This window comes from Paroedura picta, chromosome 6 (assembly GCF_049243985.1).
Source record: "Paroedura picta isolate Pp20150507F chromosome 6, Ppicta_v3.0, whole genome shotgun sequence".
NCBI lineage: Eukaryota > Metazoa > Chordata > Lepidosauria > Squamata > Gekkonidae > Paroedura > Paroedura picta.
Window position 1 is genome coordinate 102,305,489 of NC_135374.1, and position 72,089 is coordinate 102,377,577.

At 43.3% G+C, this 72,089-nt stretch overlaps 1 long non-coding RNA gene across 2 annotated transcripts; it reads right to left on the reverse strand.

Annotated features, from left to right (window-relative positions):
* Positions 1-8,103: 8,103 nt before the first annotated feature.
* On the reverse strand, positions 8,104-36,476 carry LOC143840753 (uncharacterized). 2 transcript variants are annotated; one of them, XR_013232378.1, is made up of 3 exons: positions 36,359-36,476; positions 35,436-35,544; positions 8,104-8,520 (listed from the first exon to the last, which is right to left on the reverse strand). It is a non-coding gene; the product is annotated as an uncharacterized LOC143840753 (long non-coding RNA). The 2 variants fall into 2 exon arrangements; XR_013232379.1 differs by lacking the exon at positions 8,104-8,520 and adding an exon at positions 22,842-23,128.
* Between the last annotated feature and the right edge of the window lie 35,613 nt (positions 36,477-72,089).

Consider the following 72,089-nt stretch of genomic DNA (forward strand, 5'->3'; position numbering starts at 1 on the left):
CGGGGCCAGGACCGAAAAGGCCCTGGCCCTGGTCGAGGCCAGGCGTGCTTCCCTAGGGCCGGGAACGACCAACAGGTTTTCACCTGCAGAGCGCAAGGCCCTGCGAGGGGCATAGGGCGATAGGCGGTCCCTCAGGTATGTGGGTCCCAACTCGCGTAAAGCCTTGAAGGTTAGAACCAGAACCTTGAACCGGATCCGGGCAGCAATTGGCAACCAGTGCAGCTGCCTCAGCACTGGCTGGATGTGGGCCCTCCAAGATGTGCCAGTAAGGACCCTAGCAGCTGCGTTTTGCACTAGCTGAAGTTTCCGGATCAAGGACAAGGGAAGGCCCGCGTAGAGCGAGTTACAGAAATCTATTCTGGAGGTGACCGTTGCATGGATCACTGTGGCTAAGTGTTCGGGGGACAGATAGGGCGCTAATAGTCGGGCCTGGCGAAGGTGGAAAAACGCCTGGCCCGCTACTTTTTTGACCTGCGCCTCCAAAGTCAGGGAGGCATCAATGGCCACACCCAAGTTCCTGGCCTGGGACGTGATGGTGAGTTGTGTCCCTGCCAGGGTGGGTAAGCGCGCTTCCTGGTCCTGCCCCCTACGTCCCAGCCACAGGACCTCCGTCTTGGAGGGGTTGAGTTCCAGGCGACTCTGCTCGAACCATTCTGTCACTGCTTCCAAACATCTGGCGAATGGTTCCGGGGGGGAGTCCGGGCGGCCGTCCATGAGGAGATAGAGCTGGGTGTCATCAGCGTACTGGTGGCAACCCAGTCCAAAACTCCGTACCAGCTGGGCCAGAGGGCGCATAAAGATGTTGAATAATGTGGGGGAGAGGACCGCACCCTGAGGGACCCCACAAGGGAGTCTATAGGAACGCGAGAACTCATCTCCCACTGCAACCCTCTGGGTCCGGTCCTGGAGAAAGGAGCGTATCCAGCGTAACGCTGTGCCCCGTATCCCCGTGCCGGCAAGGCGGTGGACCAACAGCTCGTGGTCCACGATGTCAAAAGCGGCCGACAGGTCCAAGCAGTTGTTGAGAAGCATCAACATATTTAGTGTTACAAATAAGCAGTTTGTAATCTGAGAGGTATACTCATAAATCCATGGATTTGCCTTGTTTGGTGTGCTGAGAGAATTCTGATTCCAACAGAGACCAGAAGTCACAATCCACTAGTCAACACACTTTGCCAAATATAATTCTCAGTTTTCCTGTCTGTGTAGAACCGCTTTCATTTTAGGTTGAACTTAGATTCTTTAATCTAAACTGTGTTTCCTGTCTAAAATCTCCTCAAAGTAGATATTCAGCAGCTAAGGTTCAGATTCTGGTAAGAAATCTTCAGATAATTTGCAGCGTGGATGCAATAGGGGTCGCCATTGATGCGGTTGGTGGGGCAGGCAGGAAAAGGTGTGGTGGAGGGGGAAGGGAGCTCAGAGCACATGTGGCTGCAAGGGCAGCATGGTACCCTGGGATGGGACCACAGGAAAGGGCTAGTGCAGGCGCAATAGTGTGCCATGGGCCTGGCCTGGCCCCTGACCCTTAGCAGTGTAGCACAGGAGTCAGGGTGCCCCGTGCAGCATAAAAAGATGGTTGGCCCAGAAGGGGCCAGGAGGGTGGGGCAAGGCCACAAGATTCCCTTGCAGTGGGAACAGGAGCCAACAGACAGCCCAGCTGGGGATAGCAGTATGAGGTATGCTCCTAGTGGGGCTTCTACCAGCAGGGTGCTGCCGAGGAGGGAAGAAGAAGAAGAAGAAGAAGAAGAAGAAGAAGAAGAAGAAGAAGAAGAAGAAGAAGAAGAAGAAGAAGAAGAAGAAGAAGAAGAAGAAGAAGAAGTTGGTTCTTATATGATTCTTTTCTCTTCCCAAAGGAGCCTCAAAGTGGCTTACATTCACATTCCCTTTCCTCTCCCCATAACAGACACCCTGTGAGGTGGGTGAGACTGAGAGAGCCCTGAGATTACTGCTCGGACAGAACAGCTTTATTAGCGCCGTGGCAATCCCAAGATCACCCAGCTGGCTGCATGTGAGGGAGCGCAGAATCAAAACCCGCTCACCAGATTAGAAGTCCGCACTCCAAACCACTACACTGAGCTGCTTCTCCACCTCTCCAGTAAAAGGTGGGCAGCCTCAAGAGAAGGGCAGCTTTGGAAAAGAGTACACAGGAAATTGCATTGGAGTAGGTCGGGTTGTAGGGAACCATCCCGGTCCAGGAGAAGACTTGAGTCTGAGTCATCAGTGCTTTGGTAGAGATATCCTCAGGATGTTGCAGAATTATCGTGGGCCAGTTCAGTGTGGAGTTCATTCCCGGGCTCCAGCCCCTCAGATGACAGAAGCACTGTCACCAGCACCAGGAATGAATACATGACCAAGGCATGGGGGCGGAAGAAGAAGCGGCATCAGAAGCACCAGTGGGGTCCAGTCATAGGTGCAGGAGCTCACATTGGGTCATCTCCTCCTCGGGTGAGACCTCTTCCAATGAGGATTGAGATGACATACACTCAAAGAGGAGATATGGCTAGAGGGAGCCTTTATCCTAGGTCTCCCATTATGGCTGCAGAAGTGGCTGGTAGAATCTAAGGGCATGCTGGAGTCAGCAGAGTGGGATGGGATAGAGAAGGAACCACCTGGCAGCTACACAGATGCTGAGTCACAGCCGGGTATCCACCTGCCAAAGAGGTTGAATGATTGGGCCCTTGAAGGCTATTATGTTGACAAGTTTGCCTTTGTCAGAATGGGCAGTAAGAGGGGTAATATGGGCCGGAGGCAAGATAAGAAGAAGCAGGAGCCTTTTAAGGGAGAGAGGTCATTTAATAATTGGCTGAAGGATTTTGTGGAACATGCAGCGCTAATCACAGCTGCTTATCCAGAAAGGGGGTGGCACCTCAAGCAGTATTCGGCCCATGTGTTTATCTCTATCTCTATCTCTATCTCTATCTCTATCTCTATCTCTATCTCTATCTCTATCTCTATCTCTATCTCTATCTCTATCTCTATCTCTATCTCTATCTCTATCTCTATCTCTATCTCTATCTCTATCTTATTGGTGTATGATACCAGAGTGCAGATTGTTTGATCCACACATTTGGGAAAAGTTCTGAATTAGTATTATGATGCTGAGTTCTGATTAATGAAGCTACTAAATAAACCCACATACTTTGCTTTGTTGTGATCTTGTATAAAGCAATTTGCAAGAATTAACTCACAGAGTTTATACAGTAATCCTAATTTTATCCTCATGTATACACAAAGTAGGATATTGGAGAAAGCAGAAAGAAGATAGATGCCTATGTGATTTAATTTGTTTTTAAAGAAGCATTTCTTTCTAACTTACCAATTAAAAGGTAGGAGTAACTTTTGACATAGCAGCGTAGAGGTGGAATTGCATTAGAATTACATTAATTCAGTATTACTGACAGATACATGAAAACAAATATTACACAATTTTTTTTCTGTTAAAGTTATTTCTGATTCATGGTATTTGAAAAATTGCCATTTTTTGTTATTTCAGACTCTTTTTTTTTGCCTTTTGCTTATTAGCAATGATGTTTACATCACCCCCACACTCATCAGATATATATGGTTTTAATAACAACAATTTCAATGAAATTTCTGCAAAAGAGTTTTCCTCATTCAAGATTCCTTGTTAACGTCTTGTTTAAATAGGCATTTTCTAGAGATCTTTGCATGAAATATGATTAACATTAAAGCATCAGGATTTGTCGTCCTCCCCCCCTACTTTTGGTTTCTGTGTCCTAAGGGGACTTTTAGATTTCAAAAAAGATGTCAATATAAGAAGCAGCTCTTCGAAACGGCATCAATCAAAGCTTTCTTGTTAGCGTTGTATTTTCTTTGATATATGTAAGAGAAATAGTTTCTTTCAAGTGAACTTGAAGATGCTGATTGGAAAAGTCATTCTACAATCAAGAAGGTAGTTCTTACTGCATAACTTTCCCATGCCAATTCTATCTCAGATTCTTTTTAAAGTTATTTATTTGTGACTAGTTAAGCTTGAATCTGGGAAGGGTACACGTGTGAGGCACATCCTGTAAGAAGAAATGCCATATGGATGCATAGAAATGACATTGGGATGTTCATTCTGATGAACCAATGAATGTGCATCTGATATTGTCCCAGGGTTCTTGATGCAGAAAGTGATACATTTGCAGATAGCACTTGTGTGCAGTATTGGGCTGGGGGGGGGGGGGAACCTGGGTTCAAATCTTCAGGTGTGAAATTTACTAGGTGACATTAGGTGAGTCACTCTCAACCTGATCTACATTACATATTTGCTTAGAGAATAAAGATGGAGAGGACCATGTATGCAGGTATGTGCTCCTTCAAGGAAGAATGTAATGGAGGTTGTATGTAGATGCACTCTCCTAAACCAGACTGGAACGTGTGAGATCTTCTCCCTCATCTCTCTTACCACCAAGAAGTCAACAGAATCTACCTGATCTTAGCTAGTGGAAGCTCTACAAGTTTCTTTACTAAAGCAGAATTTATTTAAGTAGAAATAGGAGAAGGGCTATGGCTCAGAGGTTAGAGCATCTGACTGAAATTTAGAAGGCCCCAGGTTCAATCCCCAGCATCTCCAAATGAAAGGATCAGGTGATCGGTGATGTAAAAGACCTCTGCCTAAGACCTTGGAAAGCTGCTTTCAGAGTGAGTAGACAGTATTAGCCTCAATGGACCAATGATCTTATTCAGTATAAGGCAGTTTCATGCCTTCCTTTTTGTCCTAAATAAAGAAGATCAAAGAAGATCTGGCAAAAAAGCAATTGGCATTCTTATTTAGGCCAATATTTGAGGGATTTTGAAAAAAGTCAGTAAAATTAGAAGGGCTTCATCCATCCTGAAAGAAAGTGACATCATCCAAAAGCTGACAGCCCACTTCAGCAGTGTAAGGAGGTCACCGGTTGCCTTTATAGGGGAGACCAATATCAGATTTAAAGAAGAAGAAGAAGAAGAAGAAGAAGAAGAAGAAGAAGAAGAAGAAGAAGAAGAAGAAGAAGAAGAAGAAGAAGAAGAAGAAGAAGAAGAAGATTGGTTTATCAGAAAACTTATACCTCTTTCTTCCCACCTTTTTGAGATGCCATATGTGGCAGAATACACATGTATCCTAGCCAGTGTGAATATAGCCCTTATGTCCACTTGGTGCCCAAATCCACAACAATGTGAGAGATGTGAGGAAATAATCTTCCTCCCACCACCCCTTATAGCTTGCATAGGAGACTGTTGGATTATGTTCTAACACTTTCTGCAGCACATAAAATAAATCACTCCTAAGCAATGAACCATACACCAATAACATGCCTTGCTTGAGACTGAGTTCCCCAGTTTACAGCAGGAGTTCCTGTAGATTTCTCAGTTGTTGTTCCAACAAAGAAAGAACATGGACTGTGATTTAGTTCTATTTATAAAGTCAGTGAATAAGCATCAGTAGAACCTTCAAATAGTAAGGTTCTAAGTGCCTCACAGAAGAAAAATAAGTGACAGTTTATAATGTGTCAAGGTAACTGAGGCCAGAGAGAATACTATCAGGAAAAGAAGAGCTGAAAGGCACTTGCTTGTTCTAAATGTCTGGGAAACCCATGACATACCCAAGCTTATGAATTAAGTGAGTGGAATATAGAAGTGGCACTCATGATCACATAGTAAATCCATGCTGGGTTTTAGAAAATTCACGGCAATATCAGAAGGATGTCTACATCTGCTTTATTGACTATAAGAAAACTTTTGATTGCATGGGTCACAACAAATTGTGGGAAACCCTGCAAAGTTTGGGGGTGCCAGTGCATTTGATCAAACTGATTGCAGTTGCTCTTCGCAACCCAAGAAGCCATTGTATGTACACCATTTGATGACACTCACTGGTTCAAAATAGAGAAAGGAGCATGCCAAGGTTGTAGTCTTTCCCCCTTCCTGTTTCACTTGTATGCTGAGATCCTTATGACAGAAATGGAACTCAAAGAATCAAACCCTGGAATTAAGATTGGAGGAAGAAATATAAATAATCTTCGGTATTCTGATGACACTACCCTCCTGTCAGAAACTAACGAAAGCCTAGAACAGCTGCTTATAAAAGTTGATGAAGTAAGGAAGACATTTGGCCTTTTCTTAAACACAAAAAAGACAAAAATAATGACCACTGCAAAACACAGATATGTCAAAATAACAATTGATGGTGAACAGATCAAATGCATTGAAGAATTCATTTTTCTTGGATCCCAAATTGATGTGAGTGGCAATTGCAGTATGGAAATAAAATGTCGCATTGCTCTGGGTTGATCATCAGCAATTATGAGATTGAACTGAACATGGAAAAGCAAAGACATAAGCCTGACTGCTAAATGTAGATTAGTTAGATCTATCATATTTCCAGTAGCCACTTATGGCTGTGAAAGTTGGATGGTGAAAATATCAGATGAGAGAATTGATTCATTTGAACTCTGGGGGTTCCAAGGCTTCTGCGGGTTCCATGGACAGCAAAAGTCACAAACAAGGAAATACTACAGCACATAAAGCTTCATATATCATTGGTAGGCAAAATCACTAAACTCTGGCTTACTTACTTTGTCCATATCATGCTATCCATCTCAATGGAGAAAGCAATTATGCTAGGATTGGTCAGTGAAAAAAGGAAACCTGGATGACAAAGTGCACGGTGGTTGGACACGATTGGAATGGACACTGGCAAGAACACTGCACAGCTGAGGAAGGCGGTGCAGGATCGGGGATCGTGGTGACAGTTTTGCCATGGGATTGCCAAGAGTCGGATACAACTGAATGGATGACAACAACAACAACAGCAATATAGAAGTACAGCTGAATGTTGCAAGTCTAGCCTGAATCATGGGATGATTGCCATGAATATCCAGTCAATATGGGAGAAATGTCCTGTCCTGAAGGTTATTCTTTTATCTTTATGTAGAGTAGAGAGGCATGAGTTCTTAAAAAAAACACCAAAACCAAAAACGATGACTCCGCCGTGCAAGATTGTATGCTCAGTAAAGGCTAGAGTAAGATCATGTGCTGACTGTGACTGGCTTCTCTTTGTTGTTGAAATAGATCTCTGGGTTGAGTACTGGTAAAATGATAGCAGCCATGACAAGAGATGAACCGCAGGGCAGAAATGGCGGTAGTTGAGAATCGGAAAGACCTTTGAGCCTTCCTTGAATGAGCATTCGGACAGAGCACTGTCCTTTCAGAATCAGAGAATCTGTGTGTCCATATAAGCATCAAGACTCCTGAAAGAACCACCTGTTATCTCTTGAGGGTCACTGTTCCTTTTTGTTCTGAATGTTTGTCTATGTGCGAAGGGGTGTTTCTGGTATTCATGAATGTCATTGAGCAAGTCAGCTAAAGAACAGAGACCAGTTCTCTCAGGTATGAGATCAAATGAAATGCCAACAAAGATTCTTCCAATGAATGACTGAGGTGTTAATCATCACCCCTTGGGTTGCCTTTCGTTGGCTACTTTTGTTCATTGCCAACAACTGGTGTAACTCAGAGGCTAACATTGCAAACAAACAAATAATTCTTGTGTTCCAATGTTGCCTTGGCCATGAGTTCTGAATATGTTCTTGGAAAGCTATCGGCTCTAAATCTCCACCCGCACCCCCACCATGGGAGTAATAACAACACTTACCTCCATTATAAGTGGCTGTTTGGATTACTGAAATAATATAGTTATATTTTATTTAATTATATGTGCCTTTTCAGTACCAAATCCTGTAAAATCCATAAGGCCCCAGTAGGGAAGTGTCAGCCCCAATACCCACCTTGTATCCATCTTGTCCAAAACCCTATTTCTAAGTTTCCCAGTCAGATGCCTCACAAAGGTCCAAACACCAGAAAAGCTGCCACTGCTGTTTAGTCTCATTATGCAACTGTTCCCTCCATTAAGGACACATTTGCTAGCTAAAGGTTTGTTCAGCCTTCCTATAGGTTGTATCCCCCTTGCCTGCAAAGCCCTACTGTGCCCAGAGCTAATTGCATCAGGAAGATGGAGCAGCTGTCTTCAAGGGGACCACCGAAGTGAAGAAGACACAGGAGGAGGACAGAGCAGGATAAACAGGGAGTAAGGCAAAACTTAGGTTTACCATACAACGGTGCATCGGAGAAGAATAAAATTAGCAATCGGTTCAGCAACGAGCATGCCAAATTCCATGCAGGAGTTTCTGCACGTAAAACCATGGAAAACAGGCAGCTCTGATTATGAAACTTATGAAGTGTGTGTAATAATGCAACGACTGACAGACATTGAAATAGATTCCCTCTGGCATTGCCTGAACAGTGTGTCGGCTCTGCTCCCATGCACATGTACTGCAGCAGCTGCAGATGGATGTTTGCTGGCAACGGAAGGGCTTCCTTGCAGTTTTCAACCTCCCACAGGCTGGAAAGCAATCGTGGCTATGGGGAGGGTGGCTTTCCCGATGAGTGACAGAGCCTAGCCGAAAGCACCATGCTGCCAAACTGGTCGTGCTCTTTCTTTTCTTTTCTTTTCTTTTTTTGGCTCCTGCATCGCCTGTGTGCCTTGGAAAATAGACAAGAGATAATAAATTGTGTTGGACGCAGGCCATAATTTTATTTAGATCTACAGCAAGGAACCCAATTAACCCAACTGAGCCTTTATAAACTTTCCCAGCAAGGTCTAATGCTCCTCTGGCACAGGGGTATTCAACCAGTGTTCTGCTGAACCCTGGAGCCAAAGCTTATCTGGAGTTTGCCGAGTGGGAAATTGGTCGAGACAGACAAGGGAAAGCTTATCAGCCACCCCTTGCCAGGTTTTGATGTACGATGGGTTCTGGCAGCTAGGTTTGGCTACCAATCCACTGAGGGCAAGCACAGGTGCAGAGGAGAAACAAGACAGGAGTCATCCTACATGAATACATGAAGTTACCTTATACTGAGTCAGGCCTTTGATCTACTACGTTTGGAATAGTATACTCTGATTGATGGCAGATCTCTGGGGTCTCGTGAAGAGGTATTTCACAGTTGCTACCCAATCCTGTAATAGAGATGCTGTGGGTGGAACCCAGCACCTTCTGCATGTGCTATAGCCCTTCACCTTGAAGCTCAAATTTCAAAGGCAAAGGCGGCACCAAGAAAGTAATGCTAAAAGAGGGAAGCACCTGAGCTATGCAATCTCATCGCTCCAGAGGTGAGTTGCTTAGAATGAAGAGCAAAAATTGGGCTTAGAGGGGATGTAATGGATGAAGCCTCTTGTGGCGCAGGGTGGTAAGGCAGCAGAAATGCTGTTTGAAGCTGTCTGCCCATGAGGCTGGGAGTTCAATCCCAGCAGCCGGCTCAAGGTTGACTCAGCCTTCCATCCTTCCAAGGTCAGTAAAATGAGTACCCAGCTTGCTGGGGGGTAAATGGTAATGACCGGGGAAGGCACTGGCAAACCACCCTGTATTGAGTCTGCCAAGAAAACGCTGGAGGGCGTCACCCCAAGGGTCAGACATGACTCGGTGCTTGCACAGGGGATACCTTTACCTTTACCTTTAATGGATGAAGCTTGGTCTTGGATATTAGCTGGGCAATCACAGTTAAGGCTGCAGTGTGGATGGGACTCTTGACTCCACTGACAGGTGGGTAACAGAATTGTTGCTGCAGCCTAGGTGGCTTTCTTAAAACCAAGATTTGGATCCTAAGCCTTGATTCTCTTTTTGTATGCTTCTTCATACACTTCCTTGAGAACCAGCATGGTGTAGTGATGAAGAGCTGCGGGACCTCTAATCTGAAGAACTGGGTTTGATACCGCTCTCCTCCACATGCATCCAACTGGGTTACCTTGGGCCAGTCATGGTTCTCTTGGGGCCTTTCCCCTAGAGCAGTTCTGTAAAAGCTTTCTCAGCCTCACCTACCTCACAGGGTGTCTGTTGAGAGGAGAGGAAGGGAAAAGTATATGTAAACTGCTTTGGGACTCCTTTAGGCAATGAAAAGCAGGATATAAAAACCCCAGCTCTTCTTCTACTACTATTTCTCCTCCTCCTCTTCTTCATCTGTTTTGGAGACTGTCCTCCAAAATGGAGCAAGTTCTTCAGGACAATGTTGCCTTTTGGCTCATTGAATCATGGTAGCATTTGGCAAATGGAAGACTGTGGCCCAGAGGAACATGTTCCATGGCAGGAGGCTTCTGTCTCAGCAGAGAGCAGCATAATATAAGCAGATGAAGAGCTTAGAGGCTTAGAGTACATTGCCATGTTTGTAATGTGGTGGCAGTTCAGATGTCAAGCCTGGTTGCTGGAGTTCCAGCAATCCATGGATGAAAAGACTGCAAATGTTTACTCATTTCCTTTCCCCAGTAGACCCTTCCAATCCCAGGAAAATTTAGTCTTAAGTGAATCAGTAGGCTGCAGTAGGGCGGGTGAAGGAGACAAAACTGCACTCATCTCTTCTGTAAGCAGGATTGCCCTTGAGGACAAAGCAGAAAGGGTCATTTCCCCCTTCCCACTACAGCTTTGTGAGCCATGTGGGTCCCATGATTCCCAATAAACTTTTCCAAGTGTTGGAAAAGAGGAGTTGACAACCTCCAGAATATGGCTGGAAATCTCCAGCTGATACAACTTATCTCCAGGTGACAGAGATCAGTTCTGAAAATGGCCACTTTGGAAGGTGGACTATGGCATTATACCCCACAGAAGTCGCTCCTCTCCCCAAGCCCTGCCGTCCTTAGCACCCACCCCCAAAACCTCCAGGTGCTTTCCAGCATGCAGCTGGCAAACTTATGGAAATGACTGCTGGAGGGGATATGAACCTGGGAATCATCTGTGATCCTTATTTATGAAGACCACTGGATCCAACATGGCCACTAAACTCAATATGATGTTCCATACATTCTAACAAGGGAGCCTTATCCAAATGTTCCCTAAATGTATATATTAAAAAAGAGACATTAAGGAACAAACAAGGGATATACAAATAACATTATCCTCCAGTTCATAAGGCCAATGTCTCATCCAATAATAGGGTCAAGAGGCCATATTTTCTGCCTTGCTCACCCTCAAGTCATGATGCTTCTTAATTGACCAAGAAGCCAAACTATCAATAGCTAATGTTAGAAATCCAATCATCCAATTCTGTTTCATTTCCCATGGCCATTTATTTATGTTAATGATTCTGATTTGTATGAAATCTTTATCGGACAAGATTTGCTTAGAAGATCAGTAATAAGTTGTGTGTGTACTAACTAGATAAAAGGCATGGCCAGTGCAAGACAAACTGCTTTGATAACATTGGGGCATTACATGAGTGTGTGACATTTTGAGTGTACTGCACCCCATTTCTCTGTCACCATATGCATGAGTTTTGCCCAAGAGATTTCATATGATGAGAAGTTGCAGAAATGAGGGATTAGTCTCAGTTTTTATGTTTATCACCTAAAACAGACCACATCATTCTCCTCTCCACCATGCCATCCTCCTAAGAAATCTGTAGGGAAAATTAGGCTGAAAAAGAGTGACTAACTCAAGGTGTCTCAGCAAGCTTCTTGGGCAGTGTGGGGATTTAAATCTGGGGCCTATTATGCACATATCAGTTTTCACTGCAATCAGTTTGCTAGCCCTTTTAAATCATCATTAAAAAATGTTTTTCAAACATTCTCATTTATGCATGTGCTGTGATATTGTGTTCTCCCCCCCCCCTTAGCAATAATGCATCTTAAAAAGTTCCAATGGTAACTCTGGAAAGGGGAATTTCCTCCGTTGTGCTGCAATGTCACCTGACTGCCACTCTGATACATGCTGCCAGTAGGGCCTCATGGGAATTGTAGTTCATGGACATAGAGACCTAATGAGAAATTTCTGTGGGAACACACAGGCTTTTGCCTTTTAGACAGCTGCTGCGCCAATGCAAGGTGGCACAGGAAAGACCCATCTGCTTTGCCAGACTGATAAACTATCAAACAACACCTACCCCCATGATCAATGATTAGAGGTATCCTGCTGTTGCAATTAATTACTTGTGTGGTAGAGTTATACAGAGAAGCTAGTTTTGTAGTCCCAGGAACATTCAAGGAGGCGATTGCTAGGCAACATCATTCACATTTCTACTAGTTTTGTCCTCAATTAGCAATTCAATGGCAGTTTTGCCAGGAGCTGCAGCCAGTATCTTTAAGAAAGAGACCCTGGATCTGTGTAAAAGCTACAAAGGTCTGATTTCTGGGGGAAATAACTCTAAAGTCCACCTGGCTGCCAGAGAGGCACCCAGACTTAAAACAAAGCCCTTTCCTTCCTAAGAAAAAACATGTGAAACACCCAGGCTGTCATTGGGCTATTATGAGAAGTGGGAGACTGAATCAGCTTGCATGGCCATGTGATCGCTGACACTGAGGAGGCAGAAATCCACATATGCCTTAAGTTCCCATTGGTGGTTGAGGGACTGAGAGCAGAAAAGGGAAGGAGACCAAAAACACAGAAAAAGACCGACCTCAGTGCCATCACACAAGAAAAGTTGCCATAAAACTAGTTTCAGAAGCATTGCTGAAAAAACACTGCTGGAACTGTGGGCAGCATTCACAATGCAAAACTGAAAATAATACGATGGCTTTTGTGCTGCAAAAACGGTGCCATATTAAGAATTTTAAAATAAGATGTCATTTTTTTACAGTCTTTTTGTGAGTTTTCCATAATATGCCTGGGACTCCCAGGTCCTAGTCCAGTGTTCTAACTACTACACCACACTAGCCCAAAAGCTCCACCTCCATGAGAAATAATCTACTGACATGGTGTAATAAAAATTATATTTTGTAGACAAGCATTTCCTGGAAATAACAAAGTGGCTTATACTGTTGTCCTACCACTCCCCTAAGCAATGTTTGAAGCCTTCCTCCAGCATGAGGAACATTTAATGGTAACGGCATCACCTGTGCTAGCACTGAGTCATGTCTGACCATTGGGGAGATGCCCTCTAGTGTTTTCTTGGCAGACTCAGTACAGGGTGGTTTGCCATTCCCTTCCTCAGTCATTACCGTTTTACCCCCGAGCAAGCTGGGTACTCATTTTACTGATTTTGGAAGGATGGAAGGCTGAGTCAACCTTGAGCCGACTGCTGGGATCGAACTCCCAGCCTCATGGTCAGACTTTCAGACAGCATGTCAGCTGCATTACCACCCTGCACCACAAGAGGCTCATGAGGAACATTTATCCAATGTTAAATGGTTCTTCTGTCGGAAGAAGAAGAATCCATAGGCTGGGAGGAGGCTCCTTGGGAAGATGATTGCACTCTCCTCAATAAAGTTGCACATTTTGCTTTCTCCTGTCAAAAACACATGGTATAATACTGGAGGAGGACTGCTTCTCCATCTTGATTCTTTCACTCTACAAGGATGAAAACTCCCCCTTGATGACAGCTAGTTACATGAAACACAATGATTTCCTCCATTTATACAGTTCCAGGCAGGCCGACTTGTTAGTCTATTTCAGAAAAATAGCATTGTCCAAAAGACTAACACACTTTATTCAGTATAAAGCCCCCCCCCCCTTCTGAATCACAGTTTACTTCATATGGTGTAGAAAAACTTTTTAACCATTTTTCAAAATGACATAATTTTAATAATTCTAACAATGATCTTAATTATGTTTCCCCTTTAAACTATTGTTGGCAGTGTGCAGGGGCAAGAGAGAATGTAATTAATCCCCTTTTTTCTGCACAGGTGTAGACATGGTCAGTGTCAGAAAGGTTCAAGCAGTTTGTTCATGAACCAAATTGCCCAGAAAACATTCATCTTAGTTGAAGAACAACAAGAAGAGTTGGTTTTTATACCTGGCTTTTCATAGCCTGAAGGGGCCTCAAAGTGCCTTCCTTTCCTCTCCCCACCGCAGATACCTTGTGAGGTAGGTGAGGCTGGGAGAGTTCTGACAGGACTGCTCTGTGATAACAGCACTATCAGGGTTGTGATGAGCCCAAGGTGCACATGGAGGAGCAGGGAATCAAACCCAGATTGCCAAATTAGAAGCTGCCACTCTGAACCATTACGCAACACTGGCTCAATGCATGGTCAACACAATCCAAGGTCATGATGCTATCTAAACTAGTTTATGCACAGTTATGTCTAAGGTTTACTTTATTTATGCCCCACCTTTCTCCAGAGTGAGGGCCCAGAGTTTCTGACATGGTTCTCTTTTCCTTGGCTTTATCCTCACAGCAGCCCTGTGAAGTAGGATAGGCTGGTAGTGTGTGATTGGCTCAAGGAGGTATTCCACATGATGCCAAATAAAACAGTTTAAAAAACAACCAGTTTAGACCGCTTTATTATATTACAATTGTTGTTCTGCATTGAATATAGTCTGTTGAAAAACTACTTTGCAATGCTCTCTGCATGAAACAATTCATAGCCCTGTCCCCTGTAGTTTTGCCAACACCACTTTGTTCTCTAATGCAGTCACTAATCTGCATAACTAAGGAGCTTCTCTGAATCACTAATAGTGCGTATCAGGCAGGCAGGAGAAAAATGAATCGGTGAAAAGCATCTTTCTGAAACAACGTTTAAGAGACGCTTAAAGCACCAAAGGGGCAGTTCACCATGCAGAGCAAAATCAGTTTTGCGGAGTAAATTCACTCTTCTGTGCAGAGATCAGAAAAACAACGATGTATTTAGTGAGTTTTCATCAGCTTATCCATCATGCAGAAGAGGCCCGGGTCAGCCAGCAAGCTTCTGTGGTAGAGTGGGGACTCGAACCCGGGTCAACCAGATCCTAGCCTGATGCTATAACCAAGACATTACACTGGGAATGGTTTGCAGCAGGAAGAATTCCCTAAAGGCACCAAGTGTTTCAGACAAGAGTTTCAAAGCATTCTTTCCCCCATCTCCGGCCTCCTTGGTGTCTTCAAGGTGGGTGTTCGTAAGAGATGTTAAAAAGAATGGAACACTTGCCTGATGCAGACGTTTTGCAAATCAGTTCTTTCATGTTGCTGATGCAGCCCCAGAGGGGGTGAAAACACAGTGCTGGATTTTTAGCTTGCCTATCTTCGACTGCTTTCCATTCCACAGAAAAAGAGAACAGTCGGGTTAAGCAATGGATTCAGCATTACTTTTTTTTAAAAGTCAACCCCAGTGTGGCGCAAATCAAGGTTTTGTGATCCTGCGATAGCTGTCAGTTTTATGACTTCTATCCGTCTAAAACTCAGCCTTCAGGACTGGAAACATAATACAGAATGGGAAGGAGCAAATTATTCAGGGGAAGCGATAGGAACTTTATTTCAAATGGGTTTAGATCTCTGGAGAGGAATTCTCAAAGGGTTTAAAAACACAGTGCCAATTTAAAAACGCCTTGCCCTTCTTCCCAGGAATCACATTAGTATTATGTAAAGTAGCCCTGTACTTACTGGCATGCAATCTCAAACAAATTTTCTAACTGTATTTTTATGGCTTCTGATCACATCCCAGCCAGGTTTTTCTCCCTCCCCCCACCCCAGCACAGACAGTAACTGTCAATTCCATTCAATTTATTACCGGCGTCAATCAGTACAAAAACAGCAACAGTAACGGGCGTAGTTTAAAATATAAAGTGTACAATCCAAGTTTAGAGACATGCAACTGTAAAGGGAATCTTCTTAGAGAATGGGAATTCTACAAAAGATAATATAAAATCCTGAAAACAGATAATATGACTCATAAATATCTGGTTATTTGTGTAAGGGTTGCCAGTTCATCTATTAGCATAGGCTTATCTGCATAATTTGCAGGTTTGTTTTCTGCAAGTAACTCATTATGTGTAGTTTTGTAAGTGAGTGGGAACTGTGCAAACCTGGAGATTTGTGGGGTGGACCCTAAGGCCATTAATGGGGAGGGACTTTACTGGGGTATTATGCCATAGAGTCAACCTTCCAAAATGGTTATTTTCTCCAGAGGGACTAATCTCTGTCACCTGGAGATCATTGTAATCCCAAGTCTCCAGCCACCATTACCTGGAGTTCCATAAATCTAGCTCTGACCTAGGAGCCCAAGCTCGCCTATTTCATCAGATCTTAGAAGCTAATCATGGATAATACATGGAAGGGAGACTACCAGGGATGTCTACGGCTGCTCAACAGAGGCAGGTGATTACAACCACCTCAGTTCATCTCTTGTCTTGAACCTATGGAGTTGCCACAAGTTGGCTGCAATGATGGCTTTTTCTATCAGCACTGTGAAACCAGTCCAGTCATCACACAGGGGTTGGGGATGGGGCTTGCCACCATTCCATTCCCCCTCACCTTCCCTGAGAAGAAGGAACCTGGGGGCTTATGGAGCTGGCCAAATCATAAGAGTTGCTTTGATACAGTGATGGAAGTGGGTCTGGGGAGTGAGAGGATAGCAAAGTGAATTTGTGATACATTCTAAAGGTTCTGCTCTTCCCATTCTATGGAGTTCATTCCATACACGTGAAGGATTTCTTGAGGTTCACTGATAAAAAAGCATTCAAATAAAAGCCAGCAGTTTTGTGGATCTTGCTTTGATTGTCTTTTAGCATTTTTCAGAGGTAAATGGAAATTATAATTTGGTCAGGCACTTCATGCCTGAAAATCAAGGTGGCTTGCTGTTCTTTTCCTCTGGGTAGCAACCCAGGACTTCTTTGATAGCCTCCCATCCAAGTATTGGGATGGGAGACTGTGCTTAGCTTCCAAGATCTGACAAAACTTGGACTTTCCTGCACCATCCAGGTCAGCCTCTCTCTTCTCCCCCATTTTCCCTCTTTAAGGACATGGAGTGACACCCCTTTCCACTGTGAGGAGCACCTGTACCGCCATTGTCAAATTCCAGTCAGCATTGTTTCTGCTCTCTTTCAATGCAGCCATAATGAACCATCTCTCCCCCCCCCCCCGTCATTTTCCTAAGGAAGCCAACGTTTGGTTTGCCCCCGCAAAACAGAAACAGTACTTGGTCCCCTCACTTATTTCAAAAGCCTCTTCAAGTTCCAAGTTATACAACCCGCTTTGAAAAGCACCTGACATTTTATCTCTTGCCTTTTTTTTGTTGCTAAGAACAAAGGCTTTGGAATCCTTTCACCATCACCCTCCCCTCCCCACATACGGATGTGTTTTGTAATAAAAACTATACAATCTTGACTAAAAAAGAAGAAGAAGAAGAGTCTTCCAGGCATGAAGTCAAAGCCTTGCCACCCGTCACATAAAGAAGAAAAATATGTCAAGAATCCTTTTGATAGTTAGCTGAGTGATGAAAGAACTTGTCGTGACCCTTTCTTTATTTGTGGTAATTACAGGAATCTGTTCTAGCTTTGGATAGCAAAGTGTTCCTCTAGCTAGTACAATGGAAAAGCTTGGGGATGAACTTTGCCTAGGGCGTGAGAGCATCTTCAAAACAGTATCAAATCCCATTTCTCTGCCAAAGTAGCAGAAGTTCTGGTTTATAATATATTCTGCAGAGATGTCAAACTTATGCCTTTCTCCCCTTTTCCTTTTAGGGGAAGGGATAAAACTCTCAAGCTCTGGCCTAAGTGGCTGGGAAGAAATTAGGAGCAATGAAAGCAAAGCCACATGCAATGCAACCCTAATCGGATGATAAGTTTCAAGGCAGAATACTCAGTAGGCCCAATTAGGATTGTTCCATTAGACTACTCAAGGATGATACGGGGTGATACAGAGGGTCCAAACTCTCCGTTGAAAGAGTTATGGCCCTCTTGGCTTGCCCAGTACTGGTCAATTTCAAAGCTGCTTGCAAAATAAAACTTTCATTTTTTTAAAGGCTTGGTGAGACATAGAAATGGATTATCTCCTGCAGGAAGTGGAACAGGTAATGTTAATGGAAAGAAGTGAGAAAGACCTTGAGGTCTTGGGGACTGGAAGACATAAGCAGCTGAGTTGTGTCTGTTTTTCTCTCCTTTCAGAGTCAGGGGCACAAGGGGAAGATCAAGGACCAAAGGCCTCTTTGTTCTTGGACCCTAACCACAGACCTGCAGGCTGGAGGCTGTGTTAAGCAGTCTTGTTGTTCCAGATCCACTCAGGATGTCATTGTTTTGTTGATTTAATTGTATTATCAGCTGAGCTGTTTTTAAAAATCTGCATGAACATCCAGTCTCGATGTAGTTTACACTTCCATAATGATAACCTCCTCTGCCATTTCAAATAAGATCACAAGGCCATATTATTTATTACTTTGTTTCCTTTAATTATATCTTGCATTCCTCCCCAATGGAGACCTATGGCAGCAAACAACATTCTTTCAGTTTCACACCTGATACATTAGACTGAGAATGTTTGACTGGCCCAAGATCACTCAGAAAACTGTGGCGGATTCAGGATTTGAACCTGGCTTTCCTAGATCTCATTCAACACTTTAGCCCAGCCTTTCTCAATGTTTATTACGGGGTTTATAACATTGAGAAACCCCTGAAACATTCTTCAGGCTTTGAGAAACCCCACAAGTGGAACAGAATATGGTTGGGAAGCAGAGCTGTGTACATGCCCACCTGGGGCCCCTCCCCTCCAGGCTCATCATTGGCCATTGGGGGGCAAGTCAACATGACCATGTATGATTGTATCACCCAATCAATGTTTAACAGATTTTTAAAATTAATCAACTCCTACCCAGGGCCACCAAGAAAACCCTGGCAGAGAAAGCCTGCTTTAACAACTACTCTGTACAGGCTGCTCAGGCTGACATACACTAAATCACATTCTGACAGTTATATTTTTAATTTCTTTTGGAGGGTGAAGAATATAGCTGGAAGAAACTTCTGCCTAGTGCAGGATCCCATTTATGGTTCAATGGCGAGGGGGAGGAACTTTGTTAGACATTCTCTCCTGAAGAAGCCATCGGGAGACAGGCGGCAGAAGAGTGTTCAAGCTTCCGTTTAAAAGCTTCCCGGATCGATATTCTTGCATTACCATCTGAAGTGGTGCAGAATCAATGGGTGAGCTTGTTAAGTAGATCTTAAAATGCCGCTGAAACAGTTAGGCAAGTAATGGTGGCAAGAAAACTGGTAGCTTGACAAAAGTCATTCCCAGGGCATAGTTATGTCTAGGCACAAGTGTTTTGGCTTAGGAGCCTCGAAGCGGCTGTCAGGCGGTGGCTGTCTTGACTTCAGAAAGCAGAGGGGGAGCAAACTAACAACTCATATCCACAAGACGGAACTGGCCTGATCTGCTCATGATTTGAATGAAATGGAACAAATGGTAAATTGCCCTCAGCTCAGTGGGGAAAGCAGGATATAAATATTCACTTGGTGAATAATAATAATTAATTATTATTATTATTAATATTTTAATTATTTATTAGACTTCTATGCCAACCTCCCAGGACCAGCTCAGGGCAGCATACATGCACAATTATCAGACAGCAGACCATTAAAGCAACAGATTAAAAATGAACAATAGCATTAAAAACAATTTAAAACCTATTAACCAATCAGCAGCCTCTAGAATGGTAGCAGCTTTGGCTTGCTGTCTTTCTAGACTCAATCACCGCTGGTAAATCTCCACCTTAGGAATCTCAATGGTTTTTTTTTTTTTTCAGGGGCGGCAAGAGGTGTAATAAGTCATTGGCCCTAACCCAAACTTGGAAGAGTTCTGACTTTCTCTGAGGAACTGAGCTAGCTCCAAGAGGGTTCTGATTTCCTCCAGGAGCTCATTCCACCAAGTAGGGACCAGGACTGAAAATGTCCTGGCCCTGGTGAAGGTCAAAAGTATTTGCAGGGAGGAAGCATGCTCATGCAAGGAGTATGCACACTTCAAGGAGCAGGTAATCGCCAATTGAGCCAACCAGGACATAGGGGGAGACTATTTGCAAAATTTCCAGAAGTTCCTAACCTATGCTAAATACATGTCTCCTTTGATGCCCCCCCCCAGGATAGTCTTCATGATGTTGATGTTAGACATTCAGTTGTGTCTGACTCATAGAAGATCCTATGGCTCAGTTGTCTCCATGTCTTTTGATCTTACACCACTTCTTTTAGTTGCATAATACTATGGCCAGTATCCATTTCCAGTGTCCATTTCTAACCATTGGATTCTTTGTCCACCTAGTGTCTTTTTACCACTGACCAGTCCTATCATAATTGCTTAAGCCAATGAATTGGATCACATGATATAGCCTAAGTAAATGAGCCAGAGTTTCTTGATTTTGCCCTCCAGTGCAATAGCAGGCTTGATGTGTTCCAGTATTTCCTTTTGTAATTTTCATTGACCATGCAATCTGCAGAAGCCTTTTCTCGCACCAGAGTTCAAATAGTTTTCTGTTCAATTGAGCACTCTGCAGATCTTGCATTTTTCAGGAAAGGCAGCCAATAGGGTTTACCAGGCCAGAACATTCAGAGGTTGTTTGCCATTGCTTGCCTCCATGTTGCATCTATGGCCCTCCCCCACAAAACATCTCCATAGACCAGTGATTCTCAACCTTCCTAATGCCGCAACCCTTTAATGCAGTTCCTTGTTATGGTGACCCCCAACCATAAAATTATGCAAGTGTTCCTTCACAGAAATTAAACCGAAGCTGACCAATGGCGTGAAGATCAATTGTTCATGATTGTATATAAATTGTTTTTTTCCAGGGTTTCTCAGTTCAGTTCTGCCTCTTGTCCTGCCATGCCAATCTCACTCTTTTATACTGTTCCAGACAGATAAGTGCTCTATCTCAATCTACCCCACAAGGCTGTTGGGTGGATGACACCCCCCCCCCGGTCAAGGTGCTTGCCCTGCTGCAACCCCTGTGAAAGGGTTGTTTGACCCCCAAAGGGGTCCTGACCCCCAGGTTGAGAACCACTGCCATAGAGAGTCACCCAGTCAGAAGACTTTCCGAGAGTGAATAATCTGGCAGTTGTTATGACTATGATTTAAATGCTGCTGATTACTTATGTTTTCACTATGCTTTTGACTGTACTGTTATTATTGTTCTATTGGTTTTAATTTATTGCTAATTTTTTAACTGTATGTAAACTACCCTGAGCCATATGGAAGGGCAGTATAGAAATGGGAATGGATGGATGGATGGATGGATGGATGGATGGATGGATGGATGGATGGATGGATGGATGGACGGATGGAAAGAAAAGGCAATTATACCATAGCTTAACAAGAAAAATCTATATTTGGTTAGACCACCTACCCAAAAGTGCATGTTAAAAGAGACATCTGTTTCCAGCCATTGGCATTCATATGCAGCCAAAGTACTTTCCAAGCCAGATGCTACTGATAGCTTTTGGCAAGCCCCACCCCCTATTAGAGAATTTATTCCATGGACTACTTTCAAATGGATCTCTGAAAATAAGATCCTTGGCCCTGAACAAATTGGGTTTTGTGCAGGAAAGTCCACCCTAGACCACTGTGTCACCCTGACTCACTTAGTTAATAAATATAGCAGTAAAAACAGAGCCAAATTCTTTGCGGCTTTTTTGGATCTTAAGGGAGCATTTGATTCCATCCCCAGGGACTTGCTATGGAATAAGTTGGCTGATCTGAATATAGATAAAAGGTTACTTTTCCTAATAAGGAAACTATACTCACATACAAGCTGTCAGGTAAGACTTAACCCCCAAGGGAAACTATCACCAAAAATCATAATTAATAAGGGTGTTAAACAGGGCTGTATACTAGCACCCTTTTTATTTAACCTTTTCCTAAATGATTTAGCTCCATCGCTATTTACTGTAGATGGCCATTGCCCTAAACTCGGCTCTCTACATACTCCACTTTATGCTGATGATGCTGTCATTATGTCTTGTTCACGAGTTGGACTAAAGCGCCTCCTCCATCAATGCTTTACATATTGTGAATCTAATAGACTCACACTGAATTATGAGAAGTCCAAAGTGCTAGTCTTTGCAAAGTCATGGAAACCTTTTAGCTGGAACATCCAAGGGAACATCATTGAGCAAGTTAGGCATTTTAAATACCTGGGTGTACACTTTCATTACAATGCGAGTTGGACTGTACACCGGAAGTATATAATAAACACTGCAAGGAACAGCGCTCAGGCTGTCGCCCGCTTCTTTTACACCAAGGGTAACCAATTTGTACCAGCAGCTCTCAAAGTTTTTAATGCTAAGTCATGCTCTCAGCTCCTCTATGGAATCCCTCTATGGATAAGTGCTTTCAACAACGCAGTTGAAAGCATTCAATCTTCCTTTTTGCGAAGAATTTTGGGCATCCCAAATTGTGTACCTTATGCTGCTCTCTGTTTGGAAACAAACCTTAGACTGTTGGAGACCAGGGCTTGGCTGCTTACTATTAAATTTTGGCTGCGATTAGTCTTTAACTCTGATTCCGCCAGTTTCACTTCTCTAATGCTCTCAGAACTACAGACTTCCAACTGGTTTAATTATATCGAGCGGAAAATCCAAATGCTTGGCATCTCTTTGGATTCACTGGCCCTAGCATCTGTAACATCAATATATAAAACTATAAAACGCAGAATATTAGATGTCGAATTTCAAACACTGAATGAAGCAGCTAGAAAAACGTGCTCCCCACTTTTCTTGGGTATCTCTCCAGCACCTGATAAATTAGCATTCTATTTTTTCCATCTTGTTATTCCCCAACAACGCAGGGCTTTTATGCTTGCTAGGTTTAACATTCTCCCATCAGCAGTCATGGCGGGGAGATTTCAGAAGATCCCTTACATACAGAGACACTGCCCATGTAAACAAGGCTCTATAGAAACCATACAGCACGTTTTTTTTTACTGCCCTATATACAATGCCATTCGGGCTAAAGCTCTAGACCCACTCCTAGTTAACTGTATTGCCTACTCTGATAAATGTAAGGTACAGTTCCTTCTCTCCAATCAGGATCCAGATACAATTGATAAAGTGGCTAAATTCTTACAAATGGCAATTAAGCTGCGTGAATTTAAGAACTAATTGACTGGATTCTTTTATTTTTATGCCAATAAAGGTTGTTGTTGTTGTTGTTGGACTACTTTCACTGCTTCATTTGGAAGGGGCTCATTCACTTGGCTCCTTCTCGACCTGTCTTTGGCTCCAGACTACCCAAGCGGATTCTGGCGGCGTTGCCTGGACATGCTGTTACCACACTAGGCTGGCAAATGAGTTGGGTTCTTGCAAAAGATGAGAAGGCGATGAATGATGACGTAGGGCCCTGAGACAGTCTCAGCCAGCTGGCATTGGCTTGAATGAAGCATGCAAATGTGGCAGCGAAAAGGGAGGTTTGTTGGAGGAACAGCTGGCCAGCCGAGAACATCAAGCTAAAACAATAAAATGAAACTAAAGATTGTATAAATACACCAAAGAATATAATTAAGTTATCTCAGGGTTCATGATGCAGCAACCAGTATGTCCCTTTCCGTTCACCTGTGTTCTCCCTTAAGTTTTTTTGTTTCCTCCTGGCAACTCAGCATCACCAAATTAGCATTTCCCAGGCCAATCACATACCTTCCAGATGTAGGGTCACCTACTTCTAGGGATGCTGAACCTGGCTTTGGCTCTAGAGTAACTATAGCATGCTCCTGGTCTGAGATATGATCAGGATCCAATTTCCATTGCAAATGCTAAGTCAGGCTTTCTGAACCAGGGTTTCATGAAACTCTAACGTATCTTGCTCACCCTGGAAGGCTTTCCCAAATGGGTGGGAATTTTTTTTAAATTTGTCAAACATTTATCAGATGATATGACCATATATCGTCTACCTACCCCCTTCCCAAATGGCCAATGATGGGCCTAGAGGAAGTGGGAAGGGGCGGGGCCTCAGGTAGGCATGTCCACAGCTATGCTTCCCAAACATATTCTGCATGATCATATCACTTCTGGGGTTTCTCAAAGCCTGAAGAACGTTTCAGGGGTTCCTCAGTGATTTTTAAAAAATGGAGAAAGGCTGCTCTAGAGTGTCTGCAACAAGATCCTGGTCAGCATTATGATCAGGATCTAATTTATGTTGCAAAGAGAGCCAGTTTAGTGTAGTGGTTAGGAGTGAGGACTTCTAATCTGGCATGCCAGGTTCGATTCTGCGCTCCCCCACATGCAACCAGCTGGGTGACCTTGGGCTCGCCACAGCACTGATAAAACTGTTATGACTGAGCAGAGATATCAGGGCTCTCTCAGCCTCACCTCCCTCACAGGGTGTCTGTTGTGGGGAGAGGAAAGGGAAGGCAACTGTAAGCCGCTTTAAGACTCCTTCGGGTAGGGAAAAAGAGGCATATAAGAACCAACTCTTCTTCTTCTTCTTCTTCTTCTTCTTCTTCTTCTTCTTCTTCTTCTTCTTCTTCTTCTTCTTCTTCTTCTTCTTCTTCTTCTTCTTCTTCTTCTTCTTCTTCTTCTTCTTCTTCTTCTTCAAATGCTAAGTCTTTCTTTCTCATCAATTGTTCCTTTCCACAGGCATCATCCTTAATGCTACTTGGAATGCTTAAGCTTCTGCAATACAAGTGTGTAAAAAACAGAAAGGGACAAGAGCTGAGAAACAAATGCAAATCTTCGAGGTAGTTCTGTCTCCTTTTTTTAAAAGAGGAAAGGAAAAGCGGCAGGAAACAAGAACAATCAAAAGTCTTTTGAAAGGATTAATTACCAAAAAAAACCAACAACACACAAACGCATTAGCATTGTGTGACTGACTGACGACAATGCAATGAGAAATTTAGTGGAAACTGAGAATGGGAAAGTACTTAAAATGCTCAGTGTGAACAACACGGTTGCCTGCTCTGATCTGGGGAAATTCTGGGCATTTTTTTGCGGGGGAGAGCTTGGGATGGCTGGGTTTGGGAAGGGGAAGAAGCTTGGCAGAATAAAATATCATAGACTTCACCCTCCAAAGCTGCCATTTTCTCCTGGGGAACTAATCTCTGTCATCCAGAGATCAATTGTAATTCTAGTACATATCCAGATTTCACCGGGAGGCTGGCAATGCTAGTGAAGGGCTATGAACTTTCAGACATGTCCCATAAGTACGCACTAGATAAATACCTCGAAGAAACTGAGAGAATCCTGCTTGGATTTGTTATCTGACAAACATAATGGGACACTCTTTTCACGTTTGAAGCTATATTTAACTAGGTCCCATGAACTTAAAACCTGGAATGGAATATTCTCTCAAAGTGAGGTCCTGGTGCAAGGGAAGATCAGAGTTGGAGCTTCTATTGTAACCGTTAGCCATTGACTAGGGAAAGCCATAGATGAAGAGGCAACCAGCTCCCAGTGGGTACTGAAGCTTGGATTGGCAGAATATATGGTGACCTTGGTATGGGCAAATTCTTAATTTGTATATTGAAACAACAACAGGGGCTTTTTAAAATCTCTGACCAAGCTATGTTATTTTGTGATTACATAGTCCTGTAATTACAAATAATATCTTCACATCAAGTTTCCATGGTAACCTGGATCATTTATTGCTCTTTTCTCTCTCCTTCCCCTAATTCTCTCCCCAAAATACCAGAACTAAATTAAAATTGTAATCATTAGTAAGAGTAACCGAACATAATTAAGCCCAAAATTAATATTGGCAGGGCATCAATCATTTTTTATTTCTTTTCTTCCTTTTTTTTTAATTCTTTGACCATCACACCTTCTACCGTCTCATTAATACAGAGCTACTGAAGGAGTCTCAAAGTGCCTTAATACTTATCATGAGGGTTTGGGTTCTCAACCTGTTATGATGGGAGACAGGATTGCAACAGTACAATTTAGTGGCACCTACCTCTTTGCCTACAGGCAATCTTATGCACATTAAAGTCAATGTGCATCGAGGGAGAAGGAGCAAAGTTGTGCTGCCCTTGCCCCCCTTATACACTATACACAATTGTAAGGCATCAAATCTAGACCTATGATCATGTGGAGGGAGATTCGACATAAACACTTTCTATGTATGAAGGCTCATCAGCCAGTGACCATGCACAGGCAGTTGCAAGGCCCACATGCTTGAACATTCTCCCACACTGTGCATACTAATTGTAGGACATGAATGTGATCTCCAAAGGGCTTAAGTGAAAGGAAAGCACCACAGAGTGTTTAATCAGCAACAAACAAAGCACCACTACCAAATGTATTTTCAGTGCCATGCATAATGACTGTTTTAAAACTTGCTAAGAGGGTATTTATTTCTTAAGTGAAGCCCACACTGAGAAGTTTTGAATATAGGGAACAAATGCAAACAACTCCCTGAAACAGCCTTTTGACCATGGAGCAACCCCCTGAAATAGTCTTCAGACTTCAAGTAACTCTGGAATAGTTGAGAAATGCTGTTGAGAAATGCTGTTCTATGTTAACCTGATGACCCTTCCATGATTTACCATCATAACATACAAAACACTATCCATATTTCCTTTTGTTGAAGGTTCCAAAGCCCCCAAATATAGCCCTGCTCATGTGAGGAGGCATTGGAACATTCAGGTCCATTCCGCACAAGTTTAATATAGCAGGAGTGTGGCAAATTGTAATCGCTACTAATATGCAGTTATACACGACGTCGTACACAATCTGCCACACTCCTGAAACAGTCCCGCTAAAAGCGCTTCATTGTAGCGCTTAAGGGAAATCCCAAAAAGTGGATTCACCCTCTGTAAAGCGCTACACTCTTGCAAACAATCTGCAACAGTTTCAAAAAAGTTCTGTGCATTACCATTGTTGCGGTTTCAGCAAAGTCCCTCCCCCTGGCTCTCTCCTCTGAACTTCCGATGAAGCGATTGCCATTTTTTTTTCTCGGAGCGAGCAGAGAGCAACGAACCGGCGAGCCTTCATTCACCCAGCGAGGCTTCTCCAGCTGCAGTCCCTCCACAGAGCTGCTTTAAAGCTCGCCTCAAGTCACCAAGCACAACACAGCCCCGTTTGCAAGTTCCCTTTATTTTCGGCTGAAAATCGCACCCATGCATGGGAGGGAGATTTTTTTTCCACTCGGGGGAGCATGGCAATGATGAATCGGCAGCTCACAGGCCAGCTGCTAGCTAGATGGGTCTCTATGTTAGGAGGAAGCAAGGAATCAAGGCATATTCGTTGCAACGTGTGTTTTTCTTTGTTTAAAAAAACTGTTCTTAAAGGCAAAGGGGCTTTTCTGGAGCATGGTAACAACCGCCCATTGGCAGCTTGTTTGATTGACGGCCAGGGGCGGGACAAAGCATGGAAAAAATCGCTTCCTTTCTAGCAATTTTTGCCGAGACCGAAAACCTGTGGGAAACGAATGAAATGCTACCACTACAAAGGCAGGTATGTGTTACGCCGAATTCCACTATTTAAAATTCCGTTTTTTCTTTCCGAAAGCAATTTGCCACATTGAACCTTGTGCGGAATGTGTCTCAGTGATCTGCCTGAAGGGGCAGAGGGGGAAGGAACAGGCAAGTGGATCTCCTGAGGAGAAAGTCACTTTCTGGCTCTTTAAATTCTCCCCCTGCCATCCTGTCAGGCTGTAGGAAGAAGCCTCCCAGAAGCTTGAGCAGGTGGCACAGGGGGGAAGAAGCCAGCAAGGGGCTTTCTCGAAGGAGCCAGAAACTATCTTTCTCAATAGAAAATATGTTTGCCAGTTCCTTACAGCTCCCCTCCCCCCTGCCCCGGTCAGGCAGCAGGAAGAAGGCTACCTAGTGCCTCTTACATTCAAGCATACAACAGAATTCACTGATAGTCTTTAATAAATAAAAACTGCCCCTAGACACCTTTAAAAAAGAAACACACATTCAAAACGTATAAAAGAAATATAGCCAATAGATAAAAAACAATTATTTATTAAATGTACTTGCTTTTTAATAATAAATAATACTGCCAGATAAAAAAGCAATAACTGGCATCCAGATACAGGTTCCTGCCATGAGAGTCCTTCAATGTGAAATTCTATGATGATTAATCAACAGATTGTATAATCCCCCATTTTTGAGCCCATCTTAGTAGGGGATGCAAAGCTATTGTGTCACAGCCATTCCCTACTGCATTCTTCAAAGAATTAGAAAGGGAATTGAGAGGAAGAAGAAAAGGAATAAGGTAGCCCAGCAGCACTGTGGTCCCTGGGATTCTACTCATGTCTGAGAGCCAGCTTGGTGTAGTGGTTAGGAGTGTGGATTTCTAATATGGCATGACGGGTTCGATTCTGCACTCCCCCACATGCAGCCAGCTGGGTGAACTTGGGCTCACCACGGCACTGATAAAACTGTTCTGACTGAGCAGTAATATCAGGGCTCACCCACCTCACAGGGTGTCTGTGTTGTGGGGAGAGGAATGGGAAGGCGACTGTAAGCCGCTTTGAGCCTCTTTCGGGTAGGGAAAAGCGGCATATAAGAACCAACTCTTCTTCTTCTTCTTCTTCTTCTTCTTCTTCTTCTTCTTCTTCTTCTTCTTCTTCTTCTTCTTCTTCTTCTTCTTCTTCTTCTTCTTCTTCTTCTTCTTCTTCTTCTTCTTCTTCTTCTTCTTCTTCTTCTTCTTCTTCTTCTTCTTCTAAGCTTCTCCAAAAAACCAGCTGGACACATCCCTGCAACGTAAACTCATGGTAAGGAGGTCTTGTGGACTCCCCTCCACCCCAGCATCCAACATATTCTTCCACCTCATCAGTTCACCAACATCCAATGGGGTCCCTCTGCCAGCATCCATGGGCATCAGTCTGTGAATGACCACTATTCCCATTCACCCATCATCATTCATCCATCATCCATGCATACCAAAGCCCTATGCTGATGGTGGAAAGCCCCTCAACAAGGGAATAACCCCATTCACACACACATTCACTCCTCCATTCATGTCAGTGCACCATGCTGACAACAGAAAGCTACTCAGCAATGGAACACACCCATTTTACACAATCAATCACACACGTATTCATATACCCATTCACACACTGAGATACTCCCCAGCTGCCATCCATCATATCCATCTCCTTTCCACCAGCAGAGTTCTGCCAGCTTCAGTCAGTGGATATCATTGGGGCTTCTGGCTGTAAGTACCCCCACTTTCTCAGGAGAACTTAACTTACTGATCCTTTCCCTTCCACATGATCAGCCTCCTCTTCTCTGCATCCCCTCTCCTCCACTGCCATTCACCAGGATCCACATGCTTGTCTGGGGGAGAAATACAGGGAGATGCAGAACTTGAAGGACTGTCTGAGAACTCAGGGGCAGTTGGACTTCAGCCAGAAGGATAGTCCTCTGAATCTCCCTTCCCTGCTCATTGGAAGGAACAGAACCCCATGAGTCATGAACCCAGCACATCAAACTGTTCATCACAGATCCATTGGTTACCATGGAGTATTACCCTTCTTCCAGAAAGCTCTGCATGAATAACTCAGATTTCTTCTCCTGAGGTACCTCCTCACAGCATTCCTCCTCCTTCCTGTGGCTTGACTAAGTGCCCCTGAGTTTTCTGTCCTCTGAACTGTGCAGCATCCCCATGGAAACAAGACTTCCTTGGGTGAGCTGGAAATGTGATGTCACAAAAGGTCATGGAAATGAGGCCATCCTCCCTCTGGCCTCACCCCAGCAAGGAGATATGGGACTCCTTTCCCCCACTGTGATAGGAAAGTGAGCCAGGGGAGGGTGACTGGTTGGCTGCTCTTGTGTATTTGGAGTTATTGTCCTGTGAAGAGGCTGTGACCTTGGCCCCTGCAGACATCCCTTCCCCCTACCCTCATTGCAAACCACTGATATCAGCAAACATATCAGTTCCACAGGATTTCTCCATTTAAATGGCATACCCCTCCCGGATTTTCCAAGTCAGTTTTAAGATAGATGACAACTCCTGGTCAGCTAAAAAACAAGAAGTATTACCCATCATGCAATGGGAGCCTGCCCCTGAGGCACCAGGGACCCCATCAGAGCTGGGATCTAGGGGGAAGCTCAGGCTGTGACCTTGGCCCCTGCAGACATCCCTTCCCCCTACCCTCATTGCAAACCACTGAGATCAGCAAACATATCAGTTCCACAGGATTTCTCCATTTAAATGGCATACCCCTCCCGGATTTTCCAAGTCAGTTTTAAGATAGATGACAACTCCTGGTCAGCTAAAAAACAAGAAGTATTACCCATCATGCAATGGGAGCCTGCCCCTGAGGCACCAGGGACCCCATCAGAGCTGGGATCTAGGGGGAAGCTCACCGGTTCTGGTGAGTGGCAGACAGTGGTGTTCAGCTAAAGATAGGGCAAAATGAAAGTCAAAAACTTATTTTGACTACTGTTCACCCCAAAAAAAAGATGGTTCTTGCTGCTTGATTCAAGATTGCTGCCACAAGAGGCAGAACTATTTCAGTATTCAAAATACCACTAAATATTGCAGCCTCAGTAAGTGATGGAGAGTGTATTGAGCAAGGGCCGGCAACTCGTATGCCATCAAATCAAATGGAGGGAAATTTAATACTCAAAAGCTCATCCCCCCAAAATATTGCTGATTCCTAATGTTCTTCCAGGATTGAATCTAGCAATAAAATGCTTTGTGCTACTGCTTTTGCCTAAATCACAACATTTCACTAGTGGATTGTTAAGAAGAAGAGTTAGTTCTTATATGCCACTTTTCTCTACCAGAAGGAGTCTCAAAATGGTTTACAATTGCCTTCCCTTCCTTTTCCCACAACAGACACGCTGTGAGGGAGATGAGGCTGAGAGAGCCCTGATGTTTCTGCTTGGTCAGAACAGCTGTAGATGACATCCATAGCTTTTTAAGAAGAAGAGTTGGATTTTATACCCAGCTTTTCACTGCCCTAAAGAGCCTCAAAGTGGCTTACAATTGCCTTGCCTTCCTTTTCCCACAACAGACACGCTGTGAGGTAAGTGAGGCTGAGAGAGCCCTGATGTTACTGCTTGGTCAGATCAGCTGTAGATGTCCTTTATAGATTCATTGCCAAGCTTATCCAGAAGACCAGCTGGACACATCCCTGCAAGGTAAACTCATGGTAAGCAGGGTTCATGGACTCCCCTTTGCCCGGCATCCAACATATTCTTCCACCCCCATTAGTTCGCCAAGATCCATCTGGGACTCTTTGCCAACATCCATGGGCACCAATCTGTGAATGGCCACTGGTTCACATTAACCTCTCATCACTCATCCATCATCTATCCAGACCACTGCCCTATGATGATGCCCTATGAGAAAGCCATTCAGCAATGGAAGACCCCGATTCACGCACACACATATATTCACATTCACACATTCATACTTGCACACTCCCCAGCTGCCACCAACCATATCTGGCCCCTGTCCACCAACTAAGTTCTCCTAGATTCCACCAGTGAACGTCATCAGGGGCTTCCAGCCATGGCCCCCTGCCAGGCTTCAAGTCGTCAGTTACCACTGCTTACACTGCAAATGCCCTTGCCTTCACAAGAGAACTTGCCTTCCTGTGCCTTCACAGGAAGAGCCTCCTATTGTCCGCATCCCTTCTCCTCCTGACCTGCCCATCTGGATCCATGTGCTTGCCTGGGGAGAAACAGAAATAGATGCAGCACTTGCAGCCCTGCCTGAGATCTCACGGGCATTTGGACTACAGCTAGCAGGATGACAGCTCCAAGCTCCCTTCCCTGCCTCTTGGAGCACAGCAGCCAGCACATCAAACTCTTCCTCACAGATAGTCGTGGGATCCCACCCATCCTCCATGAATCTCTACATAAGTGACTTTGATTTCTTGTCCTGAAATTCCTCCTTACAACATTCCTTCTTCCCCCTCTTCCCATGGATTGACTGAGTGCCTCTATCTTGCCATGTTCTGAAGTGAGCAGAGTGCCCATGGAAACAAGGACTCCTTGGGAATCTGGAACTCTGATGTCACAAAAGGTCATGGAGATGAGCCACTCCTCACCCTCCCTCTGACATCACCCCAGCAAGGAGATAGGTGGCTAATTACCCCCTTGTGATGGGAGAGGAAGCGGTGGGGGAGAACCAGTTTTTGGCTGCTTTTGTTAATTTGAAGCAATTGTCCTGTAAAGAGGTTGTGGTCTCCATGGCCAACCCTTCCTGCTACCCCAGCAGCCAGCAACTGAGATTAGCAAATATATCACTTGCACAGGAATTCTCCATATAACTGGTGTCCTACTCAATTTTAATACAGTTAACCCATCTCCTGGTCAGCTACAAAACAAGTGCATATGGAATTCAAAGCCAAGTGAACAGGAAGCCACCCACAGTTCTTGCTATTATGTTCATAACTTCCACAATTCCGTATGGCCTGCAAAAGGGAGCTCTTCCACCAAGCATTTGGTGAGGCCGACTGACCCATAATATCTACAGGTCCCCCCCACCCCAGACTAAGAGACCGAACCTACTGAGGGAGTGTCAAAGATATGGTTAAAATACTGTTCCAGTTGGTATGTTATTGTTATTCTCACATTGTTATATTGATTTTGAGTGTGTTCTATGTAAATGTTTCAAAATGTTTTATGTAAACTGCCCAGAGCTGTAGGGAAGGGCGGTATAAAAATCTAAATAAATAAATAAATAAATAAATAAATAAATAAATAAATAAATAAATAAATAAATAATCGTTAATGTCTGCCTCTCAATAATGGTGGCAAAGGAAGAAGATGGGCTAAACTCCTTCTGATCTGGCAGGGCTCCTCTTCATTCACAGCTCCAGTCATTCTTCCCTCCCCCATTACCAGGGAGGCGGGAATTACATTATTAATTACATAGCAGAAACTTAGGCTACTACAAATGACAGGATCTAGGGGGCTCAGGAACATAAACACTAGGACACTTCTGAAGGTTCTTAATATCCAAAATATATCTCTGACTCTTGGCTGCTTTCTTCTGAACCCATCATACCCTTTGCTGTGCAAGGAAGGATGTGGTTGCAAGCCTCCATTTCTGTAGCAAGGATGGTTGGGCTGAGTAACCTAACCAGAAATGTTTGTGTATCAGAAAGATGCTGTTTTTGCTGGCATGAAAAAGGGATTGTGAGTATCCCAGCCACTACCTGAATCATTCCTCAAAGAAATAAAAAGGGAATCCTGAGATGAAGGAAGGAAGGAAGGAAGAAGAGGAATAAGATAGTCAAGAACCAGCACTGCAGTCCTCTTAATCCTATTCAGAGCCTGGCTTCTCTAAAAGACCAAAGCTAAAAAAGCTACACAACCCAACCTTTACAGGTAGGAAGCTGAGCTGTACAATAAAATAATGTAAAAAAGGTAATTATTTATTATAGTGCACAATTAAAAACAGAATAAAAACTACATAAAACTATAGAGAACTAACTGCACATAAGACCAAATGCGTTTCGACCCTACTGGGTCTTCCTCAGTTATCAGAATTGTAAAAATACACTCTGTATAAAATGTCTAAACTCATTATAAAGTGTAGCTGAGTAGTTGAATGGGATCTGTAAATTATGGCCTTCACAAGAGAACTTACCTTCCTGTGCCTTCATAGGAAGAGCCTCCTATTGTCCGCATCCCTTCTCCTCCTGTGCTGCCCATCTGGATCCATGTGCTTGCCTCAGGGAGAAACAGAAGTAGATGCAGCACTTGAAGGCCTGCCTGAGATCTCACGGGCATTTGGATTACAGCTAGCAGGACGACAGCTCCAAGCTCCCTTCCCTGCCTCTTGGAGCACAGCAGCCAGCACATCAAACTCTTCCTCACAGATACGTTGGTTATCATGGGATCCCATTCTTTGTCCATGAAGCTCTACAGAAATGACTTTGATTTCTTGTCCTGAAATCCATGCTTACAGCATTCCTTCTTCCCCCTCTTCCCATGGATTGACTGAGTGCCTCTGCCTTGCCATGTTCTGAACTGAACAGAGTGCCCATGGAAACAAGGTCTCCTTGGGTGATCTAGAACTCTGATGTCACAAAAGGTCATGGAGATGAGCCACTCTCCATCCTCCCTCTGTCATCACCCCAGCAAGGAGATAGGTGGCTTCTTTCCCCCTTTGTGATGGGAAAGGAAGCGGTGGGGGAGAACTGGTGTTTGGCTGCTTTTGTGAATTTGAAGTAAATGTCCTTTAAAGAGGTTGTGGTCATGGCCATCCCTTCCCGCTACCCCAGCATCCAGCAACTGAGATTAGCAAACATATCACCTGCACAGGAATTCTCCATATAACTGGTATGCCCCTCTTTCAGTGTCCTACTCAGTTTTTAGATAGTTAACCCATCTCCTGGTCAGCTCTAAAACAAGTGCTTGTGGAATTCAAAGCCAGGTGAATAGGAAGCCAACCACAATGTCCTTTTCTTGCTATTATGTTCATAATCGTAAATGTCTGCCTCTCAATAATGGTGGCAAAGGAAGAAGATGGACTAAAATCAGCTACAAAACAAGCGCTTGAGGTGTTTAGAACCAGGTGAATAGGAAGCCACTCACAGTATCCTGTTCTTACTCTTGTGTTCTGAATCAATAAATCTGTGCCTCTGAATAAATGTCACTGTGACGTTTTCAGTATTCAGAAATGAGATTTTTCCGGTAAGTTTGTGTGTGTTTCTCACTCCCATCACTTGATCCTATTGTCTCTTGGAAGAAAGGACTTTCCACTCTTCTTTAACTTCTTAATATAAAAGGTTTGTTAAACTGTTCAACATAAAGATTCAGAAATCCATTCATATATCTTTTGTTAGGTGTTACTTTGTATATTGTGAATATATCTCTGCATGCTAGTGTCATTTCACTCCAAATATGAGCATTCAGCTTCAGCTGTCAGTTCTGTCCGAGAACTGGGCTCCTGAGTATCCTACATTGCTTATGAGTTCTTAGGTAGCTTCGTTCCCCATCTTCCTGAGACAGGTGACTTGTTTGGCCTAGAGGATCTCTTACGTCCTCTCTCTCCCACCAAATTTCCACCTTAGTTCTCTATCTAATACCAATCCCCTTTTGCTCTGACTCTTTAACTCCACCCACTAACTCTTTCAGTGCCAGTCTGACTCTAACTGCCTCACTTTCATTAACTGCCCTTTTAGGATTCTTTCCCTTTAGAAACTTCCAAGGCTACTCCTACATGCTCCTTTAGGACTGCCCCCGCCTGCTAAGGATTCCTAAAGGTAAAGGTAAAGGTATCCCCTGTGCAAGCACCGAGTCATGTCTGACCCTTGGGGTGACGCCCTCTAGCGTTTTCATGGCAGACTCAATATGGGGTGGTTTGCCAGTGCCTTCCCCAGTCATTACCGTTTACCCCCCAGCAAGCTGGGTACTCATTTTACCAACCTCAGAAGGATGGAAGGCTGAGTCAACCTTGAGCCGGCTGCTGGGATTGAACTCCCAGCCTCATGGGCAAAGCTTTCAGACAGCTGCCTTACCACTCTGCGCCACAAGAGGCTCTCCACTCTGCGCCACAAGAGGCTCTAAGGATTCCTAGGCCCTTATATAGTTTCCTTTGGGCTCCTAGCTATGTGGATCCATCAAAGTCACAAAGGAAGAAGATGGACTCAGCTCTGTCTGGTATAGCAGAGCTCTTCTTTGCTCACGGCTCCAATCATTTCCCTTCCTCAGTTACCAGGGAGGGGAGAATTAATTACTTTATTGTTACAGAGCAAAAATCAAGCTACTACAAATGACAGAATCTAGGGTCGTTTAGTCAGATTCCAAGATATACTCTTTGCTGGGCAAGGAGGAATGCAGTTGCAATCCTCCATTTCTATTTCTGACTCACTTGAAGCAAGGATCATTAGGCCAGGTAACCTACCCAGAAATTGTTGGTATCTGAAAGACGCTGTCTTTGTTGGTGAGCAAGAGTGATTGTGAGTGTCACAGCCACTCCCTGCAGAATTCTTCAAAGTAATAAAAAGGGAATCCTGAGGGGAACAAGGAAGAAGAATAAGGTAGTCCATTATTACTATGGCAATCTTATTGATCCTTTTCATGGCCTGGCTTCCTGCAAGGCAAGCAGGCGGTAAGCAGGGTTTGTGCACTCCCCTCTACTGGCATCCACCATATACTTCCACTCCCATCAGTTCACCAGACATCCACGAGGGTCCATCTAGTAACATTCATGGGCATCAATCTGTGAATGGTCACTGACATTCCTCCATCATCACTCATCCATTATCCATTCATACCAGTGCCCCATGCTGATGGTGGAAAGGCACTCAGCAATAAAACACCCCCAGTTCACACACACATCCATGCCAGGGGCCTAGGCTGATGGTGGAAAGCCACTTAACAATGCAACACCCCCATTTACACATACACTTCCCAGCTGTCCCCCTTCTGCCAGCAGAGTTCTGGCAGCTTCCATCAATGAACATCATCAAGACTTTTTGGCCATGGCCCTCTGCCAGACTTCAAGTCGCCAGTTACCACTGCTTACACTGCAAGTACCCCCACTTTCACAGGAGAACTTGCCTTCTTGTACACCTTCCTTTTCCAAGATGAGCCTCCACTTTTCTGCATCCCCTCTCCTCCTGTGTCATCCACCTGGATCCACATGCTTGCGTGTGGGGGAGGAACAGAGGGAGATATAGGCCTTTTTGAGATCTCAGGGACAGTTTGACTTCAGCCAGCAGGATGGTCTTCCCAAGCTCCTTTCCCTACTGTTTGGAAGGAACAGCATCCCATCAGCTGTGCACATAGCACACCATGCAGTTCATCACAGCCATGGGATCTTACCCTTACTCCATGAAGCTTGGGGTGAACAGCTTTAATCTCTTGTCCTGAAACTCCTCCTTCACAGCATTCCTCCTCCCCACTCTTCCCATGGTTTGACTGAGTGCCCCAGAGCTTGCCATGAACTGAGCAGTGTCCCCATGGTAACAAGTGTCAACAGCTGGAACTGTGATGTCACAAAAGGCCATAGAAATGAGCCCTCCCCATCCTCCCTCTGGCCTTATCCCAGCAAGGAGACCAGGGGCTCCTTTCCTCCCTTTTGAGGGCTGGTTTTTTTTTTTTCTGTTTGGAATGATCATCAATATTAGATAGAAAGGATTTCATCTTTTAAATCTATCCACAGCATCGTCTTGAGTTTATTCACAGGTGCTAAATTATTCATCTCTTCTGGAAACTGGGAATTCAGGTTAGTGCTCAGGATTTACTGCTATGTAATGTTATCATACAACTGGTGAAATGTTGGGATTCAGGCCAATACCCTGATATTTTATTGCTAGATTCAATTCCAGAAGCATTTTAGGGGTCAGCAAGATTTTCAGGGGAAGAGCTTTCGAATGTCAAAGTTTCATTCATCAGATCTGTTTGCATACGAGCAGCCTTGCTCAGTCTGCTCATGGTTTCCTCCGTAGCTTAGCCTTAATCACTCTGCTAGTTAAGGGAATATTACCCCAATATTCTGACTGATTCTCCTCTGTCACTGGTGCATCTGCCACTGAGAGAGGCATTTGTATTGGAGAGAAAACCTGACAGCTCAGTGATGTGATAACCCATCTAGATTGGGTCGAAGTTTGGGAGGCTTGAGCCCCCAGACCTGACATCCAGGAAGAAGAAGAAGGAGAGTTGGTTCTTATATGCTGCTTTTTTCTACCCAAAGGAGGATCAAAGCGGCTTACAGTCACCTTCCCTTTCCTCTCTCCACAACAGACACCCTGTGAGGTGGGTGAGGCTGAGAGAGCCCTGATATCGCTGCTCGGTCAGAACAGCTTTATCAGCTGAGAACAGAGGAGAAGCACGCCAAATGGGTTTGTAGATGCACCAGTGATGGTGGCATCCTTGAATGCTCAGTGATCAGAGATATTTGAGGATTTTAAGTATCTTAGTGACTGTCCTAGTGTTTATTTTATTTTATTGAGGGCACCTAGATCCTGTTTGGATCCCTTGGCTGTGCAAGGAGGAATGCTATACTGTTATTATACTCTTACACCAGGCGTTTGGGTGAGGCTGGATGGTGGAACATTGATTTTTATACTGTTATTATAACTCTTCCACCAGGTGTTTGGTTGAGGCCAGGCATTAGAACATTAATTGGATCCCTTCTCTGAACGGCCCACCATGTGGTGGGAGGTTGTGGGGGGCATCCAATGAGCTGCAGGAAAGGGGAGGGGAGGATGGGAGCTGTATTCTGATGATTTTATTTTATTGTTTATATGCTGATGTAAACAACCTCAAGATGGCTAGCCAGGAGTGGCGGTGAACTGTGACTGGCCCAAGGTCACCCAGCTGGCTGCATGTGGAAGAGGAGTGAGGAATCAAGCCTGGTTTTCAGGATTAGAAGCCACCACTTTTAATCACAATGTTATAGAACTTTGCTAGTTCTATAATAAGACTGGGTTACATGGATTAGGACACTACTTAAGGAGGTTTGAGGTGTCCATAAATGTAAAGGTATCCCCTGTGCAAGCACTGAGTCATGATTGACCCTTGGGTTGACGCCTTCTAGCGTTTTCTTGGCAGACTCAATACAGGGTGGTTTGCCATTCCCTTCCCCAGTCATTACCGTTTTACCCCCCAGCAAGCAAGCTGGGTACTCATTTTACCGACCTTGGAAGGATGGAAAGCTGAGTCGACCTTGAGCCGGCTGCTGGGATCGAACTCCCAGCCTCATGGTCAGAGCTTCAGACAGCATGTCGGCTGCCTTACCACCCTGTACCACAAGAGGCTCTTACGAGGTGTTCATATGAAGTATTAAAATGGCTCATATGGTAACGGGACAAAGTTTCTATCCGTTTCCAGTGGTTTAATCTTAAATTCCTAGATCTTAGCTGGCACTGCACATACAAAATGATATAACGATAGCTACTATGGAAACTGTTCTTTCAACATCACCCCCCTCAAAAAAAAAACACACACCATTTCTCTGTGATTCTGCTTTTATGTCACAACTGTCATCATACTCTTTCACAATGTACCTCTCAGTAGACTTCTGCTTTAATGGAATGCAACCCAAAGCAATTAACTGTTCAACTGTCTACATAGCATTCCCTTATGTTTGCATCTTCTGTCATTGGATTCTCCTTAATTTCTTCCCACTGTATAACAAAAATATGCCATTTTTATTCATTGTCATTGTTCATTTATTAAATTCCACATCGCTAGCATTTTTAAAACATAATTACTTCAACCTCCTCAGTAATTCTCTATCCTTCTTAGTGGAATCTTTTGAGGAACAAGGTTTAGCTGGGGTTCTGTGTATTTAACTTTTTAAAGAGCAGTTTCTCAGTGGAACAGGCTTCCTCAAGAGGTGGTGGGTTCTCTTTGGACATTTTTAAAACAGAGGCTGGATAGCCATTTGATGGAGAGGCTGATTCTGTGAAGGTTCAAGGGGGTGACAGGGTACAGTGGATGAATGGTAAGGTTGTCATAATTCAGAAGAAGAAGAAGAAGAGTTGGTTCTTATATGCCGCTTTTCCCTACCCGAAGGATGCTCAAAGCGGCTTACAGTTGCCTTCCCATCCCTCTCCCCACAACAGACCCCCTGTGAGGTGGGTGAGGCTGAGAGAGCTCTGATATTACTGCCCAGTCAGAACAGTTTTATCAGTGCCGTGGCGGCGCGCCCAAGGTCACCCAGCTGGCTGCATGTGGGGGAGTGCAGAATTGAACCTGGCCAAGGTCACCCAGCTGGCTGCATGTGGGGGAGTGCAGAATTGAACCTGGCATGCCAGATTAGAAGTCTGCACTCCTAACCACTACACCAAACTGGCTCAGGGGGTTGGGCTAGATGACCCAGGACATCCCTTCCAATTCTACTATTCTATGATTCTAAAGGTAATCTCCATATACAAAGTGACTGTCAGACTTTACTGGTCAGGGGTCAGGATCCAGGATTGTTGGCTAGGGTGGCCAAACCCCCCTGATGGAGGTGAGGTCCCTCCAATGCCAGAACCCACCTCCCCACCACTGATCAATGGGCTGGTGGGAGGGCTTACCCAGAACAAGTGGTAAAATTCTCCCACATCTGTTTAACTGCCCACATGACCTGGAAGTGAGGTTATCACTTTCAGGATTTGGGGGGCAACATTCTGATATTTGGGCAAATATATATATATATGGTAGAAGCCAAATTTACCATAGAGGTTTTGCTCAAATACCAGAGCATCACCCCATCATCCCAGAAGTGTTAACATCACTTCCAGGTCATGTGGGCAGTGATATAGATGCATCACTTTAATTTGAGGTTCTCTCTGCTACTCCTGGTCAGTCCCCTTCCCATAACCTTCCAGTTGATAGAAGGGATCTGTCAACTCATGGGAGGAGGAACTCAGCTTTCAACTTTTCTTTTTCAGGCATACCTGTAAGCAATGCCCCAACAATGAGGAGGATGAGGATGTTCCTTTATGCTGATTCCCTCTCTCCATGGACTCTGCATGCACCTTGGCTTTAAGGACATGACCTAACGTCCTTCATCTTTGGTGGCCTCATAAAGAAATACCTGGTGTAGGACTTTCTCAGGCTATCAGCAGTATATCTCAAGCAATGGATGACTAGCCTCCTGGCCAATCAACTCTCATCTTTCTACCCTCCAACTCTTCAAAATTCTTTCTTAGCTCCTTCTCCTCCAGGCTTGAGTCTACCCCCATATTTCCCCACTCTGTTTCTAAACTGCTGGACCTTTCTTCTGCTTTAAGGAGTCCCCATAGGTTGACCTTTCTCCCCCTGGCATCCCATTATTGCCAAACTATCTCCTACTTGCATTGTTTCACCTCTCCTCTCCCTGCTCATTCTCTGACAGCCAAGAATGGTTGCACAAGGCTCCTGCTACCAGAGTGAATTCAACCAGCATTGAAGCTTGGCTTCAAAGGGAGGTAAGTGTGGGGGCAGAAAGGGCTGCAACCCAGACCTTAAACCCATGCCAAGGAAAACTGAATTGCTCAACCTCTCTTGATTTTGCTAATTAGTTATTTAGCTCATGTCTAAACACATTGCAACCTCATGGTCCTCAAGGCTGTTTACAATATGGCATATAAAAACAAACCACACATAATAGAATTAGATAAAAATCCATTATAGTCAAATAATGCATAAGAAGAGGGAACATATATTAGCAAAGTTAGCATCACCCCCCTGCCCCCGCCCTGCCCTTAACACACATATACAATTCATTCAAGGAAGTTCCTTTGGAAAATAAAGATCTTCAACCTAGTTTTAGGACTTTATTAGATCACCTTGTATTAAGTCTAGAAACAAGTCAAAAACCAAAGCAGCTTGCATGACACAGACTTAATATGATCGCCTCAAGGACTCTGCCTGTCACATTTTGGATCACCTGAATCTTCTGAATTTATCTTCAAGAACAGTTGCACATTAATTAATGCCCAAATCTGATCACTATATGTGCAGCTGTTCTTCCTATAGTGAAGCACTCTGTACAACTCTGCAGTTGTATCAGTCAATCAATATTTATTTACGGTCATTCAGACCAAAATTGTATTTTGGTAAAGGTCATAGAGTTTCAAGATCCTATAACATCCTACAGTGCAGTGTCATCACTCCTGGCTACACTGCTGGAAACTTGATGGAACACCATTCTGGAAATTCTCTGAACAGCTCAGTATCCCTATGCTCTTTTCTCCTTCCTTTTATTCAACAAACTAATGTTTGTTGTCTAGGACTTAAATTGGAAGTGCTTTCTGGATGTTACTGTGCATCTAAAAAAACCCCTTTGAACACCCCACACAGACACATGTCCCAAATGACATTCCATCCTGATTTAGAAAAGTGCATTTATATATATATATACTAGCTTCAAAGCCCGTTCCTAAGAACGGGCTTTGAAAGTGTCCCCTCCCCTGGCCAGGCAGCTTAAGGTGGCTTTGGACCACGGCTCACAGCTGGATCAAGTAGGGCGGGGGGGGGGGGGGGGGCTGGCCAGCTCGTTAACAGGCCCAGGACAGAGCTCCTTAGCAGGCAGTCAGCAGACTGGGAGACTCTCATTAACAGGGTCAGCCTAGCAGGTCAAGAGGACCCTTCCAGGTCAAGAGGACCCTACCAGGACCCTTCTTCCAGGGCCCTCTCCCCTTACCTGCTGCTGGCTCCAGGCACTGAGGCGCATCTGAGAGCGAAGAGGCTAGAGTCCAGGGATGGAGGTTGGGAGCTGCAGGGGCAGGGCCAATCAGGGTGCAGCCACCTTGCTAAAAGGTAGCTACAGAATAAATGCACCAAAGGAAAGAGTATGGCACATAAGACAGGCACAGAATACTGCTCTGGAATTCGCAATGATCAGGATGAATGAACCAGGATAGTAGTGGGAAGATCATCCACACCATAGAAACAGTGCTTCTACAATACAAAACAAACAAACAAACCTCTGAACAGGGAAAAAAGGGGAGAACTGTGTATCGTTACCATTGCAACTGCATGCAGTAATTGCACAATTAATTGGTGCTGAAACACCCAGATCTTAGAATTACAATTGTTGGAGATGCTATAACACTAAATACATCTAAGGATCATTTTCTTACAGTAGTGTCAGCTTTGAATCTCTCAAAACTATATTTTTAAAAAATATCCATCCAAAACATGTGTGGTGTTCTTCTGAAGCAATACACTATGAATGTGACATTGTACACAATTTCTTTTGTCGGTTAGGTTTGTGTGTCAGGAAGCCATTAATTCATCAGTGATTTGAATCTAGAAAATGAAAATGTTTCTGAGACATGCTTAATTATAAAAATGTTGCCTTAATTTAGCTGCATTGTAGTTTTAACTATATTAACGATTCAGCAGCCGTATTCATCAAATTGACACTGTTCTGTAATTTCCAATTTTCCCAGGGTAGTTTGCTTTTACTACAAAATGGAATTTTTTGAAAGCCTTTTAACGGTTCATAATGCAAGAGAAGAGCTGCCAATGAATGCAGACAGGATAATGTGCAGACAAGTCAAGCTTTCCAAAATGTTTTCAAGGTTAAATGAATGACAAACAATTCTGATTCTTTCTTTTCCCCTCTCTGTTGGCTGATCTGTGTTTCATCTATAACTAATTATTTTAGATAATGCATTTCAAATGCAAATGCTGGAGAGGCAGACAAACAATGTTCTAGCGAGATCTGGTAATTGTTTACACATAGATGATGCACTTCTAAATTGTACTTTCTATGTGGCTTTTCATCTTCTGCCATTAGTATTCCGGGCTTGAGTAGTCATGAGTGAATATAAATAAGAACAAAATGGAGGATCCTGGAGTCAAACTTTGGATTGACAGAGAACACCCCCACCCTTCAAAGTGACACAATCTCTTTTCACACTGTATCTTCATTCGTTTCCTCTATACTTGGGAACCTGCCTCATCTACTGTGCAGCTGGAAATGGATGTGCGATTGTGTCCCTCCCCTGTTGCTGATTTTTTTTATGTTGCCATTGGGAGCTTTTCTATCTTGTCATGCTCATTTTAATTCCTAGTGTGCAAAATAGTACAAAATAGATTCAGGAGGGTAGTCATGTTGGTCTGAAGCAGCCGATCAAAATTTGAGTCCAGTGTCACCTTTGAGACCAATGAAAATTTTTTTCAGGGCATAAGAAGAGCTTGGTTTTTGTACTTTTGGCTAACCAAAGGAGTCTCAAAATGGCTTTCCATCATTTCCCATTCCTCTCCCCATAACAGACATCCTGTGAGGCAGGCGAGGCTGAGATAGCTCTGAGAGAATTGTGACTGGCCCAAGGTCACCCAGCAGACTGCGGCTGGAGGAGGGGGATATAAAGTTTCATGTGCATGCCACTGAACTCAAATTTTGTTCAGTAGTACCAAGTGTCTTGGGATAACAATCAGATGGAGATTGTGTTCTCAGAGTCACATAGGCATGTTCTTTATTTATCTATGTGCAGTCTTCCCAGAGAAACTACTCTCAGAAAATGTGTCCTGTAAAGACCCGTATCTTAGATAAACAGCAGTCTCCCCTCCCAGCAGTTGTTTTTTCCTGCAGAAATAGCACAGGAGGGAAGGCTGAAGCCCCTCTTCCCATTCCACCATGATAAACACCTGTCATGATCCCTACTGTGGGCTGTGGGCTTCATTTCAGAAGCTTCTGAGAATCCTGTGACAGTGAGCTGCCTCTTCCTTTGAGAAAGAGGATATAGAGGAATCAGGAGCTGCACCAGGGGAATGCTCATCTGAGCAGCTGAATTTGGAGGTAGAACCAGCAAAAAAAAAAAGCCATAGGAGATGACAGTTGTTCTTTCTGGCATGAGAAGGGACAGAAATCAGTTGGTCGTTAACCTCTGGGGTCTACTGAGCAAGCAGAGTGTCACAGTCAAAAGGTAAGATTTGCAGCTCAGGAAAGGCATCAGAGTGCAAGGCTATTACCACAGCATAGTTTGAGCTTGATTCCTGACAATGAGTTGGTGCAGGACCATGGGCTCAATGAATGAAAAACACCTGGGTTTCAGTAATTATGGTATTAAAAGGAGAAAAGGAGAATGAGCCATTTGTGGGTTATCCGGCAACCTCTGCAAATCACTACTGTGTTCTCCAAGAAAAGACAGAGGACCCATCCCACTGTTTGTCATTTCTGGGTATCGAGCTGGCTTCTATTCAGGGGATGTCACAACTTCCCAAAGAGAAGATTTGGGTGCTCAGGGGCCCCCTGGATGTCATGCCAACACAGAGAAAATGCATGCTAAAGGAAATGTAAGCTCTTTTGGGCCACCTCAAATTTGTGTGTAAGGTGGTGGCCCCAGAGAGGGCATTTTGCGCTAGACTGGCCCGGTCAACATCTGGACATTGCATAAGATGATGAAATCTATTAAAGAGGATAATAGCTATCTGGGGGATTTTTTTGGAAGGTTCTATGGTGTGGCCATCTGACAAACACCATTGGATGTAAGGGACGCCCTCCAGGTGCATGCAGATACAGCAGGAAGCCTGTACTTTGTTGTTTTAATAGAAATTCCTGGTGCACACGAATGTGGCCTTTCACTTGTAAGGACAATGTCCTCAACTTTCCTTGTTTTTTTTTTTCCTTTTTGGTTGCTGTAGTGCTGTGGGGATAGCAGTTCGCGGACAGGTGGGAACATTTTTTGGTGTGACAATTTAGACGTGGTTACTATAGTTAATACGCAGATATCCAGGTTCCACTGGGTCATGAAGCTGTTGAGGTGGATTTGGGCCTTCGGAACCAATTTTGTGTCATCTGGGGTGGTCATTGGAGAATGAAATGGCCAGCCTTGATGGGTGCAGTGGCTAGGGCTGTATGCCGCTATGGACCTCCATCAGCCATAGTGATCCACTTGGGTGAAGACGACTTGGCAGTAACAACAGGGTGGCAATTGATCAATGTCATCTCGACTGGTTTTGAGACCTTACAGTGAAGATTCCTGGACACTGTCCTTTTCTGGTCCAAATTGCTGGATTATCGATGTTGGTGACATGCTGTATGATCTTCTAGAGTTAACAGATCTAAAAGTAAGTTCAGTGGCATGAATGGTCCATGAAGGTGGTGTCCGAGTTATCCGGCATCCAGATCTCGATAGTGAGGTCGAGGCTTATTTTTGGCTGGATGGAGTGCACCTAACAGACTTGGGGTCCAATATATGGCTACATGTATGTAGGGCTGCCCGGTTGGATCGGCTCAATGGTTTTTAGGATTGGCAGGAATGAAGCTGCAGCCACATTCTATGTTGGATTTTGGTGTGAGAGGGAGCCCATTGGAGGGAAGGCGGTATGTGACAGGACTCCCCAGGTTATGGGGCATCCCTAATCAGTGGCCAGAGCGGGCAAAAGCTGGCCCAGTAGGAAAGGTGCATGCTCATTTTGCCAAATGACCTGGCGATCAGCCAGAGAGGTTTGTGCCCTTTGGTCCCCCTTATCAGGCAGCTTCCTGCAGTAGGCCAACTCCAGAGGGAATGGGGCCTGCGTTCCCAGTGGAGTACTGAGACGGACTCAGTGGTCTTCTCTGTCATCGGTGGGGGATAAGCAGTCTGCGGACTGTATTGGGTTGGGCCCTCTCTCACGCTGTGCTAACCCTAACATGTCAATAAAGGTTGTGGCCATGTTAGTCGCATCTTTCTTCCTGCCAGAACCTGCCCTTCTGCTAGTCAATGCAATATGTGGTTTGAAACTTCAGGGTGATGTATAATAAACACGTACTGTTAGATGCAAGCTTTATAAGTATTTCTTTTTTAATACTAGGTTTGTAATCTATAAAATAACATGCAGTATTTTTCTTCTTTTCTATGTACCCTTTTAAAATAAAATAAAAAAAAAACTGATTCAAGAAAAAAAATAGCGTCATATATTTCGAATAGGCTTTTTGAATCCATTCTGCATGACACGTAGACAAAATAAATGTGTGTCACTTTTCATTTCTTTCCTGGAAGGAGCAGTTAATTCATTATTTATTGCAAATTGACATATGCGTACAATGGATAACAGATGTTTATGAGAGCGAAAAAGACTCGGCATTTTACAGTGTTTACCAAGTTAAGAACAACAGAAAATGAAATTTTAATAGAGCAATTATAACTTTGTAGTTCTGAATGTGGAAGATAACGACAAAACAGACTTGACTATGAGTTATCACTGAGTAATTTATTCAGTGTGGCACCCTACTCCATCTTTATATTGTACGAAGAGATTCACAGCTGGGACACAGAACTTTCAAGAGGGGGCAACTAAAGGGACAAAAATCTTGGGGAATTCTCTATGAGGATCAATGGAGCCAGGCAAGTCATAAGATTTGGCTTCATATGTTGTTAGGGTTGGATCTAGGTGAGATGGGGTAGAAAGAATTCTTTTTTTTAGGTGGGGAGATGCATGCTGGCCCTTTTCAGACTTACAGTATAATAGAGCCAATATTATTTCAAGCATTCTTATTTCTCGTTCCTCTGTAAATGCAAACTTATAAGAGTGTAATTCTAGGCTTTTCTAGGTAGGGTTGCAGACTGGGATATGATGTAGGCATAACACTGGCTGCACCACATCACTTTTGGTTAAAAAAAGGAAGTGACATAGGTCACTCTAGGAAGCACTGGAGGAGCTGATTCCTCCAGCTAAATAAAACCACATTCTGCTGTTCCATGTCTCTTGTTTGTTTCCTGCTGGTGGTGGTGGTTTTTGTTTTTATCCTGCCACCACTCTTAGAAATGGTGGACAATAGGAACAGGATGCAAGGGATTCCCCACCCCAACCAGGGGAATGGGACCATTTTGTCGTTCCTATTTTGGAAATCACCAGGCCTATCAATGCAATTATTAAAATTATTAAAAGGGTACCATATAGAGGATGGAGCAGAGTTGCTCTCTCTTGCCCTGGAGGGATGGACCAGAACCAGTGGGATGAAATTAATTCCAAAGAAATTCCATCTCAACATCTGGAAGAAGTTCCTGACAGTTAGAGCGGTTTCTCAGTGGAACAGGCTTCCTTGGGAGGTGGTGAGTTCTCCATCTTTGGAAATTTTTAAACAGAGGCTGGATAGCCATCTGACAAAGAGGCTGATTCTGTGAAGGTTCAAGGGGGTGGCAGGTTACAGTAGATGAATGATTGGGAAGCGAGTGTCCTGCATAGTGCAGGGTGTTGGACTAGATGACCCACAAGGTCCCTTCCAACTCTATGATTCTATGATTCTATGAGACCATCATCTTCAGGACAGACAACTGTATCCTTGTTCAAGTGTAGTGGTTCACTGTCAAGGAAGTCACTGTCAAGGAACCACTGTTAAGTGGTTCACTGTGGATCACTGTCAAGGAAGCTTTTTTTTTTTTTACCCAGTTGAGAGAAGAAATGATGGGACCTAAGTTGGTTATAACAGAAGGAAGGGAGAAGCCTTCACTATTTCAGGGAGGAATTCCCAGTAGCCAAAAGGGTTTTGTTTTTTGGGGTTTTTAAAAATAAAACCACATATTCTGTGGTAAAGCTTACCTCATCACAAAGAGGCATTAAATACAAACAGGTTTTATCTAACAAAGAAAGGTGGGAAATCAAGGTAAGAAAAATATGTACCAATAGTTTTAGGCAATACAATTGAAGCTAAAAGCAGAGGATATCTCCCCCCCTCCCCACCCCCTCCACAGTAAACCTGCAGTATCTCATTTTCCCGTTGGCTTTTGTACAGGCTGGCTGGTTTTCTGAACTCGTTCTCTTTCATGTTGCTCACAAGACTACACCGTTTTCAACATAAAGAACATCTCTTTCTCCTTTTCCCTCATAAATCTATCTTCTCTGGAATCCCTCTTCACTCTTTCCCCCCAGAAATCTTTCCCCTTTTCTTTTTCTCAGCAATCTCCTGCAATATCTGCTAAACTCAAGCCATTTCCTCGGGGGGGGGGGGAGAACCCAGAGAAATATATAATCAACAAATCAAGATGTCTTTTTGACAGTGTTTTAGCAATGCACCCATATTTTTTTCACAGTCAGAGTAGTTCAGGAGTGTAATAGGCTGCCTAAGGAGGTGGTGAACTCCCCCTCACTGGCAGTCTTCAAGCAAAGGTTGGATACACACTTTTCTTGGATGCTTTAGGATGCTTAGGGCTAATCCTGCATTGAGCAGGGGGTTGGACTAGATGGCCTGTATGGCCCCTTCCAACTCTATGATTTTATGATTCTATGATTCTATATATGCAGGTAATACCAAGGCGGGACAGAAAGAAAACTGATGCCACTGTGTCTAAAAACTAATTATTAAACATGGGACCGTGGAAGGCTCCTCTTGCATCAGTTCCATGCTAGAAAAGAAAATAGGTAATTTAGACCTACAGATCTCAGGACAAATTTGGATGAGGACCATTTAGTCAACAACTCTGAAAAATGATGAAATGGTAGAGATGAGAAGGGTTAGCTATTTCTTAAGAACTATGGAAGGTGGAGGAGGGGAGAGACTCACATTTCACCATCTGTAAAGTTTTATGAAAATCTGTTGCCTTTTCAGCTCTGCTATAAATCTGAGACATGAAGAAGTTGGAACAAGGATATTTAAAAAACAATGCATGCGACAGATCACTAGCTTTCATGACCCACTGCTCCTGGAGAGCATCAAGTGAAAATACTGGATAATTTTTATGACTACATAATACTATTTGTAATTATGCAGAGTATTAGAATGATAAGCTAATCCCATGCTTTAGGGAGCCATGCGATTATCAGCAGAGAGCTGAAGGAGATTGTTTCGTTTCTCTGAACTATTCGCTGAGGACATTATTTCTTTATTCCCACCTTTCTTTTAGTATAGAAGATATTTCCTGCTATCCCATTGCTCCAGGACAATCTTTGGAGCTTATTTACTTCTTCTTTTTTTAAAAATCCTACTCCTTTATCCATGTGTGTGTGTGTAAAAGAGAGACAGAGAGTGTGCAAACAAATGAATGAAAGCCACTTCAGTTTGACACTCTAACCAGGAGTGGTTTAAGGATTCACGGGGCCCATAGCACCAGAATGGATTCATGGGGTCCTAGCAGAGTACAATTGCAGTGGGAGCAACCAGACTGGGCCACAGTGGAAACAGGTGTCACTCCAAGTGTCCTTAAAGAGGGAAAAGGGGAGAGCAGAGAGGCTATGGCCTTGATCCTTGAGGGGTAAGACACCGCAAGACACCGTCCTTGGAAGCATGAGGCCCATAGCATGTGCTACATGGATAAACTGACCTGACCCTAACTGCTGTACCACACTGGTTTTAGAGATAGGCCTCTTAGAGTCATTATGTTCCTGGTGCCATAAACATGACAATGGAATGAACTTGTATATTCTAACTGCAATGTCAGACACATCCAAAGATACTTAACTCTGGAGACTGGATCCATGAAAAGACAAGACAGATCTTTCTACAAACCTGAGTAATGCCCCAGTTTTGCTGAAAATTCTAAATATATTCATGCACACGCACTTTGATTAATTCACCTTCTCCCCAATAATAAAAGGCATGCCTGTAGATTCCCCCCATAGCTTTTGAAGAAGAGCTGGATTTGTTACCCTGCTTTTCACTACCTGAAGGAGTTTCAAAACAGCTTACAATTGCCTTACCTTCCTCTCCCTGTGAGTTAGAAGGGATTGAGAGAGCTCTGACAGGACTGCTCTGTGAGAACAGCACTATCAAGGCTGTGATGAGCCCAAGGTCACACAGCTGGCTTCATGTAGAGGAGTGGGAATAAAATCTGGTTCCCCAGATTAGAAGCTGCCACTCTTAACCACTACACTACACTGGCTCCATGCTAATGCTGGACAATCACAACGAGTTTGGTTTCTGTTAGTCAAAGCAATGCAGTGGATAGTGGATTTCCCACTGTGGACCTGGACCATAGTTTTCCCTCATAAAGGCTACCATGGGAGTGGAATAAGGGAAACCTGAAGATGGTTAGAAGAGATGCTAGGAAGGAGAGAAGGAATCAGGAAAACTGGAAACACCATGATGGCTGCCATGAAGGGAAAGAAGAAATAGAGGGGAGGGCAAAATGAGATGACTCCTCTGCAACTACTTATACACACTCCCCCCCTCTCAATTTCCAATACATTTAATCTTCAACATGGCCAAATCTGTGGCTACTTAATGCTGCAATTGGAGCCATCCTGGGAAAAGCTCCAAGTTTGATGACATTTCTGAAATCTTAAAACAAATCAACCAAACAAAAACCACTGGAGGTTAATCCATGCAAATACTATACAGACATGTAGCTTTAAGAAACAACCCCCCTTGGTAGATGTTGCTAGGAAACAGTACTGTCAGCCACCAAGCCTTAGTTTCCATCAGGGGGAGGGGACAAGATTCTTTTCAGGGCTATTTCATTGTTATTGGAGGATTCATCATGAAGTTGTTTAGGCTTAAACTGTGCAGTCATACTCTTCACATGTAACGTGGCTGTCAACACTCTTTCACTGGGATTTTGAAACATTTGTTTGTCATGAAGGCGCAACCCTTCACTGTCTTACCTTATTGTTTTCCCCCTTATCTTTATCATTATATATTTCTGGTAAGGGATTGGAAGAGGAGCTGGTCTCATGGCTTAAGTGCCACTCAACACTTAACACCAACTCAGGGTGGATGTCCCACCCCTGAGTGCCTCCTCCTCCAACCGGCTTGCCTGTTTGTCCAGAGGCCAGCCAATCGCCTTCCGTTCCCCACCCCTGACCACTGCCCCCTCCTTCTACTTCCCTCTGAGGCTCAGAGACTGCAGATCCCTGCTGCGTGAGAGTTGCCCCTGCTGGTGAGGCCATCTACAGATTTCTTCCACACACACCCCAATCTAGCACCCATTGTATTCCTGAATGTAACAAGCTTTGTCACTAATGATCTTAGAAAATTCCACCCAAAACCCTCATTTTTGATCTGTGAATCATCAAGAGACAATATACTGAAAGTTAAAGTAGTTTTGCTATCCACTTCCTCTGGAGAAAAAGAAAGGGGATAGGAATACTTATATCTTTAGCTCTGTGTGTTGGGGGAAGGGGACAGAGACCAGTGCCTCAAATGCTGGAAGTTAAGGTCATTTTGGTATCCTGGGACTTGCAACTTTAGAGAACAAGAAATGGAAGGCATCCATCTATCCATCCATTCTTCCACTCCCAGCAAGCTGGCTCACGGTGGTTCACAACATATAAAACATCACATAACTTCTAAAACATCTCAACATTCTCATCATACAATAAAACCCATATTTCTGTCTTTAGCTGTGTGTTAGGTCCATGGGGAGAAGGGGCCAGTGACTTAAATGATGGCATTTAAAGTGATTTGGGTATCCTGAGACTTGCATCTTTAGAGGAAGGGGGGGGGTGAGAAGATAAGGCAAGCATTTTTTTTGTTTATGTGTATTTATACATAGAGCCTCTTGTGGCACAGAGTGGTAAGGCAGCACACATGCAGTCTGAAAGCTCTGCCCATGAGGCTGGCAGTTCGATCCCCGCAGCCGGCTCAAGGTCAATTCAGCCTTCCATTCTTCCAAGGTCGGTAAAATGAGTACCCAGCTTGCTGGGGGGTAAACGGTAATGACTGGGGAAGGCACTGGCAAACCACCCCGTATTGAGTCTGCCATGAAAACGCTAGAGGGCGTCACCCCAAGGGTCAGACATGACCTGGTGCTTGCACAGGGGATACCTTTACCTTTATTTATACATGGGCAGAAGGATACAGCTTGTTATTCAAATAAAAAAAGGGAGGTGACTATCCAGGAATCTACTTCAACCAAACCAAGGTCAGGGTATTTGAAAAGCCAATATTTCCTGTGGGTTTACTGCGGATTCTGAGATACATCTGGAGATTCATATTCATATAACTGTTAGAGTGTGAGTCTAAGATTGGGAGACCAGTATCCAAATCCCCATTTAGCCATGAAGAATCCTGTGTGACCCTGGGCCAATCACTTACTTAATAAACTTGGTGTCATGATTAAGTGCAGCGGCCTGTAATCTGGAGTTTTGATTCCCCAGTTCTTTACATGCAGCCAGTTGGGTACTTTAGGCCAGTACTTTCATAGCTTTCTCAGCCTCGTGTATATCACAGGGTGTCCTGTTGTGGGGAGAAGAAGAACAGGTGATTGTGAGCCACGTTGAGATTCCTTCAGATAATAAAAAGCAGGGTATATAAAAGCCCGAATGCTCCTCTTCTATAGTGTAAGTTGTAAGTAAATGAGAGAGTGGGGGAAGTATTTCCTTACATGCACAAATGAAATATTCACTCACATGGTTTCAGTGAAGAGGTTCATAATATCTTTCATTTCATAAAGTCCTCTTTCTTTGAGATTCAGACTATTATGAGTGAAAAAATGTTTTAAAATCACATGATTAATTGTTGATAACATATGTTTTTAGAAATACAAATAATTTCAGATATTATTATTATTATTATTATTATTATTATTATTATTATTATTATTATTATTATTATTATTATTATTATTATTACATTTCAATTTATTGTCTGCCATTCCCAAATGGCTCATGGCGAGTTACATAAGTCTGGATAAAACCCCCAATAAACCCCCCATTAAAACCCCAGACATAAAAACATCAGAATCCATTAATCCCAATACAACAAAATGAAATGATATAATATAGTTTACTAAATGTGGCCCTGGACCAGATTCAGTCCTGTGAGCCCCCAGGAAAATGAGAAATCTATGCCCCTGATGGAAAAGATCCCTCTGAGGTGGTTTATCTTCAAAATGCTGCTCTCCAAAAAATTCCTCCTGTAAAAGGAACATGACAATTTTGTGTGTGTATGTTTTATATCCCAGAGAACATGACTAAATCACTAAATCACAGAGTGAAATACTACTGTTTCAGATAATAGCAAACATTGTCATGAACAGGATATGGAATTTATTTTAAGCATCTGAACTACTGCAATCAAGTCAAATACTTTCCCTGCAGCACTTCCTCATATGGAAAGCTTCAAAGAGAGTTAATATTATATTATACACAGGTCACTAATGCACAAGGAATGCAAAGAAGAGGTCAGAACCCTAAATGGAGTTTTGAGCAGAGAGTATTAAACAGCAGTTTCAAAACATCTTTACACTTTCCTATGAATTCCATCATTGTGTAAATTCCATCATGGAGCTCTTAGAACAGATATATTCTATAGGACTATGGTTTCATATTTTGCTGTAGAAAATTGACTCTGTCTCCCCCCCCCCTTTTTTTTTATTTATAGGTACATTCTTCTTTGTTGCATTAAGGCCTTTTGATTTTATTTTTGTCAAAGCAAAGGGTGTGCTTTGACTATTTGTGTTCTGTGCTTCTTTATGTCTAATTCTCTTGTGAGCAGCAGTACAGCTTTAGAAATGTGCCAGAATACTTTCTGTTTCCAACTGCAGGACCACAGACTATTGCTGTTAGAATTGTTGGTTACATAACGATTAAAAAAAACTGCTGAAAAGGAATACATTTTTTAAATGTTCAAGTTGCGATGCACACCAAAGGTAGCACAATTTCTCCAGATATGGTGTCATGATTAAACCTCTCCGATTCATGTTTATTCTCCCCACCCTCCATCTGGGCTTATTCCAAACATGTTAGATAATGCACTTTAGAAGGAGATTTTCCTGTTTTGCACAGGAAAACCCAGCTATAAAATCACATTGAAAGTGCATTATCCAACATGTGTGGAATTGGTCCTGGTGGAAAATGCCATCAAGTCACAGCTGATTTTTGGTGACCCTGTAGAGTTTTCAAAGCAAGAGATGTTCACAGGTGGTTTGCCATTGCCTTCATCTGTGCAGCTACCCTGGCCTTTCTTGATGGTCTCATTCAAGTATTAACCAGGACCAACCCTACATAACATCCAAGATTTGGTGAGAGATAGGCAGAAAAATAAGAACTTCATTCACTCCTGAAATTGCTGGGTGTCCAACCTGCAGGTGGGAACCTGAAGTCCAGACTACAGGGATCACTTTCTTGGAGAAACTGATGTTTTAGAAAGTGGAGTCCCTGGCAGCACATCCCTTTTAAACTCTCTCATCAAAGTTTGCCTTCTTTAGTCATTGACCCCAAATCCCTAGTAATTTATGAAATCAGAATTGACAGAACTAATTAGGAATGACAGCTTCCAGTAGGCAGCAGGGGTAGGGGGTAGGGGTCCCCTAGAATTACATCCCATCCCCAGACTTTAGAGATCAGGTCCACTGGAGAAAATGAATGCTTTGGAAGTTTGTATGTTTAATACTCAGTAAGAGAAATATGGAAACAGAGGGCTGAATCCAAATTTTGTTCTTTAGTAGATGGAGTGGGAGCGGGGATGATTTTCACATATTTGATACCACCAATAAAGTAAACTCAGATCTTTCATAGAAACTTTTCCAATAAATATTTTACTGGGGGGAGCAGTTTCAGTCTCATAGAGAAACCACCATATATACAAAATACACGTTTCCTAAAAGTAAATACTATTTCTGTCACTTGAAATATATAAGTGGTATATGTCCTCATATTAAAAAGCTATCTCTGCATAAAATACCATGGGTAACATTATTGTAAACCAACTAGTCTGGGTGAACAAGAGAAGGAGGGAAAAGATAAATAAGAGAAAAGAATTTAACAGAGTGCCAGAATAATCCAAGAGTCTTATTTAATGTGAAGAACAAATCAAGCATTTCTCTGCTAGAAAAAAAATTCAATTTTTATACTAATTTATCTGTCAAGACTTCTATCAGCAGTTTGTTAGGAGTGCAGATAGTTTCCTGTTAGTGATTTCTAGTTTCCCCTCTCAGAACTGGCTCAGGTAATTCCCTGCAGATAACAAATAACTATTAAACCAGCTCATCTGTGATGTAGAGCTGCTTTTCTCAGATGTTTTACCATTGAGAAACTCCTGAAAAAATTCTTTGGACTGAGAGAAACTCCAGAAGTGGCCCAATCATGCACAATATGTACACAATAGCTGTGTACATGCCCAACTGAGGCCCCTCCCTGAGGCCCCTCCCTCTGGCCCACCATTGGCCATTTTGGAGGGGGGAGCAGGTCTACATGACCATATATGGTCACTTCACAGGATAAACATTTAACAAATTTAAAAATATATATTAAATTAATTAAAGCCCACCCATTCAGGAAACCTTTCAAGAAACCCTGTTTGAGAAAGCCTGATGTAGGGATATGTCATTGTTTGCTACTGCGAGCAGGACTACTTGAGAGGAAGCTATTCAAGTAGTTAACAGGGTTAAGGGTCTCTTATATGTTTGTATTACTTAACTGCAAAATAGTGACAGTAATCACATCTCATGGGCTGATATTAAAGAAAGGCTTTCTGAATTCCCAAACAGTGATATTGTTAGGAATTGAATTTTTAAAGGGCTTTCTGTCCCTTTTCACATTAAAATCCACCTTTCCAGGCACGGTCCCAAATTGCCTCCTGATTTACTTCACATTTTGGAAATTCCTAGTAACAGTGATTTCATCTGTCAAGGTGGAATCTAATTCAGGACTGCCCAAAGGAGGAAGATGTGCATTCGAGTTTTTCCCCCCATGCCTGCCATTTTCAGTCATTTGTACACATCCCTTTCCTTGCTGCCATCCTCCCTTCCCCTTTCTCCCTGCGTTCTGAAAAATCTGCTTGTTTTTAAAAAGTGGGATCATGTTACAACACTTTTTCTAAGTATAAAACACCAGTCTTGCACAGCAGCATTGTAATGCAATAACATTCAGTACATTGGGGGGAAAGAAAAAGGCGATTGAGGTGCAGAATTGTGGAATTAAGGGGCACAATGAAAAGGAAGGTGCAAGCAGGCACCATTTTGCAAACAAACAAACATGATGAAAGGGAGAAGAGAGCAAAGCATGAGGGGAGGCTGCCTGTCTGATGCAAAAAGTATCTCACAAATTTCAGCCTGGGAAACAAGGGTTCAGGAAGCCTAGAGTTGACTCGTAGCATCCAAAGGTAATCCAAAGTGAGGCTAAAACAAGGTATGTCTCATAATGCAGAAACGGTCTTTCACTGGGAGGGAAGAATCAGTGGAAATTCCCATCCACTCTTCTAAAGAATTAATGCTATCAAGTCTTCAGAATGACATGGCTGGAGACATGCCTCCATCTTTTCCCCAGAAAACATTGTTTTATCACACTTTGGCACAAGTTATAAAAAAAAGTGGATGTGTTACGAGACCTGTGATGAAACTATGAGTGAGTAACAGCGTAGGAGGAGCTCTGGTTTGAACTTTGTGACCATCACATGCATCTGGGAGGAGGAAAGAAATGCCACAGGCAGTGAAGAAAGAAAGAAGAGGTTACTGTCAAGGGCATTGAGAGGATATTCTTTACTGATGTGGGTTCCATTCCTTTCAAGAATGAGGAAAGGACTGAATGAGAATTGAAAGGTTTTCTTCCCCCAAAAAAGTTGAGGGTTATGGTCAGACAGTACGATCTTGTAAAACAGAGGGCGACTTTTAAAAATCACCCACTGTCTGAGTAAAATGGCAGCAAATATAGCTTTTGTATAGAGAGGAGAGGAAAAAGTGCCTGGGAGGAGGAAATTCATTGTTGGTTGGGTAGGCTTGCGGTCTGAGGTTTTCTTAGACTCCACACTTAACTCGCCCCAGTAGTCGGAACAAAGGTGAGACTTCTCTGTTTAAAACTGGTACAGCTTAAAACGCCAGGCTAAAGGGCAGTATGAAATTGTATATGAACTTCAGGTAGCGTTGCCAATGAAAAGAATGGGGATTCGTAATGTTGCCGTGGCTTCGGAGCGTTATGCATAAAGTAGCTCATTGTCAAGACCGGGAATGTCCACTTAGATTCCTCTGAGATTCATTTACCTTATAGCTTCTCATTGTTTTAAATAGATTGATTGGATCCATTATGTTGCTCCAGCCAAAGCTACTTTAGATATAGGCAGGCTGTGGTTTGGATTGGTTTTCCTTTGGAGGATTGCAGATTGCCTTTCCCCATAGAGCTGAAGATGATTTGCAATTTAAAATTAAAGCAATAACAACTTAAATCTTAAAAGAAAAGAAAAAAATAGATCCACAGAATGTTTTTTTTTTCAGAAAAGGAAGTTGAAAAGCAGCTTAGACACAGCCTTTGCAGAAATCACCCTCCTCCTGGAAATGAAAGAAAATAGCATCCAAGTGAATGAACATGCAATTATCTTCCATCAGCGTGACACCCCTTCTCAACTCACAGAATGCTTACCACCCTCTCAACCTCTCTCCTGGGTTACGGGGCAGAAGCCAGTCAAGATGACACATTCACCACACTTCTTGTCTCTTTTAGAATAGAGAGCCATGACTAATTCAAACCACAGGTCCTGTCTCACTCCCAGAGACATTCACAGATAGGGTAGCCCAGCCCCCTTTAATAACAATCTTCACTCACAGAGAATTATTAGGGTTGGAGGCTTATACCCTACTCCATTCATATGCAATCACCATTGTTGTTCCTTTCATATTATATACAGGCAAACAGAGAGAAAGGGTGAACGAGACATTAACTTGTTTGTATGTGTATGTTTTTCCTGAGGCATAAAGCCCACAGGGTTAAACAAAGCCATAAGTTAACATTTTAATTGTTTGACTATAAGACTGAAGAAAGTAGGGTAAAGGTAACGGCATTTCATTTCCCTTGAACTTTTGAGCTGTGTCCCTAGTCCTGCAACTGATATCCTTTATTACAAAGTAATTCTTTTCAGGCAGCTGTAGGCAGCTCCTCTCCACAGTTTCATTCAATCAGCCATACTCTTTTTCTTCTCAGCTCCCAAACTTGCAATTGCAGTCTTAACAACGGTTTCCAACTGTCCCTTAAACATTCTGTCCACTCTTATTGGTTGCTCTTAGGAAGAGGAAGAACATAACCTGTTTGTCACAGTGAGCTATAACACATTTTCTGTGAGTGTATGGAAGAAGTGGGGTGCAGGGTTATCCCCGTCTTCTGACTCCCCACCAAGTTATTTTGGGTCTTCTGTCTCACAGGACCAACTTTGCAAGAAACTGGGGGCTTCAGCATGAGGGAGAAGCAAAGAATTCATATTTCTATGGATAGAAGTTCTTGTGTGCAGGTGTTTTCGGCAGGATTCAACCCATTTTTTTCAGGCATATTCCTGTTACAATGTGGTAAATGTTGACATGATTTGGTTGGGGGAAACATTTTCAGGTTGTCATTTGCTTATTGGGAGTGGATCCATCATGATGATTCTGTCTACATTGGCCCCTGATGAAAGCCAGAGTCTTCAGCAAAATAATTGTAATTTTTTTTTTTGCTAGACTTTTCTCACTGAGAGTTGGCATCCAAGTACAAGACACCATTCAGTGGTGAAGCTTGGCAGGGTGATCCTCATCCAGTCAGCCTTTCTCAGTCTCACCTACCTCACAGAGTTGTATGGAAAAAATTGGTTGGGGGAGAGTCTTGAAAAAGGATGGAGTGAAAAGGTTGCATATCAAGGAATCCCTAAACCTTTTAGCAGGCACCTTTGGAATTCTGACCCAGGTAGGGGTGCCAGCTCTGGGTTGGGAAATACCTGGAGATTTTCAGGCTGGAGCCAGGAGTGGGTGGAATTTAGGCTAGGAAGGGACTTCAATGTTGTATAATGCTATTAAATATACCTTCCAAAGCAGCCATTCTATCCAGGGTAACTGATGTCTGTAGTCTGGAGATGACCTGTAATTCTGGAAGATCTCCAGGTCTCACCTGGAAACTGGTATCTCTAGACCAGCATTTCTCAATTTTTTTTATCATTGAGAAATCCCAGAACGGGCATGATGGTATGGAATATGGTTGGGAAGCATAGCTGCATACATGCCCATCCAGGGCTCCTCCCCTTCTCACCTTCTCCAGGCCCATCACTGGCCATTTGTGGGGGCAGGTGGACATGACGATATGTGGTCATATCACCCACTAAATTTTTAACAAATTTTAAATATATATATATATAAATAATTAACTCCCATCCATTTGGAAACCCTTCCAGGGCCATCAACAAACCCCAGGATTTCATGAAACTCTGATTGAGAAAAGCTGCCTTATACAAAGGGCAATGGCTGCAATCACAAATTGGCTGCCATTGGAAGTAGAGCCAACCACAAAATATTGGGAAGCAAGGTTATGCACAATAATGATAATAACATTTCAGGCATACACACAGCTTACCTTCAGTCATGCAGTGAAGATCCTTGAGGTCGATTCCTCACCAGCGGCACGACTCTGAGCTGCTGCCAGTGCGTTGTTGCAAAGCTGAATGCTCTGCAGCATACTATGTCCTCAAAGGGAACACCTTTCAGTGCCAGATTTGTTCCGGCACCCAAACGTGCCCTATGGGGGACACATTCCAGCAAGACACCAGGTATCCTTCTGTAATGTTTCCCTCTGTGAAAACAAGTGGTGGCAGAAAGGTTCCACTGCATGTCAGTGGGGGGGGGGGTTATTTTGCAGGAGGGTGGAACACAATTCCACCCTCCTGCAAAATAAAAACAAACACCCTGGTCCACCCAGCAATGCTGGGTAGCATCAGGAAGCTGTCCAGGGCATTTTTTGCCTTCTTCTGGCCTCTGTAGGGTGGGGAGGGGCCAGGCCTTCCAGGCCAGGTCTTCCCGTCCAGATGGAGCTGCCACAGGACAGGTCCCATTGGTCCCTGCAGGACCAAAAGGGAAGGTGGAAGGATATGCATTCCCTTAGTGTGGGGCCTCTGTGCTTCAATTCGCTAAGGCCTGGGAGGGCGGCAGCCTGGTGGCAACATCATATTAACATATACCTACACTAAGGTACACTATACCTACACGTCAAAGAGCCTTATACTCTGTAACTACCAACTGCCTAGTGATCCCTGACTCTAAGGAATATCACTTGACCTCAACCAGCGCCAGAGTTCTTTCCATCCTGGCCCCACCTGATGGAACGAGCTCCTGGAGGAGATCAGAGCTCTAGCAGGGCTTAAACACTACTGCAGAGCCTGCAAAAGGGAGCTCTTCCACCAGGCTTTTAGTTGAGGTCAGCCTGAATTCAATCACTTCCCATTAGCCCCTAAGCATCCCCTCCCAGAGAGAGCCAGTTTGGTGTAGTGGTTAGGATTGCGGACTTCTAATCTGGCATGCCGGGTTCGATTCTGCACTCCCCCACATGTAGCCAGCTGGGTGACCCATACTCACACCTAAAATATTTGTGATGGAACGTGGTTCATGAACCTTGCAGGTCACAAGCCAAACTGAATTTCCCCAGTTTGTGTGCATTCCTAGTCACGCAGTGCTCTAGAAATGCAGAGGCTCCTAGCCAAAGGAGAAGAAAAGGCAGGCAGCATCATGCCTCAGCCATATTCACAACTAAAAATAGAATTCAGGAGGACAATGCAAGAGCAGTCCTTCCTCGGAAGGCTGAATAATTTCCTCAGTTAACCCCCACCAGCATTTGTGACGCCCACCAGCATTTGAAGAAGATGTCACCTCTACAAGATAAGGAAAAAATGGGTACTCATGGGTCTATGAAGACAGCAGTTTTAAAGAGAGGGAGTTGAGTGCTGGCTGAAGAAGAAGCACATTGGGCTGCAAGGTCCCTCTATCTCTGGATCTGATGTTGGACTTCCAGATCTATTTCCTTCTGAGAAAGCCTCATTTTCACTCCCTATTCTTTGCTTATATGATTATCAATAGTGCAAGCATTTAAAAGATATTATATGTGGCAAGTACTCTGGGATGTCTCATTTCTCAAATATCATGGAGACTTCATGGCACTTTATGTGAGTTTTGACTTCAAGATGTAATCCTGAACATTTATAAACAAGGTGCAATTGGCAATTGATATCTAGTTCTCCACCCATACCCCATTAAAAATAAATGCAATAAATATGTGAAGGGATATAATCTGTACCCAAATAGTTAAATTCACTGGGAAGAAATCCCTGCTTTGCCTTTACTTTTAATGAGAAGCTGTCTAATGGAATAAATGTCAACAAGAATCATTTCATCAATGATGTGTACTAATAATTTAGAATCCTGAGAAGGTATCTGGGGGAATTATCACATGACAAAGAGTCTTAAATTTGGAGATTATGCTGGATATTTCAAGATAGCTCGCATGTTATTGGTATCTATGGACCAATTATTCAGTTTCTGAGCTGATCTTTCAACCATATGGTCCTTCAGCTGGTTCTAATCAAATAAATATGTCTGCATAGCAGCCGTTCATCAAGGCTTGAGCCAATAGGAGAATTCAATATCTATCCGAGTTGTGCTAAAACAAGACTCATACTGCTTTACTTCAATTGCACTTTGCATATGTGACGTTGATAAGTGAAAACTTGGGAAAGATAACTTGGGTCACAGAAGCACAGCATGACTAATGTATGCCCCTACTGAAATAGAATGTATAATACATACCGTAAATAGATGTGAAAGATGTGTTTGTATTTAGAGGTCAAGTACAGTGTTTGAAACGGAACCAACTCGATCCACAGCTCTCTAGTCACTTATGTATAAAAACTGAGAACACAGTTGGAAGATAACATTTCAATTTCATTAAATAAATTTGGATTATGGTAGCTGGCTTGTCATCTTCTGTTTCTAAAGACTCTAAGCAAACATGTATTTCAGATAGGTGTCTATTATACATCCTTGTCACAGCTAACAGCAAAATAATTTGCAGGATCCAAAGTAAAGTAAATGTATCTTAACAGTTACGTTCTTTGCAGATTTTCAGCCAAGTGAACAGCTTGGGCAGTCAAGGAAAAACTCATGCTTACTATAACTCAAGAGAGTAGCCATATTGGTCTTTGGTCTTCAAGAGAGTTTCTATTTTGAGAGTTTTGGTGTTGAAAGTTTCACCTTGAAAATCTTGTTGGTTTCTAGGGAAGCCATTCTCAACCTTTTGTTGTTGTGGTTGTTTTTGCCATGACTATTTTAGGAGCTGTTCTCAGCTTCCAGGGCCTCCTGCAGTAGGCTGGCTGTTTGCACAATGAGATAGGCTAAAAATGGCCTGATCTAAGAGAGAACTAAGTATACTCAGTGCACCTTGCCTTATATATACGCACAATAGATTTCTAGAACATTTGACCAAGAGAAGCATGTACATTCATTTTTTTTCTTGAGTGTATGAATCCAAGAACACACAAAGGACCAGATAACATGATTTCTTTTTATTTTTGGGGAAAAACCCAGAAACCAAAACCAATTTTGTTTGTTTAAATATATTATTTCACCCTAAAACAAGCTTTCTTCATAGGGGTTTCATGAAACCTTGGGGTTTCTGGGTGGCCCTCGAAGGGTTTATCTGATTGGGTGGGAGTTAATGTATGTTTATATATTTTTAATCTTTAAAAAAATCAGGTGATAAGGCCATATGGTTATGTTGACACCCCCCCCCCAATAGCCAACGATGGGCCTCAGATGTTAGAAAGGGGAGGGGCCCCATTCATAAAAATCCTTCCTGGCTAAGACTCATTGATTTGATAGTGACTGGAGTCTGGAGATGTAAGTACTCCCATTTTAACTTAAGTGCATGGGGGAAGTGGTGGGGGCAATGGAGTGGCAAATGCCTGCCCCAACTTTGTTCCCAGCCCAGCAGAGTAGGCTACTGGCCAGTTTCTGGCATTGGAGGAGGCAACAGAGCATGATGTCACATATGGTGGGAGTGTCTTGGTAATGCCTCTTCTGGTAGCATGTGACTTCTGGGGGAGTGGCAGTGAGGTGTGGCCTGCTGATATCACTTTTAGGGTTCCTTGAAGCCTAAAGAATGTTTCGGGATTTCTCAATGGTAAAAGTTCAAGAAAGGCTGCCCTAAAGTATGTGCCCCTCAAATGCCATATTTTCCCCTCCATGCAAAAACAGCAGGAAAAAAGCAATCAACTGCTAAAAGATCAGCCCCTACTAGATGAACCATCTCCTCTAATGTATGCTTTAACTATGCACTGTCAATAATAAACAATACTGTGGTGTAGAATCCTAATACTTCCACAGTATTAGTATTCCAAATTCCAAGAACTTCTTAGTTCTTGAGTTTGTTCTTTTAAAAGAATCTAGGCCTCGGCCATTGTTGACACATCAAGACAAGTGTGTCCCACCAGCCATGTGCCACTGGGCAAAGTCTGTCAGGGTTTTGATAAAAGCTCCTGTATTGCTGCTTGCCAAGGACCACAACAATGTCAAAGATCTCAAGCATTTGACAGGATTCAATATGTCACTGGTAGTACATGTACTATGGGTAGCAGCTTTGTGTGCTTTGACTCTAGCTAATCTTTTAGCAGTTCCTTAGGTTAAGTTTCTCAGAATCCATTAAACTAAAGTTACATCATAATGTATCTTGGAACTCTGATTGTATTAGTAGACAAAAATGTATGTCAGTCATCAAAATTAAATTGGATAACCAGTGAACCAAAGAATAAACTATTACAGCTTGCAAACATTACATATAAATCCCTAACCATCCCTAACCATGCTTCATTGATTGGCTAATTAGTGACCGTTTGCTGCACTTAAAAGTCAAATGAAAGAGAGTAAGAGACCAATCTTGTTGTTCTCTTCAGGGTTATACGAAACATATGTTAAAAATATCTGTGGGGGGAAAAATGTTTGGTTCTCTTCTTAACTTGTTGAAACTCAATTTTACCCTGTGTTAAAACTCACTTATTCGAAATGGCACAATTAGGAAGATGGGGAAAGGAAAATGGTACGAAAAAGGAAGCAAGCTTGAGAGTTACATTCTGGAGATAAACAAGGGAAAAGTGTTTCACAGAGGAGGAGGAAGAGAAGGAGAATGAGGAGGAGTTGGTTCTTATAAGCCACTTTTCTCTACCTGAAGAAGTCTCAAAGTGGCTTACAGTCGCCTTCCCTTTCCTCTTCCCACAATAGACACCCTGTGAGGTGGGTGAGGCTGAGAAAGCCCTGATATTACTGCTCGGTCTGAACAGTTTTATCAGTGCAGTGCCGAGCCCAAGGTCACCCAGCTGGTTGCATGTGAGGGAACAGGGAATCAAACCCGGCTCAGCAGATTAGAAGTCCACACTCCTAACCACTACACCAAGCTGGCTAGCTTGGGTATCATGTCCTAACATTTTTACCCCTCTAGGGGCTGACTTCTTATGCATACTTGATGTTGTGCATTCCAACCAGATGTTGATCTCAAAACTGTCCACTTCATGTTGACTTCAGTTTAACTGAAAGTAAATGTGTGGCTGAACACCAATTGTCTTCAATAATGTGTGGAGAGTGGCTCAAGCCATGATCCTTGCTGTTAAAAATATCGTCATCTGCAGCAGTTGAAATGTATGTTAAAAACTAATATTTTGTGTTTTGTTCCATATGCCATATGGTGTTGATACGATTAAAATCATTTGTGGTCGAAAACTGGTTTTGGGTTTTGGTCCGTTGGGAAATTCTGCAATAAAGAACTGCTGATACTCAAAATTAACTCTCTCAAACATCTGTGTTTGAAATCCAAAGAAACCCTGCTTTTTTAGATGCAGAAGAGAGAGAAAGCACCCATTCTTCTTCAAAAGAGGTTTAAGTGAAACAATCCAGCATGGAAGTGCTGAATACATTTTTACTTCAGGCTTCAGCAAGGACTTGGTGTTTCTTACTCACTAAAGGTGTTAAATGTTTTACCAAAACATGGAACTCCTCATCCATTCAATGTTTCAAGTAGGATTGAAAAAATAATGAATAGTCTCTGTATTTGTGTGTGTGTGTGTGTAAAGTGCTATCAAGTTACAGCCAAATTTCAACCAGGAAACCTGCATAACTGTTCTACATCCTAAGTATTGTGTGTCCGGCAACAGCTTCTGATTGCATAGTTCTTGTTTAGACTTTCCATGTGTCGCATAAGATTGAAGCACAAGAAGATGGCTTCCATGTTTCAGTTAGGCATGCTTACATTTTTGTTGCTGAAAGACAGTAGCTGGCCTGTGTGTTACCTGAAGTGGATCCCTTGAGGGAAATTATGGGGAATTTGAATATGTATTGAAGATTTGGCAAGACGCTGGGTAACTGCATGATCTTTTTACCAATGTTTACAGGATCCTTTTCCCAGGTAGAAATTATTTTAAATAAAGAGGACAACAACTTGCACTCAAGATTTATTTGGAGAAAATATTGGGGTATACTCAAAACGCACACAAGAGCAAAACATAGATATTATAAATAAATGAAATAGAGAAAAATTGAGAATTTAGAGTAGAGTCTGGTGTACTGATTTCTGAACACAATAAAATGGGTCTGAAAGCCATTCTTTATAGCTAAAATTTAACCTGTGGGCTTGTTTCTGAGAACTGGGAATTTCCCAGGAGAAAACAATACCTGTTAATTATTTCCAAATAATTATGAACTGGTGTGGATGAATGTTTGCATAAACTGATGGACCCAAGGTAATAGAACAGGGGAGTGTGTGTGAAAGAGATTGCTGGTCCATTGATGCAGATGTGTTAGGAGCAGGAGTACGTCACAGCTTTGGCCTTTTATGCATGGTGGCAGCTACTGCGCACTGTTGCCATACTGTTGTGGCAAGGCAGGATGCCCTGCTGTTCCCCGTGTATGCACGGGGTGGGGCATGCAGGGCTGCCCCGGTATAGTGCGCGCGCTGAACGGCGGGGCCAGGAGGTAAGCTGGAGCGGTGGAGGAGAGGTTTGGATGGCCCGGGGGGGAGTGGGGGGGCCAGGCCCCCTCCACATGCCCAGGTGGGGGCAGAGGGCACCCCTGCCAGCTCCGGAGCTCTGTGGAGCCCGCAGGGGCATGCGGTGTCCCTACAGGGACATCGTAGGGTCGGGACTGGGTGGGCTGACAGGCCTGGCGCTGGCGATTATGCACAGTGCCAGCCCGCCACAGCCCCGGCTTCCCCAGAAAGCTATGGAAGATACTGCATTTGCTTAACTCGGGCCTTCCGTAGACCGGGGCTGGGAGGTGGTCCGTGCTGGCGGCGGCAGCGAGCATTATCAGTGATTTTCCGTGAAGCACTGCTGCTGCCAACGCAGGCATTATGACCCGTGCACAATGGGCCTTTATGACACCCTAGTGTCAGGTTGTCTCATCTTTGTTTGTTTCAAACTCCATTTTTTGAACACAGAGATGCCAGAACCCAATATAATGTTTATTTCTATGGAGCTATGATAGATGCCTCTGGGGGCCAATTTAAGTTGTCCTTCTAACCATGAAAAGGAAGGGATGTCAGCCTGGTATCACAAGGTCATTCAGTAAGTTAAATTACTCAGTGACAATTTAAACCTTGGTCTCCTTCAGTCTAACCCAATGTTTTAATCTCTACACCATGCTGGCTCTCAACTGGCACAAAATGAACCCAGTTATGCCCATCTTAGGGTTTTAGATTTCCTTGTCAAGCTTCCGGTGTCTCTTCTTCCCTGCTCCTGCTCCAGTATGTTGATTAGAACATCTAGATAAGTGATCTTGGATGATCACAGTGAGTTTACCTGTTCATTGTCCAAGTAATGGTGTGTGCTAGCAGGGACAAGGAAAACAAATCCAGCATAGTGTTGATGCCCATGCTGAGTGTAACTTGTAAAACTGTTATTCCTCCGTGGGCTACCAGCAGAAGACAAATAGTACTGAGTTATCAGGCATATGTGAAGCAGGCTGTGAAATGTTTGCCAGCTTGGGCAGGAGCCATGAGCAGCTCTGCTTATTGGACCAAGAGCAACCAATAGTACACTTCCTGTCCTTCCCGCCCAGATGAAACAGCAAATCAAAACATTTGCAATAGCATACATATTTTATATATGGATTGCCATCAAGAGGCCATTTTAATACATGAACAAATCCAATTACGATTTGCTTTTGTTATGAAACAGCAGGGCGCATGCAATTTAGTCAGCCATAAGGGTTGAGAAGGCACTTCCCTTAAGGGGCAAGATAATTTTGTTCCAATTCATCCACACCAGATGGCTTACCCGTAGGATAGCATTCTCCAGTGAATAGCCAGCAAAACTGAGAAGTAGCATATCTTCTTAACTCAGTAGAATCTAGTGTTAATAAACCGTCTTCTTACAAACCCATAAATACATAATCATGTTTATATAGCTATGTCCTTGACTTCTACATCTTTCTTACATGCATTCTTGGGAGGGAAGTTGTGATGTGCAAGCTGGGTGAGTTCAAACTGGGTGGGGATGAGCAATCTATGAATAGAGTATTTGAGCAATAGCCAGTGTGGTGACAGGATTTCGGGGTGACTGACAGGAATGTATCAGTGGGCTGAATGTGGCCCGATATGGATACTGTGGGACATGGATGGATTATGGCTTCTGCTGCCCTTGTTGAAGAGTGAGTGACATTAGGCATGTGAAGGCCATGCCTGAGCTATTAGAAGAATGGGAACAAGTTACTAGGAGAGGGGCCTGTTTTAGGTATTGAAGGTGGTTATTCAGCATGCTTTGGACTGGCCATTGAAAAAAGAGGACCTTGATACTCTGTATCTGGGCCAGTAATTATGCCATGCAGTCACCAATAAAGCTGTTTTGAGCAAAATTATTAGGAATTATGTGTGGTCTTTCTATTCCACAAAAGGCAGATACTTGCCAAGTTTACTGCAGCCAGCAACCCTGCAGATTGGCTGATTCATCTACCCCATGTGACAAAAGCCCTTATCTATTTTGTCTTCAAGAATCTAGTTTGGATCTCCATCTGATTTCTCAACCCAGCGAAGACTGTTATGAAGTTATGAAGCTGTCTGTATATCTCCATTAATATGCAATGCCTCTAGTGTGAAATAATATTTCCTGACCTACTGCTTGAAGTTTTCATAGCCTCAACCTAATACTTTCTTGATTATGGCATATCTCTTCTTTCTCCCATCCTTGCCTATGGCAACTGTGCTTATTATTTCAGTTCACAACTACTCTTCTTCCTTGGCATGTCTCATTCTCACCCATCAGTGGTTTCAACCCCTTTCCATCCATTCCACTAAGCAAAATTTGAGGACGTCCTCCATCCCTTAGGCCTTCCTTTGTTGTATCCTATTATGAATCTGGAGATTCCTGCTTACAGGATTTTTTTTTTGGGGGGGGGGTATTCAAAGACGACAACGTTTCTGTAGGACTCGATTCTAGGAAGGATGAGGATCTGTATACATCTACTGGGGCCAGTGGAAAAAGTCATAGTAGGTGAGACCTTGATCACCCTTTCTTCTGGATGTATTAAGTGCAACCAGATTTTGCATACCCAATACAGGAAATATAGAAGATGGGTATACAGTATAGTGGGGTGCTACAGGAAATTTTATCTACTTTATAGTTACAGCTTTAGAGCCTGAGAAAGGAGTATATATTTGTTTGCTATTTGGAAGAAAATAAGATTATCAGAAATTTACTCAATAGTGCTTCTTATACAATAGTTCCATTTTCTTTTGCTTTTAAAAAAATAATAAACCACACTACTCAGAATTGCAGGAACAAGAGATTACCAAGTCAAGTTACATGTACAAAGTGTTAGGTAAAGAACATTTATATCATCACCCTTGTCTTAATAGGACATTTCCTTTGGGCTAATGGAATTCTGCAGTGGTGGAGAAAAGATGGGATGATTTTGTACATGCTGTAGATATGCCAGACCCCTAAAAAGATCTCCCCCTCACTCCATTTAAACTCTGTAGCATCCAAATTTCTAAGCCCAACAATTCCACCAAAAAGTGGGATCTCCAGGTTCCAGTTGAAGGCTGGCAACCCTGCCACTGTTCAGGAATGCCAGCCCCAAGATGGGACCTGGAGAACCTCCAGAATTAAAGCTCCTCTCTAGACTGCAGAGATCAGTACCCCTGGAGGGAAGGGCTGCTTGGGATGGGGACAGGGGGTGTGTGGCACTCTACACAGAAACACACACAGAGAGAACACAGAAGACAAAAGTATTAATTTTGTCTGTAATTGCAAACCTTATTTACCACAGAATCACCACTCCATGTAGGAAATACCTGAATGTCTCCCTCCTTGGACTGCAATGAGAAGCCATTGGCCAGAAGGTCCAGATTTAAAGTAAAAGAATTCCATAACAGTCAATGAGCAAATAAAAAAAGACTCACATCATCCTTCTTCAACAGCTTCTTCTGCCTGTGCTATAGCTACATCTCTTCCAGGCAATCACAATTTGTACAGCTTGGTGTAGTGGTTAAGATCAGCAGCTTCTAATGTGGTGAGCTGGATTTGATTCCCTGCTTCTTCATGTGCTGGGTGACCTTGGGCCCTGTTAGAAACTGTTCTTACAGAGCAGTTTTGCTCAGAGCTCTCTCAGCCTCACCTATCTCACAGGGTGTCTGTTGTGGGGAGAGGAAAAGAAGACAATTATAAGCCACTCTGAGACTCCTTTGGGCAGTAAAAAGCAGGGGATAAAATCTGACTTTTCTTTTACTGGGAAGGTACTACTGGAAAGTTGCTACTGGAAAACAGTGTCTCCCCTCTCCACATGTCCCCATGGCCTCATGGTACTTTGTGCCTCGTGGTACTTTGAACAGTTTCCCCAACTTCCATGACATTCGTCTCAGATTTGCTTTATTGTGATGATCTTTGGAAACATTGCTGCAAGACCAAGATCCATATGAAAAAGGAAAGTCTGCATCTTCCCAGTTCCACCCATATCAACCTTATTTTCCCTGCTGTAATTGCTGGTGATAGCTACTCCCAAAGAATTTCTCCTTTCTCAAATTGCAACTGGCAAACCTCATATGACTTGTGACTAAACATTACCAGGTCAGTTACTTTTCCTGGATACCCTGAATCCTAGTGGGCCATCATGGGGTTTGTTTATGGGCCTCCTGCAGTCCCCACCCCCAGAAGGTGCACAGAGGCTGCCCCAGCTCCCCTTCCCCATGTCTTCTGAGCTGATAGAAGCCAGGAAACCAGGTCAACTTACTAGCAACAGGGAATGCTTTGTCTCCTTGTCCACCCAGGAAACTTCTGAAACTGGCAGGAAGTTGGAGGTAAAGAGCTGACTCCTTATTAAGCCCTTCCTGGCTGAGGGCTGTCTCCTGATTGGGTCTAAACTACCTGGGCAGGGCATTCCTGGATGAGGGCCAATCAAATATTGGGTGAATAGTCAGTTTGGCTTTTAAAAGGTTTACTGAAAAGGTTTAATCTCTTAGGATACATGTATCAATGACAGTCTGTTCATCACAGTATAAGAAACTTCACAAATGTTTTGATGCGAGGCCAGCAAGCAAAGCTGACCAGTTCAAAATACATGACTATACCGTTGATAAGAACAACTATCCAAGTAAATGCCAGTTTGTTGGCAATTCATTGTGTACAATCTGTAGCATCCCATCAGTGCAACTGTGATAGACTGTCAAGAGTTAATGTCTTCCAGAGTCTGAGAATCTTTGAGTTACAGGCTGGTGAGCATCAGTTAAGAAATGATAGTTGGGATCTGACAGTTGAAGAAGAGACAGTTTAGCACTGACTGAAGACTGGGGAGAAAGAATTTGTCGATCAATGAGGATCCTCATTTAAGCTGTAAAGGGGAAATTGTGTATAGTAAAAAGAAGTCATCCTTGACCAATGAAAAGAGAACTAGCTCAGGGGAGGGGGGGTGATCCCTGGTCTGTGTATATAGAAGGATTTCTGGAATTTGATTGTATGTTCCTGACTTCTAGATTTTAATAGTCATTGAAACTCAGAAAACTATGCTTGAGTATTTGAATAGCAACTGAGAGGAAAGTTATTCTCTTCAAAGCTTCAAGGACCTGTGGGAATGCAAAAACACTTGTTGGCAAACTATTATGTGAATGTAGAGTGTTTACAAAGTTACTTTAGTATTTATGATCAGTTCCCCTCATATGTTCCCCTATTCCTGATTCCATCTGACTTTATCCTCACCAAGTGAAATATTTTTTTTTGCTATTTTTTAACATTCAAAAGCCTCTCATGTAAAATTTCAGAAGGTGAATATAAGAATGCAGTTTTGTCTCTTCCCGCAGTTCCCTGAGCTGAGCAGGCTTCAAAATATATGTCTAGATGTGATGGTCATAGGCAAACAAATAATAATAGGCATAGGACCTGTGCAGCAAGAAAGAAGAAAAGGAAAAAATCCTGTGTGTGAGAGAGGGAAGAGGGCGAGATCATTAAGCATTAATGTCAACAATGCATGGTGCTGCCCTTATACTACAAAGCTCACACCAGTCCTGGCCATCTTCCATAAGAAGATCAGCTGTCCTGCTTTATCTTGTTCTTTCAAATGGCCCTCCAAAGATACAGTCACAAGAGTGGTAGAAAGTGCTATGAAGTCACAGCTGGCTTATGGCAACCCCTTCAGGTTTTCAAGGCAGCAGATGTCCCGAGGTGGTTTGCCATTGCCTTTCTCTGCAAAGCAACCCTGGACGTCCTTGGTGGTCACTCATCCAAACAGTGATCAGGGCTAACCTTGCTTAGCTTCCAGGATCTGAGAAGACTGGGCTAGCATAGGCTATTGAAGTCAGGGCAAAAAAACAGTACAGTTCTTGAAGTCAATGGACTTAGCAGGATGTCACTCATTTTAGGATTGTGCTGAAAGCTTTAAAGTAAGACTTAATTTAAAAAAATTGAGAACCATGGGACTAAGATACTGACTTTTGTCTTTGCTATCACAGAAGGCTAAAAAAATGTGTTTGCTTAGTGGTGAGCACCCTAACAATTTTAAGATTTTAAAATAATTTGAAAATCTTGGCGCGTGTATATACACACACACAGACACACACACACATGCCAAAATATATCTGAGTGAGCGGTTGAAAATCTGTTAAATAGTGATATGACATTTTTAAGACCCAATTTTGACATGTCACTATTACAGATATTCATTAAGTTTCTTACCATAACATGAAATGTCACTTTGTCTTTATATCTGCTGGCAGGGGTACTACCAAATAATGGCCAAGGTCCAAAGGACCACACAACCAGAGGCTTTCCAGCTTGCTTCTCAAGGGCCATCTCATCATGTCATGTGTCAAGTCACTTTTGAACAGAGATCGCATGGGGTTCTGCTTTGAATTGCGTGGGATCACAAAACAGAATAGGACATAATCAATTGGAATGCAATATCATTTTGCTCCAGGTCCCTTGCCAAGTGGCCATGAGATGTCAGTTCCACTTTCCTAGCAAAAGGTTACTTCTGAAATCTTATTTTCAAAGTAGTCCTTCCATCCGCAACTGAAGAAGGTTTTTAAT